The 67,834-nt window shown below is 36.4% G+C and overlaps 9 protein-coding genes across 17 annotated transcripts; 6 read left to right on the forward strand and 3 right to left on the reverse strand.

The window, feature by feature from the left end:
- Nucleotides 1-259: 259 nt before the first annotated feature.
- LOC149961214 (zinc finger protein 277) lies at nt 260-4,168 on the reverse strand. Its single transcript, XM_090175964.1, has 11 exons — nt 3,820-4,168; nt 3,674-3,756; nt 3,518-3,609; nt 3,379-3,443; nt 2,632-2,677; nt 2,424-2,556; nt 2,294-2,361; nt 2,139-2,235; nt 1,977-2,069; nt 1,790-1,911; nt 260-482 (listed from the first exon to the last, which is right to left on the reverse strand). Exons 1-11 carry the CDS (start codon nt 4,127-4,129, stop codon nt 320-322), a joined length of 1,272 nt encoding a protein of 423 aa, XP_090032090.1. The 5' UTR covers nt 4,130-4,168; the 3' UTR covers nt 260-319.
- An 83-nt stretch (nt 4,169-4,251) lies between these two features.
- Nucleotides 4,252-5,038, forward strand: Polr3K (RNA polymerase III subunit K). Of its 2 annotated transcripts, none has more exons than XM_090175980.1 (3): nt 4,252-4,368; nt 4,454-4,549; nt 4,626-5,038. In XM_090175980.1, the coding sequence occupies exon 3, from the start codon at nt 4,662-4,664 to the stop codon at nt 4,986-4,988; it is 327 nt and encodes a 108-aa protein (XP_090032106.1). In that variant the 5' UTR covers nt 4,252-4,368; nt 4,454-4,549; nt 4,626-4,661; the 3' UTR covers nt 4,989-5,038. The 2 variants fall into 2 exon arrangements, with proteins under 2 accessions (XP_090032106.1, XP_090032100.1); XM_090175974.1 differs by having other exon boundaries at nt 4,253-4,368; nt 4,645-5,038.
- A 2,920-nt stretch (nt 5,039-7,958) lies between these two features.
- LOC149961216 (uncharacterized) lies at nt 7,959-13,986 on the reverse strand. 4 transcript variants are annotated; one of them, XM_090176027.1, is made up of 7 exons: nt 13,843-13,957; nt 12,067-12,152; nt 11,346-11,773; nt 11,124-11,234; nt 10,911-11,049; nt 10,718-10,827; nt 7,959-9,912 (listed from the first exon to the last, which is right to left on the reverse strand). In XM_090176027.1, the coding sequence occupies exons 2-7, from the start codon at nt 12,083-12,085 to the stop codon at nt 9,415-9,417; spliced, it is 1,305 nt and encodes a 434-aa protein (XP_090032153.1). In that variant the 5' UTR covers nt 12,086-12,152; nt 13,843-13,957; the 3' UTR covers nt 7,959-9,414. The 4 variants fall into 4 exon arrangements, with proteins under 4 accessions (XP_090032153.1, XP_090032144.1, XP_090032166.1 ...); XM_090176018.1 differs by having other exon boundaries at nt 11,346-11,776; XM_090176040.1 differs by lacking the exon at nt 12,067-12,152 and having other exon boundaries at nt 7,960-9,912; nt 13,843-13,986.
- On the forward strand, nt 10,992-22,734 carry xmas (RRM_XMAS2 and SAC3_GANP domain-containing protein xmas). Of its 3 annotated transcripts, XM_090176007.1 has the most exons (12): nt 14,011-14,344; nt 14,450-14,686; nt 14,807-16,021; nt 16,081-16,421; nt 16,486-16,971; nt 17,036-17,233; nt 17,298-17,418; nt 17,481-17,970; nt 18,186-18,553; nt 18,620-18,852; nt 18,916-20,209; nt 22,478-22,734. In XM_090176007.1, exons 2-12 carry the CDS (start codon nt 14,467-14,469, stop codon nt 22,672-22,674), a joined length of 5,163 nt encoding a protein of 1,720 aa, XP_090032133.1. In that variant the 5' UTR covers nt 14,011-14,344; nt 14,450-14,466; the 3' UTR covers nt 22,675-22,734. The 3 variants fall into 3 exon arrangements, with proteins under 3 accessions (XP_090032125.1, XP_090032133.1, XP_090032119.1); XM_090175999.1 differs by lacking the exon at nt 14,011-14,344 and adding an exon at nt 10,992-11,071 and having other exon boundaries at nt 14,450-16,021; XM_090175993.1 differs by having other exon boundaries at nt 14,450-16,021.
- Nucleotides 22,735-22,870: 136 nt separating this feature from the next.
- Zmynd10 (zinc finger MYND-type containing 10) lies at nt 22,871-25,291 on the forward strand. The gene is made up of 9 exons (XM_090159625.1): nt 22,871-22,968; nt 23,062-23,155; nt 23,410-23,543; nt 23,615-23,755; nt 24,134-24,281; nt 24,345-24,560; nt 24,617-24,738; nt 24,801-24,926; nt 24,992-25,291. The coding sequence occupies exons 1-9, from the start codon at nt 22,871-22,873 to the stop codon at nt 25,059-25,061; spliced, it is 1,149 nt and encodes a 382-aa protein (XP_090015751.1). The 3' UTR covers nt 25,062-25,291.
- Nucleotides 25,073-27,271, reverse strand: LOC149961219 (interleukin-1 receptor-associated kinase 4-like). Its single transcript, XM_090176056.1, has 8 exons — nt 26,798-27,271; nt 26,565-26,734; nt 26,156-26,492; nt 25,974-26,088; nt 25,783-25,901; nt 25,471-25,723; nt 25,265-25,414; nt 25,073-25,198 (listed from the first exon to the last, which is right to left on the reverse strand). Exons 1-8 carry the CDS (start codon nt 26,977-26,979, stop codon nt 25,154-25,156), a joined length of 1,371 nt encoding a protein of 456 aa, XP_090032182.1. The 5' UTR covers nt 26,980-27,271; the 3' UTR covers nt 25,073-25,153.
- LOC149961220 (serine/threonine-protein kinase pelle-like) lies at nt 27,215-32,049 on the forward strand. The gene is made up of 12 exons (XM_090176048.1): nt 27,215-27,546; nt 27,624-27,809; nt 27,906-28,394; nt 28,491-28,675; nt 28,737-28,819; nt 28,892-29,006; nt 29,068-29,186; nt 30,697-30,886; nt 30,956-31,021; nt 31,101-31,314; nt 31,379-31,601; nt 31,658-32,049. The coding sequence occupies exons 1-12, from the start codon at nt 27,330-27,332 to the stop codon at nt 31,977-31,979; spliced, it is 2,409 nt and encodes an 802-aa protein (XP_090032174.1). The 5' UTR covers nt 27,215-27,329; the 3' UTR covers nt 31,980-32,049.
- Nucleotides 32,050-37,445: 5,396 nt separating this feature from the next.
- LOC149961221 (dihydrolipoyl dehydrogenase, mitochondrial) lies at nt 37,446-40,273 on the forward strand. The gene is made up of 12 exons (XM_090176059.1): nt 37,446-37,615; nt 37,689-37,779; nt 37,849-37,925; nt 37,989-38,127; nt 38,190-38,290; nt 38,351-38,596; nt 38,661-39,022; nt 39,088-39,149; nt 39,214-39,341; nt 39,744-39,881; nt 39,964-40,053; nt 40,122-40,273. The coding sequence occupies exons 1-12, from the start codon at nt 37,574-37,576 to the stop codon at nt 40,185-40,187; spliced, it is 1,542 nt and encodes a 513-aa protein (XP_090032185.1). The 5' UTR covers nt 37,446-37,573; the 3' UTR covers nt 40,188-40,273.
- A 19,140-nt stretch (nt 40,274-59,413) lies between these two features.
- Nucleotides 59,414-63,828, forward strand: LOC149961222 (uncharacterized). Of its 3 annotated transcripts, none has more exons than XM_090176076.1 (10): nt 59,414-59,778; nt 60,000-60,164; nt 60,232-60,922; nt 60,987-61,066; nt 61,618-61,776; nt 62,228-62,274; nt 62,339-62,544; nt 62,606-62,784; nt 62,847-62,909; nt 63,597-63,758. In XM_090176076.1, exons 1-10 carry the CDS (start codon nt 59,731-59,733, stop codon nt 63,627-63,629), a joined length of 1,671 nt encoding a protein of 556 aa, XP_090032202.1. In that variant the 5' UTR covers nt 59,414-59,730; the 3' UTR covers nt 63,630-63,758. The 3 variants fall into 3 exon arrangements, with proteins under 3 accessions (XP_090032202.1, XP_090032193.1, XP_090032197.1); XM_090176067.1 differs by having other exon boundaries at nt 59,417-59,778; nt 63,557-63,828; XM_090176071.1 differs by having other exon boundaries at nt 59,417-59,639; nt 63,557-63,827.
- Nucleotides 63,829-67,834: the final 4,006 nt, after the last annotated feature.

The raw sequence follows: 67,834 nt of genomic DNA on the forward strand, positions 1-67,834 counted from the left end.
CCTTTTCAGAAGGAGTAAAAAGAGTAGCCCTAATTCTCCGAGACCAGCGATTAGTTTATGGGGCGGAGTAATTATCATCCCCGGAACAGGCGAATAAAACGTTTTAGGGTAAAAAGAGTACACTTTAAGTCGGAGAACAGGCGAAAAGAAACCGCCTATTTAGTCATTCTCCGTACGTAGATTTAAATATATTAGTGATACAAACTAAGTTTAGATTTTGTTCAATTTAGCTACAAGTTTAAAAGTAATGAAGGTCAATGTTTTGTTATTTTATTAAATATCCTCGAAAATGTTACAAAAAGGAGGAAAATGTCTATTCCTAGACTAGTTGTTTTCGAATATTTTCGTCCATGAGTAGGGATTGATTTGAAGGGTTTATTTCTTCGGGTATCACCGAAGCGCCCTCTATAGCGGCGCTGTCTTCGGTAGCGTCTTCCAGCAAGAACAGCAAAGTGTCGTTTTCGTAGGTAGGGAAAAAATACCTGAAATAGACAAGTTTTCATTTTTGCGTAAATTCAAAGATGCGCCAAAAAATGTATTCCCTCGAGATCTGGTTTAGTGCTTTCCATCAAGATTAAAAATTAAATAATGATTTAATGTCTATACAGTCAAAGCTAGATTTAATTTTAATCATGATTCAATCACATGAAGGTGCCCCAATAACCAGGATTAAAAATTTAATAACGATTTGAAGTGCTACAGACTCATTTGAAAAATTCCACCCTAATTTCAAGTGGCCCTCCTCTGTGATAGCAGGTCTGACCAATACAATTCGGGAGACTAACGCGATTAATTCAAATGATACTGTGTCCCTTAATCATTATACAGCTACAGATTTTATTTTAATCATGTATTAATCAAACGAGGGTGTTCAAATAATCAAGGAAGTGATCTAGCACTTACTTCCAACTAGGAGCAACAAACACAAGGAGAACGCAGCTAGCCTTTAAACACGCTAACGCAGTGTTGTGTTTTACGGAAAGGGGGAAGACAATTTCTGAATTTTCCCCTTCCGACGGCAGCAGGCGCTAAAGCGTCTAGCTAATGAAAACTGTACGCAAGAAAATCCACGGCTTTTGACTTGTTGCGTTCTCCTTGTGTGGGATACTGTGTTTGTTGCTCCTAGTTTGCAACTACGATAGGTATCTGCAAAAGTGACATAATTATGTCACTTTTGGTATCTGTTATTTAGTCTGATTTTTTTTAACTTTATCAAAATCAGATTAAGCATATGCAGATAACAGTTAGCATGTTAACTGAAAATAAACTCAGAAAATATTTATCCATTTTCTTTAACCAAATTTACAGTCTGTTAAGTATTCGTAGCCTGCTCGTGGGTGTTTTCGTTGCCATGGTAACGCGTATAGGTCGGCCATGACATTAAGACGCCCATGGCGGTCACGTGATTATTTCGCAGGATCCTATGGCGTTTTCCCTCGTGATCTGTGACGTCAAATTAATGTCGGCCGTTTCAAGGCGGAGCTTAGCTATGACGTATGCTAAGAGCAAGCACCCATCAAAAAGTGCCTAATGCCTTTAAAGAAAAGTCTCTTTAGCCTAATATAGAACAACGTTTCTCTAAATGATTTTTATTACTTAGTAATAAGACAATATGATATTGTTCTAAAATCTGTAGCAGATAACTATTTGATTAACGGAAAATATTTTATTGATCAGATAAGATTAAGTGGGGCAAACGTGTTTTGTTTGTTATGTTATCTGTATAGCAAATACCACAGATTCCATAACAATTAGAAATCGGAAACCCCAATCGGGCATTCTGGCTTACTGAGGTTGATCCCAATCTGCATTTTCTCCTAGCGAGAAATGATTCTCATCTTTCATATGGTCCAATAAAGCACTGTGACAGTCCAGTTTCTCATTGCATTTTATGCACTTTATCTGATTTACCTAAGATTTTCTAAAAATATAACTAAATCGGTAATTTTTGGTTAAAGTTAACTAATTATCCGTACCTGCTTTCTGATGTAATTAATTACTTTAACCTGCTGATAGAAGTTTAAGTTAAATTGAACTTTTACATCGTGAAGTCTAAATTCGTGTTCAACCTAAAACAAAGCAATGATTTATTGATTTTCTTAGTTAGTTTGAGATTGAAAAAGACGTTACAAACTAACGTTCATATGTTCCATGAGTTTATCGATATCAGTGGAAGTAACTTTGCAAAATAGACAAACTGCTCCCAAACCCTCCTCTTGCCAGTCGTTCCAATCTCTATAATTTTAATTTGTTTTTAGGTTTTATTTATTTTCGAAGATAGCTAAAGTAGTACTCCGGTAATTCGTTGTCTAAAATTCTATCATCAGATTGTTGCAGAGCTTCCCAGTTTTTGCCTAATTCCTAATACAATTAACGACTTTCAGTGTCTAAAAAGCTTTTGGTAAGGTTTCTTGTGAACTAACCAAGTAATTAATTAGATAGTATTTGTCGTATTCTGAGTTTTTAGGATTAATTTTCTTGTGTTGTTTTTTCCTCATGTGCTCTTTTAGCGTATCCCAGCTTTTGAAAAACCTTTCGCAGTATAAACATTGAAGTCTGAAAGTTTAAAAGTGTCATTTACTTCTGGCATTAGATTCGTGATAAGTGACACACGTCATAGTGTTCACTTACTTTTTTAGTTTGGCGTCAAGTAGATCTAGTAATTCATTTCCATAAACTGTTAAAACAACAATTTTTAAGCATTTCATTTTAAAAACTTTAGTTTATAAACTATTCTTTTTCAATAAACTCTAGCCAAATTACTCTTAGATTTTTAATATTTGACTCACGCCATGAAACTATAATTTAGTTTATAAACGGGTGCCATGAAACTATAATTTAGTTCATAAAATAGTGCCATGAATCTATAATTTAGTTTATAAACTCGCGCCATAACTCTATAATTTAGTTTATAAACTGACGCCATGAAACTATAGTATAGTTTATAAACTCGTGTCTTGAAACTATAGTATAGTTTATAAACTCACACTATGAAACTATAGTATAGTTTATAAACTCACGCCATGAAATTATAGTATAGTTTATAATCTCATGACATTAAACTTCAGTTTATTATATAATCTCGATCCATAAAACCTTTGTTTTTTCTATAAACACGCACAAACTACTATAGTTTTTCCATAAAATCGCACTATGCAACTACAATTATTACTATACATTCACGCAAAGTTTTTCGTATAAACTCGCGTCATGCAAGCATAGATCAAACTAGTTTTTCTATGAACTTGTGAAGCCTCGAACTCTCTATATTGGTTGCATTTTTAAATTACAGCATTCTATACAATTCCTTAACTATATAGTAGGAAATAATTGGTTTTAGACTATCAGCTACAATCATCTAAAAAAAGTTATACAAACCTATGTTATCAGGGTGTCCTATACTAAAGGCATGATCAGATTTCATGTGAGAAAATAATTCGGCTCTTAAAATTATAACAGAAAATACTTATTAGTATAAAATGCTTCGATGATAACAGTAATAGTGTTAAAACAATACCTATTCCCTAGAAAGCATTTTTTACAAAATAAGCACGTTCTAGAAAACGTATTATCAACCCTTTCTAACTGTTGGTGATCTATAACACTTTTCTAAAAATTAAAATTTGGGTTTTAAAAACTCAATTTTGGAATAAATTGTAAAATGTCTAATTACTAGTCTTTCTCTTTGCAAATTTTCCCTCAATGCTTTATCCTCAGGTAATATATCACATAAAAGGTGGTAAAATTCACTAGGTGCTAGGAATTTAATAGAATTAAATTATCAATTCATATGTTCTGAAAATATTTTTTAAACCCTACCCAAATCATTTTCAGATGAGTTAGTTTTGATAACACTACAGAAATCTGACACTTTGTGATTTCTAAATTTTTCCCTCCAATAATCGCAGTATTTTCTTATATCTGCGACTAAATTTACATCAGCTACAACAAATTTATGTTCATTTAGCAAGTGTTTTAAAAGGGTCTCCTTGTCATTTCCATTAATTTCTGAAAAATAGGAGTTGCAAAACAAGCATTGAATTGGTGAGATTTTATTTTCATTAGTAGCGTTAGATTCATCCTTTTTAGTGGGTTCTGGTTCGAAAAGAAGCGTTTCAACATGTGCCATTTTCTAAAAAATTGCTTGCATTAAAATGGTTGCAAAAATGGAAATAATTATTTATCACCATATACAGTTGACTTGATTGATATCGGAGTTTATTTTTTATAATAATAGATGCCGCTAAAATACTGTAGACGAGCATGGAGTGAATAAAATAGAGCCATCTATGGGACGTATTCTAATACGGTATGGGAATACTGATTGTATGAAAAGCATTAATGGGCCTTGGTGTATTGATAATTTAAGTTAGTTAAAAATGCTAATAGCGTTCTTTTTATTCTAATCCATTGGTGGTTCGTATTAACGTAATCAAATTTTCACTTTGCTTAGGGTTAAGGAAAGTGGCGTCATGGACTTTTGATTCCTTCGTCTTGCCCCGTAAATCTTTAAGCCACAACTGAAATTTATAGAAGAAAAATTGGATTTGTAAGTATAATTTTATCTATGGGGATGGAAACTAGTATTTCTACACCAATAAGTGCAGAATAATTGTTGATATAAGTTGTACCGTTCTAACACAGAATGTAACCGAGTAAAGATGCTACTGTTTTGCCCAACTTGCTCCAACATTTTGGTTATTGAAGAGGGTCCCAAATCCTATAGATTTTCATGTCACACATGTCCATATGTGTGCAATATCTCGAGAAAGATTAGCAATCGGAAGTTTCCGAAATTAAAGGTGTTAGACGATGTTTTAGGCGGCGCAGCCGCTTGGGAAAATGTTGATTCCACCGAAGAAACGTGCCCTAAATGTAGCCACAATAGGGCGTACTTTATGCAAATACAAACTCGTTCTGCTGATGAGCCCATGACAACTTTTTACAAATGCTGTAGCCCAACTTGCGGTCACAGATGGAAAGAATAAGTTATCAAGTGTAAATAACTAATAAAAAACTCCGTATTGCTATATAAAAACTTTGGCATAATCATTTCTTATTAAACAAAATAAGCCTAAGTGTTTTTACAGTGCAACTTTAACAAAAAAAATAGAGAGTCAAATGGAAGCCCAACAATGGCTGGAGTTTTATTTACAGCTCACTGATTGAGGACATTAGAATCATTTTACATACAACAGTTTTTTGCATTTTTATTTTAAAATCAAAGTTATGACCGTTGTCATGTACATCACACTTGGTAACCCTCCATATTGCACTCCTGATTTAGAAAAAATTGGTTTATGAAAAAAAAACGCAAGTTTGTTTTATTGGTTTTTTACTTTTAAAAACGGTGCTTACATAAGGTATTGGTAAAAACAGTTTTAAAATATAAATAAATCTACAGGTCATATGGCCAGGAACAAATATTTAAGGTTGGGGTAGAAAATCTAACTTATACAATGATGGAAAAACTACAAATTCTTAGAGATGGTTTAAAATGAAGGCAAATGATTTTTTTTTCTTTGTTTTGAACTTTTAATGGTTAAACGAAGGCTATTAATTCAAAAAATATTTTAGGCCCTACTGTACTTGGACAAAAAATGAAATGGCAGAAAAACTATGATTAATAGAATTATCACAAAGTCTGTTAATTGAATTAATTCCTTCATACGTTCAAAGTAATTTTATGAAGTTGTTAGTGAATATTAAGTTTTATCCACCTTATATGATTTTACCGGTATATGGTTATTTCAGTTTTGGAGGTTTTTATGTTATCTTAGATTGAAATTTTTTTTATGAGGAAAAATAGGTTAAGCCATTTTATGGAAGTTCATTTTGTAGTTTCAAACCACAATTCTTATAAATTGGTCCCCTTATTTAAGGGTAATTACTTTTTTAGGGAATATCTGAGAAGGATCTGGGCGATGTTTAAACTTTTAATTCAGAATTTTGGCTTTTGTCAAATTAAAAATTTTGATATAATAACTCGTAACTTTAGAAAATAAAACAATACAATGATTTTTTTATCTAATTACAAAATAAGCCCATTTTGGGCCCAGATATTTAAATAAAATCGCTCTAGTAAGAATAATACAACCAAAAAAAATTTTTTTTTCAAATACTGTCTCTTTCTCATCTGGGTGCCATGCTACTTTGTTTCAGTTTAATATAATGTGGACCAACAGTAGTTTGCATTCTTTTGTACAATTTACCGAGTATTTACGAAGTTAGTCTTTTCTGGGAAAAATAATTTTAACTAACCTTATCTTCACAATTTTTTCACATCTTAAAAATGAAAGCGCACAAAAATTGGCTTGGCCATAGCTCGAACTTTTTTTGTACATGTCAAAATTACATTGAAAACGCGAAATTTTTTTCCCATTAATTTTACAAACTCCTACATATTCAAATTTTTCAAGTTATTTTTTTGTTAACTATTTACAATGAGTTTGTCAAACACCCAACATATGTAAATTTATACATGAATGGATGATTTTCTGAAATATTGTGCCTAAGTTATGTTTGTGTAAGAGATGCTTACTGTAAAAAAGGGTTAAATCTGATATAAGGAAGAATTAAACTTATGGCACGATGTTTTAAATGTATTCCAGCTCATAGGCACTTAAGACAAGCCATAACTATATTTATTCCACAATAAAAATTTGGCTGCATCCTTTTTTTGCTGATACTGAACTAAAATTTTAGTAAGTTAATGTTAGAAATATCCCGTAGTATTTGTAATTAAAAGCAGCATGGCACCCTATTTAATATTCAAATGAATTTCCCAATATATCGATGCATAACTGGCAGCTCCGTATAGACGTATACACAATCAGAAAAATTTGCTGCATGTTTTATATATATACTGTATAAAAAGATTTAAAGATGGGCATTTTTTTTTGTAAGAACAACTGGGGGAAACTCCTAAGTGCTGAGTTTTACTAAAACATTACAAAAATTAGTGCAATAAGAGCACGAAAATTTTACATACATTTTTTTTTACGTTGAAGTTACTCTATTTTTTTGTTATACTTTAAACTTTTTTCTTAAAAACAGAAACCCCAAAAAACACTAAGCAACATATGTTTTCTAAACGCTAGCATTTTTCTTACAACTTTGCGAAAGCTTATTTAAAAATACTACGATGATTTGTTTAGGGTGTTACAAGCAAAAATTTTACAGCTTTTTTAGTAAAAGATGTTTTTATATTTATATACTAACAAGAAATACCCTGGGAGCTTTCCGTTTTATTTATTTCTAAAAAATGTTTTTATCCATTGATAAATTTTTGCTTCGTTTTAACCAAGTATATTTTTAACTTATTTATATTGATTTCATTTCACCAAAGCTTAACAATTAATAGTCATGCTTTGACCTTTTTTTGTAAAGTTAAGTGACCTTTTTTATTTAGAAAAAATGGTTTTGCACATTTTTTTGTTACAAATGTCATTTTGGGGATCTGGCGATGATAAAGCGATTTATATTTCCACAAAACCAACCCGTTTTTATATCAATCTCCCTTTAACTTTTAAATAACGTTTATTAGGAGACAGTATGAAATTAAAAGCTCTCCATAAGGCTCGATATAGCATAGAAGTTTTTCTCAAGAAAAATTTAAAAATTTCCCGAGGCATTTTTACGTACCATTCGATTTCCTGCAAGTTATGTGGCGCGCAAATTATGATAAAAAACCCTAAAGTGTTTGTAGAGGGGAAGTAAATTATCGCACATTGTTTTTGGTTAAAAAAAACCAATTGAACCGAAATACAGGTATAAGTTCCTTTAAAAAACAAGTTTCTTAGACATTGTGCCTGTTTTCCACCTTTTTACACTACTAATGAAAATATTTTACAAACTTTTCGAGAGGTTGATATTTTTTTTTAAAAAGGCTCAAATTAACTCTGCATCTCAGTTTGGGACTGGCTCTAAAAGAAATTGGCACGAAATAAAATGAAAAACCTTGTCCAGATAAGTTTAAACAAAAAACTATCCCATTTTTTAATTCTCGGACAAAAAATAAATATCAGGAACAAAAATGGTTCAACTAAATATTAAAACATGTTGCTCCAAAATTTAAATTTTCCTCCTTTTGGTTGTCTCAAACTTTCTTATGACATTTTAAAACCCTGTCTCAGTGCAGTTCGGCACCCCCTAAGTGTTTGTGAGATTTTTTGGAATGACGTTTTCTTAAAAATGACGCAATTTCTTTTTTGCAATTTTTTTTATAGTTGACAAATCAATTTGACATACATGCACTATTTTTTAAATACGTGGTGAGGTATGTTGAATAAATTAATTAAATTTTTCCAGTTATTCAACAATTTTGTAATAAAAATAATACTTATAACAAAACTTATAAAATAAATGAGCAGTTGGTTAAAATAAATTGCGTTATTTTTTGGTTAATTTTAAAAATAACCATCTGCGCAAGATGGAAAAAAGGGAAACAAACTAAAAGCCCAGAAAAAAACATTTTTGAACAACACGTTAAAAGCCCAGCCACAACTTTTGAAGGAATAAAATGAAAGAAATTAAACGAAATTTTTTTTAAGAAATAAACATACAAAGTAAGATTTTATTTGTAATTATGAATAATGAGAATGGCAATTAAAAACAAATGTTTTCCTTTTTTTCTCTTTAAAAAAGCACAAGTTATGATTAAAAAAGCACGCTATGACAAGGGAACAAGCTTTTAGAAAGAATAATCTTAATACTATTTCCTTTTTATTAACGCTTGCGAAAATAAAAATTTAATGGCATTATTAGCGGGGAAATTTTCAAATCCTCCAAATAATCATGACTTTTAAAAATCAAATTTCATTTTTTAATGAAATTTTTACACCATATAAGACCATCTTATTTCCGCTTCTCCCTACCCAACTGCGAGAAATGTTAACTCTAAATATTACCGATTTTAATTAAAAATATATAAAATGGTAATAGTTTTACGACGGTGGTGTTTTGGGGGGGTTCAATGATAAATACATCATTTTCTTAACATTTACGCAGTTACTACGAACAAGTTTTATCAAATCAACAAAAAATAATAAAAAATTACATGAGGATATTTAGTTTCATTATCAACCCGTAGATATTTTTTTCCTTCAATATTTAAATTTAAATGACAAAAAAATTTGGCAGGTGACCTTTAAGTTATGGGAGAATATCGGGGTATACCTTAGGTTGATATTTATGAAAAATAAAAGATTTTCCTTTATTAGAAAAATTTGGACTCCCAGAGTGGGGAGGAGGGGGGATGGTAATACTATTATTAATGATAGGGGGGGAGTTTAAATGTGTTTAAGAATTGATTTCTTTAAATGGGGACTTTATACATCCCGATTTATGTTTCAAAAAAAGGGGAGGGGACCGTGTGTTATCCCTCTTCTCTTAAACGGCCGCTCTACTCTCCATTCAGGTCCAGCTATAGTGCCCTGGTAAATGGGCTTGGCTGTAAGTAGCGCCGCTGTTGGCTAAGTAGGTTGCGGGCATGGTGGTTGCGTGGGGATGATTTTGGTTGTAGTTGGAAGCAGCGGCGGCCGCGGCGAGTACACTACCAGAGTGGGCAAAGTTGGGTAAGGAGTGCTGAGTGTAACCCATGCTAGCCAGGGCGTGGGGCAGAGACATGGAGGAGGACAACGAGGGCAAAACTCCGCTGGTAGTTGTGGGTGTCGATGAGGCGCTATTCTGTTGGGAAGAAGAGGAATTGGAGCCTGGGCTCACTGTCTGGGCAGGGGGTGACGAAGACTGAGAGACAGGGGTCGAGTTCCCTGAACGATTGGTATTTGACGATTGGGAATGGGAGGATTGCGTCATGTGCGAGGCAGGGATGTCCTGACTTTCCGAGCTCTCCTGTGAAGAGTCTTCATTTCGAGGCGGCGGCTTAGCTTGTTGACCGCTGTCCGCACTTTGCTGGAAAAAAGCTCACGGTCACGAGAAAGGCACAGCTCAAAAACATAAGGTTAAAATTTAACTCTCCCCAGTTTTCACTCTCCATGTTTATCCTTTAAAAACCCCCGCAACAAAACGGAAAAGAAGTGACCTATGAAATACCAGACATGCATTTTTAGCGAGATTTCGGTATTTGGCTCAGAGTTAAGGTAAAAAACCTAAAATGTAGTGAATACCAAATCTCCATTAAACATCAAAAACCGGCGAGAAAACACATTCCCAAGCACATGCAAATGAGTTTATTTTTTTTTCCAAGCAAATTGTACCAATAAGAGAAAGACAATTTTGTTATTGATGTAAGAATTGATCCCTAAACTTGTTTTTTCTCTTTCAAACAAAAAAACAACACATCAAACGTATAAAGCATACAAAAATGCACAAAAGACTAATAATTACGAATATATATTCGCGAATGCTGGCATTATATCAATACAAGGGGAAACATTAACGCTTATTTATGAAAATCCAATTTCTGGCGTTAATATTCTTTTATGTACCCAACTGCACACAGAGACTTTTCGGATAAAATCCCCATTTTTTCCCTTCTATAGGCCATTTATCTTTAAAAACGGTATCCATCTTAAAGCTACCGTAAAATTCGATTGGCCATTGAGACTTGCAATAAAAAATAGTTTCATATTTCAATCATCAAGAAAAATTTGATAGTTTTTTGTAAAAATAAACAAAATACAGAAAAAAATAAAACTTGGAAGGTTTCAATGTACTTAATATAGAAAAGCGATAACGGTAAAGAATACGATATTACCTTTCTCCTGTATTCTTCCATGCTACCCTCATAACGAATTTTCTCATCGTTCTGTTTCTCTACGTATGGCCTTTTTTCCTCCTCAGTCATACCACGCCACTTTTCACCACCTTAAGATTATTAGTTTTAATGATTTTATTTTAACAAAATTAATATTATAACGAATAATTTTTTTTATCATTTTAGTTTTTACCAAGTTTGGCCAAAGCAGCGACGCCTCCTTCTGGTTCCTTCCCAGCCATTGTCTTACGGAAGTCTCCCATAAAAAGCATAAACGCTGTACCTGGTCTTTTGGGCTTGTTAACATCACGAGCTGGTTTATATATCGCCATCTAGATATGTAAGAAATCCGGGGTAAGTCAATAAAAGATTCTAAATTTTGAGGGTTTTTTTATCCTTGGTTCACCTCTCGTTTGTAACGTTCTTTATCCCTGTTCGCTGCATTTAAGAACGGAGTTTTCTCATCTTCCGTCATTGAGTTCCATTTTCCTGCACATTCTTTGCCAAAATCCCCAATCTACATTTATTTTTTAATACTTAGTATTTATTTTCGCTTACTGGTTTTGTGGTTTTAAAAAGTATTCAAATTTGTCAAGGGGTCCCAAAATGATAGGCAAAATGTATTTACCCTGGGAATTTGTCTTCCAGCCTTTTTGAGTTCCTCTCTGTACCATTGGGTGAAGTTAATATACGCTGTGGTTGCTCTTTTGGGTGCGGGAACGCCATCTTTGTTCACCTTGGGTTTCTTCTGCTTTTTGTGGCTCGTACTACTTGAGGTAGTAGTAGTAGTGTGATAATTGGTGGCGGTTGTGTGATGAGTGAGATGAGAAGTATTGCTGTTATTAATGGAACTGCTGGCAATTCCAGACATTCCTTGACCCGAATTTACCGACAAGTTCAAACCCGCGGGCAACATCGACAACTGAGCCATTGCTGGGTGCATTGACGTGTTGTTTGCAGCGGAAACAACTGCGGCTGCTGCGTGTTGGGCCATTGCGTGATGATAATCATAATCGCTTGACAAGGAAATATTCCTATGTCCTAAAGGCAATCCATCTTCTTAGGGGTAAAAAAAAAATAAAAAAATTTAATCTCAATTAACAACTTAAGAAATTATAAATTTAAGTAATTTAAGACTTTGGTTAGTGATAAATTAAAAATTTAGTTCAAGACACACCCATTTTTAGAGAGGTATATAAATATCACTGGGTTAAAAATTCTTTGGATGAAGGGAAAGATTTGATGTTTAACCACTCTCACTAAAAATTGGATGCGCCCCTGAATTTTAACAGTGGCGAACTGTTAAACAATGGTGGGTAAGGGGTGCTTCAAAACATAAGAAAAATTACCTTGAGTTATGGGGTACATTTTGGGGTGGGTACTTCCTTGTAAAATATTTCTAGTTACACCACTGTGTTATAAACAGTGTATAAAACTAGAATTTAAATTTTCAAACAAAATTAAAAACAATGATTAAATTTTTTATTTAAGTTATTTTTAATAAAAAGTGAAAATCCAATTCAAATTAAGATCTTTATCTTTTTCACAAAGACTTTAAAAAAAAGTTAATTTTGTTAAATGTAAATTAAAGTTAAAAAAAGCTTTATATTTAACTCAGGAATACACGCAAAAAAAATACTCACTCTACATGAAAAAACATGTAGATTTGCGGTTACCATACGGGGGCAAAAACCCCTTGACCAAAATTTTAACAGGGTCCGAAAAAGCAAAAAGTTTTAAACTAAGCGTTAAAATTAGTTTCCCGAGACGAATAAGGGTCTAAACATCGAAAAACGTCAAAAAACGCGTCCATTTGGTCGTCAAAAGTCCTTAATACGTCGTCCGTCGAGTACTTTTTAATAATCCTATATCGGCCTATTTTTGTAGTTTTCTTTCTCCATTTTAAGTTTTCGCAAGCCCTAGCTATCCGCCATGCTTGCCTTCTCTACCATCGCCAAAGCTAGCGCAGCTTTGATAATGTCGGCCCGGAGAGGGAAGCCTGCCGAAGCTGAGAAAACGAAGCGAAAACTGGGGAAGGCAGGGCGCGAACTAGCGCGGGCCAAATCGCGGCAGAATCTCTCCCGATCACCACCAAAGTGCGCCAAACGACGAGAACTCTTCGAAAAAAACAGAACCACTTTACCAATAACGAATAATTACCCAAAAACGTTAATTAGGGGATAATTTTTCGGACACTTTCGGGCCGATCAATCGGCTTCCCGGTAATAATAAAGGATGGGCCGCCCAGCAAAAATTCCCTCTCTCTCTCTCTTCTAATTTTTAAAACGGCTTTTGAAAAATCGATTAGACATGAAAACGCGCCAAATTTTCTCCCGATGCGAAATCTTCTCCGACTAACATCAACGCCAACCCGATACTGATGAGAAATAAAGACCGGAGAAGGATTTTAAACCCCCTCGTATCGGCCTTTTTTGAGAGATAAAAAGGATCTTTTTGCGCTTTATTTAATTGTAAATTAAAATTTGCGCTGCTTGTGCCCCTTGAAATAAAGGGAAAGAAAAATGCGTATAAAGACGAAGGTTTAGGGGGTTTTGATTGGCTGCGCCGCGCGCTGGGGTCCCTTTTGTGTCGGCCGACCAGTTTACTAGTGGCCGACGCCACGCAGTTAAGCCTACATTTTTATTCCCTGGCAATTTCTTCTCTTTTGTTCTCCTCATGGTGGAAGCCAGAGCGCCTTCCTTGTCGAGCCAAAAATATAGGCCTATATCCAATGACGAAGAATATTGTCATTTTCGTGTCCCACGCCGCGACGCGTTATCGAAAAACAAATCTTTCATTTAGCCAGCGCTAAAGGGGAAAACGCGATTATTTTTTTCGCCGCCGATAGCGAAAGCCAGGGAGAGCCAAAATGCACGTTGGTGTTTTTAGCTTTTGACAATTCTCCATTCTTCGTTGCCGTTATCGCGCTTAGGCCGCAGCTTCGTCGCGAAGCAGTGGGAAAGCTATGGTGGGAAGTGGCGCCAAAGGTTTGAATTCGTCTTCGGAAAATCGCTTATTTCGCTTAAAATCGCGCGGAAAAGATCCCCGGAAATAGAGAATGTCGATAATAGATCGAGTAATTCGCGCTAAATAATCTAAAGTAATCGTTGTTACGGTTCACTTACCCATAACTTCTTCGGAATGAAAATATTTGGTAACAATAAAATCGCACTACAGCCAAAACGTTGCCTGCCTTTCTCTTTGGCCCAGCTTGCCCGCAACGATGCAGTCAGACGAAGGAGCTACCAGTGCCACCTTACGGCAAAACTTGGCGCGCCTTTCTCCAGAGGTTTTTTCTCATTGGTAGAGACGAAGGCGCCAAAAAGAACTCGAGCAAGCTTCCTTTCCACAAAATTTTTTATAACCTAACTCACAGGCCGCCTACCTTTTCTCCCAATAGCAAGTTAGACTGGTTGTTTATTTATTGGATGGATAAAACGCTTTTCTCGGTCGTTTTTCCCCTTTTTTTACCGAACCGGCGCTCGATCGGAGCGAATCCGTTTCCTATCTAACTAAAAGTGCTGTCTTATCGCCCTCTTATTTGTCCCTTTGTCCCCCAATTAATGGATTAAAACGGAATTTTAACTACTCGTTGAATAGCTTTTCCACATTGTTTAAACTTTATCGGTAAGGAAATTATGCCTTGTGGTACTTTAACTTAAGCCTTACTATCCATTTATGTACACTCGCGTAGGTCAAGTGTTAAGCTAATTTTTACGTGGTGTATTTTAGGTGGAAAGTTCTCCAAGATGTTTGGGAATAATAAACCACCATTTGGGAATCCATCCCATCCTCCCAAAGCATCCAATTTGTTTGCAGCTGCTCAAACAACTGCAACAACAACTTCCACAGTTACAACTAGTCAAAATACAACACCATTTTTTTCCTCTCCAATTTCAACACCAATTTTTGGAGTAGGAAAACCTGATGATAGATCACAAGCGGAGGCGGAATCCAACAAAGAAAGTGGTGAATCAACAGTATCAGTTTTTAAAAATGTCGGAGAAAGTGACAATCCATTTGGAAAAATATCTAAAACATTTACCAATGCACCGGCGCATGGTCTTTTTCCAAAATCATTTACTGTAGAAACTACTGCCAAGGCTGAGCCTCAAACGAGTCCAACCCAAGGGTTTCAACAACCGATGCCCAGTGCCACTTCGCTATTTGAGCCATCTACCAGTGCGAGCTTCTTCCTCAGTGCTTCCAAGTCCGTGAAACCTGTCTTTTCAGCTACAACCCTAGCCAAGACCAGTCCAAACATGGATAAGCCTCAACCAGACAAGAACTTAGAATCAAAATCCTTATTTCCATCATCAGCTAACCCATTTACATTTAAGCCTGCTAGTAAACCAAATTCCAAGTCTTTATTTGGTACCTTAACTACTTCTCCATACAAGAGTTCCTTCTCAAGTCCATTCAGTTTAGTAAGAAAGCCCGAAACAAATTTATCAACTGAAAAGTCCAGCTCATCAACTGATAGTGCTAAAATTGAGAAAAAGGAATCTACTCTTGCGAAGGAAGAGGGTAATGTCGATGACCAACTAAATGCCTCAAAACCGGTGGAGCAATCTATTCTGGGAGGTCGTTTAAGGGTTAAACAAAGAATTGGAACATCTAAAGTACCCAATGAAAGTCAAGAATTTTCTACAGAGACCCAAAAAGTGGTTAGCCCCTCGGAACTTCGCAAGTATAAGTCGATACTAATTAAAGGAACCCCCAAACAATTTAACAACAAGATATTCATGAAGAAGCACTTCTCCCAATTTGGTCAAGTGACTCAAATAAAATGCAATTTGAAAAGGGAGCACACTATCATTTATTTTAAGGATCACGAAGCAGCTGCGAATGCTAAAAAACACGGTGGATTATTGGATCCAAATATGGACTGTTTTCACATATTCTACACAACTGATACTCATCTTAGACGTAAAAGCAGCACTTCTGAAACAGAATCTTCTGGGAAAAAGTCAAATCCTGTTTCTCGTTCTTCGGACATTGATGATGAATTGCGAGCTATGGGAGCGTTACCATTAGAGCCACCTAAAATCATAAAACGACGCCCCAATTCAGGAATTGCACCAGCTGTTGGAAAACCAGAACATTCTGATCCGAAACCTATTAGACAACAACCTGCTAAGAAAATACCACCACAACCTTCCATTAGCTCGACTTTAAGTGTCTCTCCACAGCCGAAGAGTAAGCAAGATCCAGAACCACTGCTGGCTTTGCTTAACACTGTTACAAATACTGCTGGGGAGCGATACAGGGTTTTGGACGCAAGGGATAAGTTGATGAGAATGAGTAAGAACTTTTATTTTGTGGTTTTGATTACATGGCTTAACATTTTATTTTTTTTTCAGAAATTACTAAGCAATCTGATATAGCGACTGCGAAGGCAGTGAAAGGAACGTGCCCTGATATGTGTCCAGAGAAAGAGCGTTATAGTCGCGCCGATAAGTTTTGTCTTTCTAGTTTTGAAATGAGCCACATAGGGCAGCAAAATGTTATGGATCCTAATAAAGTACTGAAAGAATACAGTCGTTCATCGGCTGACCAAGAAGAGCCGTTATCTCACGAACTACGCCCTGTTAAAGTTCTTCAAACTACTATGGACTATTTATTGTGCAATCTTATGGATTACCCTGAAACATCCGGAGAATGGTACGATTTCATATGGAATCGAACCAGGGCAATCAGAAAGGCAAGTTAGTAGGGCTACTTTTTAATTTGGTGTAATAATTTGTAAAATTGTCTATGCTTCGTAGGATATAACTCAGCAGCATCTTTGTGATGTCGTTTCTGTTGGTTTGGTGGAGAAATGTGCCCGTTTTCATATTCACTGTAGTGAAACTTTGTCTGAAGAAGATGTGACTGTTTTTGATCCGAAAATCAACAATGAAAATTTAACCAAATGTTTACAGACTCTGAAACATTTCTACACTGACTTGGAGGAGAAAGAAATTGCTTGTTCAAATGAGGCAGAGTTTCGAGCTTACGAAATTCTTCTAAATTTAAATGAAAGTGATATTGCCAGTCAAGTTCAGACTTTAAGACCCGAAATTCGCACTTCGGAAAACGTTAAATTTGCTAATCAAGTCTTCCAAGCTTCCAGCAGTAACAATTATGTCAGATTTTTCAGTTTATTGAAGAAAGCGACTTTCTTGCAAGCTTGTATCATGCATCGCTATTTTGCCCAAATTAGAACCAAGGCGTTAAAGGTCATTTTAAAAGCGTACCGTCAACCAAATCAAGTAATATTCCCATTTTACTTCGCAATATTTTTATTTTGGAAATTTTAATGTTTATTTTCAACAGTTTACGATTGAAGAACTCATTCGTATCCTGGCATTTGAAGAATTTGAAGATGCTGTGCAGTTTTGTTCCTGGCTTCAAATTGTAGTTGAAGATAACTGCGTCTCTTTGAACAAACCTTTAGGAATACCTGATGGCCCAGCTCCCATTTTACGTTCTCGCAAGTATATAGAGTCCAAAAGGATCTGTTCTGTTGGAGAGGTATTAGAAGTGACTCAATTTTGTGTTAAAACTGGCTCAAACTAAATTCAACATGTTTCTTTAGATAGTAAATGGTGGGCCTTTGTCAGTAAATCCTTTGGAGTGGTATGTCCCTCATGACAGCTTTGAAGCTAATGGAGTACTTAAACAAGTTGCATATAATGCATTGGATCAAGCTAATAAAAGTACTAATAAAATAAACATTAGATAAATAAAATTTATAATATTTTATTTTTTTAAATTTTAGTGCAAATTGTAGAAAGTTCAGTTGAAAAGCCACGTGTTCCGGCTTATGGAAGCTTGCCTATATACAGTTCCGGTACCTCGTTTATGCAGAGTCCAGTATTCAAGGCAGTACCTCAGTTACCACCAGTACATTTTCAACCATCGCCCCCCATCATAAGGACACCAACTCCTCCGCCTCTTCTATCTCAGGAAGATATTGAAGAACTTGTGGATGACAATTTGGCTTCGGTTGTAATTGAAACTACCAATGACTTAATGAGAGATGTTGCCTCTGAGACCATAAGAGACTTTCAAATTCTTGATGCTGGGAATAAATTATTGTTGGAAACTACAGAGGATCTTTTAATTACCACAGCTAAGGAAACTATAAATGAGATGAAAGAAGCCATTGCTAAACGAGAATATTGTGAAACGGTGGAACGAGTCACTGCATCACTGGAAGAATCTCTGACTGAAGAAGTGGTTCAAACAGAATCAACGGTTGTTGCCATGTAAGTCAATATTTTTTGTTAACTTCCTGTTGTCAACCGCTGGATATTTCTAGTGTAAATATGCAGGAAAACAATGGGAAGGAAATTAAAATTTGAAATTACACGAGGGATTTCTCAATTGAAGTAGTTGATAGAAATCTGCGAACAGCTTCAAACACTTGTTTTTTATTATTATTTTGTAACTTATCTTAATTTAATCTTAATATATTTACCAGACTTATTCATTCACAAGCTCAAGAGAAGTTGATGCAACAAATATCAGAAAATGTAATGGAGGAAGTAGCATTCGAAGAGGTTGAATATAGTTTGAAAAACCTTGTGGAAGAAATATATCAAGAAGAATTTGATTTCAAGCTGAAAGTGGAAAGGTTTTTCGTAAAGAAAGCTTTGCAAAGATCCAAGAAGTATTTTCTTCGATGGGCCAAGATTTGTGCTCAAAGGAAAACTCTTGATTTTGTCCGTCGTACATTTCCTGCCTCTTCACCTTTAGTTGTAGATGATATCAGCCATTTGTGTGCCAGAAAAAACCCAAAATCAATTTTAGACCTTAGTATAGAAGAAAAACAGATGACAAAGAACATTGGTAATAATATTTTACAACCAATGTGTAAATAAAAAGTATTAATTATTCTTGAAACGTTTATTTCAGATTCAGGTCTCTGCTTCAAATTTCTGAGCAACTGTCTGATTCAACAGCCAATTGACGTTTTGCAAATAATAAGTCCAAGTCTTGTTCGCAAGTATAAATCACCTCCTTGTTTTGTAAGTTACAAAATGGCTTTTATTCTTCCTGGCGGCGAGGAAGCAAAGCAAAAGGAATTTTGCAAATGGCTGGCTCATAAATTATCATTTAAAAAACCAGTTGAAACTTCTTTTGACGAGGTAATTAGGATAAACCTTTAAAAATATCACTTGGACATTTTCTGCAACTTTTTTTATATTTAGAAGCTGAAATTAGAGGACATCTCTTACAGTCAGCCTATTGGTCAGTCCGTTGTTGGATGCTCTATGATGATATTAGGGAAAAGTGGTCAAGGGGTCAGTTCTAAGAAATTAACAGGTGTCAGCTCATTAACTGTATTCTATGATGTTCTCGAGGATGATCCTAAAAGTTGCTTCAGTTTCATTGAAACTCTTCTTAAAACTAAACCACAATATCCTCCGTTGCCCATTGCGGTTTTACTTGTAAACTATGAAGAGAAATACCACCACCACAAATTTGAAATATGCCTCATTTTGGATTGCCTGTGTGAGAAATACGTTTCAAGCTACTGTCTATTCAACCTGGATTTCAATCGCAATCCCAGTAAGTTTAATGAACACTTGGAAGGTTCTCTCTTGTGGACTGTAGAAAATTGCGTGCTTCAACCAGTTTTGAAATCTGCTTATTTGCGGGATTATCTTGAAGAAGGTGTTCGAAAATTTATGCTGGATAGCGTGTTTCAAGACTTATTGGATAAACAACGTCGGTTCAATACTTATCATATTCAAGCTGCCAATGCTATTCTAGATTTATTTAATTCAACGGTTGAACACTTGGCCAATGTTGCCGGCAACCACGATCTCTCTAATCACTCATGGCCTGCACCAGAATTTATTAATAAAATACTTTGTTACTCTAAAAGTTGGAATAGCTTGGACAATTTGCGGGAAATCAAATCTAGTATTGAGTCTTTAACTCTCCATCCCAGTTGCGTTAAAGGACTTGATTTTATGGATCAAAAATCAGTATCTACTTTTATTTTGAACATTTTTGGACCCACAGATTACGCCGTAATAACGGAAGTTAATGATTTGGTTGAGAAATATGTTGAAGAATTTGTCCCTTGGGCTGAAGTTTTTGTTATTGTGGTGCGTCATTTGTTAAATGGATTGGATTACTACGATAAAGAGGGGAATGAGCTTACTGTTCATTATGATTTTGTGGATTTTGACGCTTTTTTGCCACCCTATTTCTGGTTGGAAGCTACGAGAGATTCTGCTTGTGAGATTCGCCATTTTAAAGAGGATTCTTCAAAGGCTAAAAGTGATATCAAATGTCAAGTTCATCTGGCCATGGATACTGTTGTGGATAAACTTAGTTTCAATGAGGAAGTAACTGAAACAAATTATGATGAATGTTCAGGCATTGGTCATTTGGTGTCAAATTTAACAAGTGCTTTATCGCGAGAAAGAGAAGAGTCCAGAAAATTTCATCAACAACTTGAGGAATTAGTGAATGATGACATCTTTGGAATGGGTGAGTAGTTTTTTAAGCTATAGTAATTGCGGAGGTTTAGATTTTGATATTGGAAGCAATGGGTTAATAGTTGGTAAAATAAATTATTCACATGAAAATAAAACCATCAAAAGGAAGAGTTTTTAATTTCAAAACACTTGGATCGCGATAATATCGCGCATTTTTTTGCCATACGTGTAATTATTCATTCTGATAATAAAATCGAACCACGTGGGCTTAGCAATATTTATCTCCCAAACCAGTGCTAGTCAATTTATACAATGAACCATTGAAAATTTTCATACCAATTACTTGAAGATCTATTGGTGACTTTTTAATTAGTGATTGTGGGTGGTTTATTTTGATATTATAGTAATTGGTTGATTAGTAGTATTTATTTATTCAAGAGAGAACTGCTCAAAAAGCAAGAACTAGGCTTATATTAGCAATGTCAAAAGTGACATAATTATGTCACTTTTGGCAATGTTTATTGATCTGGAAGTGTCTATAGCCTAAGTTTTAAATGATTTTAGAAATAGGAAATAGTCTGATATGTTACAAAATTATCTGCCATCCAGTGTTCCTAAAAAGCCATTTTTTTTGTTGGAAAAGTCCAGACCAGTGGGAAAAAAAGTTGAAAATTGTCAAAATGTGGCTAATAAGGAAAAAAGGCTACTTTTAAAAGATTTAAGTTTTTAATAAATTTTATTTTGAATATTAGTGTACACTAAACGATTTTAGGATAAATATTTTCCATAGAACAAAATAGACTAATCAAAATCTGATTATCATTGTAGTAAAAAAAGGGGGGGGGCGAATTTTGGCCTAATTAGCCACTTAATTGACTTTAGTGTCCATGCTGGAATTTTCCACCTAATAGCATATGTAACATAGTGATTATGTTACATATGCTAATAGCAACAAACATACCAGCCCCACACAAGTAGCCTTTAAATCAGAGATCCCCTGCTATAAACACGCTAGTATTGTGTACAAATTTCATTAGACGAGCCTTTACGCTGAACGTTTTACGGAAAGGGGAAAGACAATTTCCGTAATTTCCCCTTTACGCTGAACGTTTTACGGAAAGGGGAAAGACAATTTCCGTATTTTCCCCTTCGGGCGGCAGCAGACGCTAAAGCGTCTAACCAATGAAAACTGTACATAAGAAAATGCACGACTTTAGACGGGTTGCGTACTCCTTGGGTACGTTCGGTAAAACGATCATCTAAAACATCAATGAGTAATCGATGCCATCATTTTCTTACTAATGCGTTGTTCGTAGATTTCACCGCCTTGTTTTAAAATACCGATGACTAAAATAGAAACAACCGGTTGCAAATCAAGCAAATACGGATTTCCAAATGATTTTCGTTACTGAATGTACCCTAGGGGTATGTTTAGTAACTGGTAAACCTGAAATCAACTTTGAATGAAAAATAAATCATCGCGTTGAGAATCGTGACGTCATCAGTTGTTGACGACTAAACTTTTTATTATTGATTTTGGTTTTGTCGTCTGTAAAAGCGTCTAATTTTTATTGATTAGAATATTTTATTTGTCTATGGTCTAATCATTAAAAATTCCACGATATTCGACAATTTAGATGTCACTATTCTCAATGCAGGGGTGTCCCGTTGGGACGGTTTCGTTTGACCGACCACAAAATACACGTTACGCCGACTGTCCATTTGGCCGACTGCTCATTTGGGCGGTTGAACGATACTAGGTGCGTTTGGCCTAGGATTATTCAAGGTACACTTGAATCCTCCTAGGTTTGTTTAGGTACTGTCCTCAAGGTCGAGTTTTAGAAGGCCTAGCTTGGTTATAAAGAACGGGGGGAGGGGGGCACCGTCAGGCGCCAATACTTAGAATATATTGCCCGTTCTATAAGTAAACCTAACACTAAAGACATAGTATAGGACAGGCTATAGTATAACAGTCGGTCAAATGAGCCGTTCATCTGACCGACTGAGCAATTAGCCGAATTAGCAGTCGGTCAAATGGGTTGCTCATTTTGCCGACCCGAATTTCGGCTGCTCATTTGGCCGACTGAAAAGTCGACCAAATGAGCTGTCGGCCAAATGCACCCCACCAGTCACGTTCAACAACTGATGACGTCAGGATTCTCAACTAGCGTTGATTTATTTTTCATCTAGCGTTTTTCATTCAACGTTGATTTCACGTTTAGTGTGGGTGCTGTGTTTGTTCACATTGTTGGCCATCTGGATCTTTCCACTGTTGTCATGCAATATTTAGTTCCATAATTAAATAATTAACCTTATTTAGATTATAGCGAATGGCTTTCTCAGTCTTCCAAACGTAATTTAACATGTGATGAGGAGTATTTTGTTAAGAAAAGGAAAACAGAATCCAGTGGGTGCTTAAATGATGATGTACGAGAATTATCAAATTTGTTACAAAGTGAAAAAAGAGAAAGATTGTATTTTCGGAGAAAAGTAGAAGATTTTTTAAATGGTGAATGAAATTACCTTATTGATAAATATTTGGTTACTGTCTAAAATAAAATAAGTTATTATCAAACATTTCTGCAGACTAATTTTTAATGCCATATATGCATACAATTCCTACAACATTTTCTAATCAATAATTGGTTGTTACTTTGGAGCTCCACTTCAGTTCTCTCAATTGGGATTTTTTTGTCTTGAGTTATATTAGAAAATGGATGAAAATTATTATTCTATTATTTCTGCTTTTGAATCTGAAGCGTATGTTGATAATTTAGAAGTTTTCAATTTTGAAAATATCGGATCTTCAAGGTATATTTGGGATTTTTGGGTTTTTACTTAAAATTTGGCTTTGTTTCTATGGTTACCACAAAAACAATGGTTCTGTACTTTTGCTACATGTAGGTGGTTTGAACAACATAATAGAATATCGAAACTTGCGGCTCAAGCTGTCTTAAGTGCTTCTTTAAATCAAGATGAATATGTTAAAGACGCATTGGTTTCTTATAAAAAGGCACAGTAATTTTAATTTTACATTTATTTGGGCCAATAGTAAATTTCCTCTTAATAATTGACAGATTTCTGTATTGATACGAGAATTAATTGTGACAAATGTGTGGAAGGAAAAAATATTTCCTATTTTGCTACAGAAAAATCAAAATTTTAATTCTTCAATTCCTTTCTACACCGTGGTATATTTCTTTGAAAGTTTTAGTCGCAATAATATTTAATTTATTTTGAATTCCTTTAAAGTTGTATCATGAAGGTGTAGTTTTAAATTTGCTTGAAACAGTTTTATACCATGAAGATGCCTTAGATTCCATTTTTGAGGATTCCTTTGATCTTTTTGAATATCTTTATGAGACGGTAGTCTATCATCTTATAAAGTAAATAAATAACTTGAAAACTTAAAAAATAGTGATTATAGTGTTATAATATATTGAAAATATATTTTCAGTGGGTCTAGTGGTTCTGATTTGGAAAGCGAGTGTGTAGAAAATGCATCATGTGAATTGAAGAAACAAAATGAAGAACTTAATTTTGGCATTTCTATAAAAGCTCTATCAACTCTTTGCTTTATTTGCGACAATATTACTCAGTGTGTAATGTTTTACTTTAGTTGACTTTATTGGGAAATTTAAGATTTTGAAACATGTAATAGCTTAATATAAGAGGGTTAATTAAACTAAAGAAAGTTTAAATTAACAAACGACACCTGTGTATGATGTAAGATAAAAAAAGAGTAAAACTACTTTAGTTACACAGTAAAAACTTTTAATAAAATTTAAAAAATTTTTTAACGCGCTACAAAGAGCGAACGACTAGTTTCGCCATCGCATACGGAGGCATCATCAGGTATGCGATGGCGAAACTAGTCGTTCGCTCTTTGTAGCGCGTTAAAAATTTTTTAAAATTTTATTAAAAGTTTTTACTGTGTAACTAAAGTAGTTTTACTCTTTTTTATCTTATGTAATAGCTTTCCTTTGAGTGTAATTCACCAAATTCTGAAAGTACGAGATGTGCCTATGTTGCTGGTTCAATTGATTGAAAATCCTTCTGTAATTTCTTGTCCAAATGGCAATTATTCTTCTTCAAACGTAAATACAACCAAAATTGAGGGATTGGTAAACGAAGTTTGAAATATTGTGATTATTTAATATACAGTATTATAAATTAAATGATTTTAGGTTTGGATAGCTCTTGCAAGACTGTTATTAGATGCTGAATGTCAAAAGAAATACGAATATAATGGTTATCGTAAAAATAGAATTATGAAGATAGGTAGTTTCATAACTCCTGAATTATTAGACACGGTTCCATGTCTTGAACTTCTAAGGAAATACTTGGACCATTTATCATTTTTTGACCCTCCTGATGCCAAATCAGATTTGGTTGTTATTGAGGCAAGTATTTACGCTTATAGGAAATGCCAAAATTAATATTAATTAATAAATTTTAGTCAATCAGTTTCAAAGACAAATTGTTAGAACTTGGAAATGGAAAATGGGCTGAAATTGCAGAACATCTGAAAGAAAGATTTATAAATCCAGATTCAGACATCATAAGAGAACACTCTAAAAAGTAAATACACTTTAAAGAAGTATATTTTGAAATCCAAATAACAGAAATATTAAAATTTCAAGAATGTCAGAAATCTATGAACTGGATGTGATAGAAAAAATTATCCCCCAAACCACAAAATGCGCTTCTTGTTTCAAAGTCGCCAAAAAAAAATGTTCTCGCTGCCAAATTGTTTGGTATTGTGATAGGTAATCTAAAATATTTATAACAATGTAGTTTTCAGTATTGTAATTAATTTTTTTTGTGGCCATAGAAATTGCCAAGCCAAAGATTGGGAAGTTCACAAAATTTCATGCAAAATATCTTCAACACAGGCTTTATAGAAACACATACAAACTTTTAAAAAATATTTTATATAATTATAAATTTTACAAAAATAATGAAAAATTTAAACAATGGTATCAATTTAACATTATCAAACTTCAGTCAGTTTTTCCAGGTCTTCTAGTTGTGGCAATATCTAAAATAAATATGTAATAAAATTAGTCATTTCAGTAGATTTTATGATATATTGAAACAAAAATACATGGTTTATAGTAGGCCGATCTTTTTTTCGGCTCTCGGTGCACAGAAACGCAAGTTTGAATAAAGAATTTGCGCATTCATAATTCCACGGACCAATTTTATTATCCAATAAGAAATCAAACTCTTCGCTATTTTCTTGAACGAACGATAACTGTAATAAAAAGATTCTTTAAATAAGGGCTTGAAAGCGATAAATTTTGTAATTACTATGTCATTTTCCTCTCTATTGGGATCAAAGGGTGGCAAGCTTGTCAGCAATTCCAATAACACCACACCAAAGCTAAACGTATCTAGCTTTACCGAAACATCCCCTCTAAACGCTTCTGGAGCCATATAAACAGAGGTTCCAAATATAGTTGTTGTTATTGCACTGGTTGTTGAAAGTCCACTAGAACCGATTCTAGCTAATCCAAAGTCACCAACTTTTGGATTCATATTTAAATCAAGCAGTATATTTGCGCTGTAAAACAATACACAAAATTGAAAGGGAAAATTGGTTATAACATTTTACGATTAAACCTTTTAATATCCCTATGTATAAATGGTTTTTCTTGAAAATTGTGAAGGTGACTTATTCCTTTGGCAGTTCCTACTGCTATCTTAACTCTTTGCTTCCATAATAATGGTTCAATATCATCCTAAATTAAAATTCATTTTGGAATTATATCGCCTAGTTGACTAATATTAGTGATTTAATATAAAAATATTACATTAGCAATTAGATTATCTAGCAATGACCCATTTTCCATATATTTGTAAACTAAACAGGCGTTTGGACCATTTATTGAATAACCGAGTAATGGCAATAGATTGTCATGGTGGAATCTATAATGTAAAGTGTCTTAGTTATTACTTTATTATTTTTAATTTTGTATTAGTTAAAACTTATTACGATGTTAATATTTCCAGTTCAGTTACAAATTGTTTATTAATCTTCTCTTTTAAACGTTTTATAGCCACATTTTCGTTTAACTGAGATAGAAATCCCAAGTATACTCCTCCATAAGCACCTTCCCCCAATTTCGTTCCTCCATTTTTTATTTTATTTTCATCAAAATTTCTTGTTGAATCTCTGAGAAAGTTGAAAGAGATATGAGGAATGGTTGTAAAAGGTAAATCAAAGTTTGAAGCATCTTCTACACAGGCTTCAAAATTTGCATTGCCATCTGTATTAGGATTTTGTTCGGTGTTTAAAGTAAACTGCGAAATATTTCTTTCAACTGGTGTACCTTATAAATTTCAAATACACAGTAGTTAATACATCAAGAGTGTGTTATTGATATTATTAGCTGACGACTAACCATATAGTACATCAATGGAAATAAAATCAGCAGCACGATACAGGTGGCATTTGGCAAGAAGATCTAGCAAAGTATTAAGAGTCGGTCTTTTCCTCCCAAAAGTGCTCCAGTGTTCAATTAGAGCTTGCGTAGGGCTACCTGACATACGATATTTTTGATCTTCTAGAAGGCTAAAACCAATTTTTGACATAATTTATAATCAATTTAATTTATCTTTGTAAATTGTTATCTACCAAATATCATTGGCACTGAATAGAGGTTCTTTCTCTTGGATATCAGGTTTTTCAATCATCGCTGCCAAATCCTTCCATGAATCAGCTACATCCAGTATCCGTGCTAATTGTATTCTTAGGTTAGGATGTAAATGCCTTAATTCTGTATCTAATGTAAGATTTTTTTTGGTCTGGGAACTCATTGCTAATACAATGTGTGTATATTCTTTTGTTATATATATTAAATTTGATGTGTAAAGGAAGGAAATGAACTATTTGTCATTTTTACAAAGGCTTAGTAGCCTTGAAACTTGTCGTCTGCTTGTAGGTCAAATTTTATCCAATAAGAGACTTACCATCGTCCAAATGACATCATTCTCTTTTTTTTTAAATATTTAGGTCACGTGCTTGAGTGTACTTTTCTTTAATTAGTTCTCTTCCATCTCAATTTATGGCCTCCCGTCATTTTGTCACTGTCACGCCTAACGAATGTTTTTTTTTAACTAGAAAATAGGGAAGTACGTATTAGTTATGTTTTAATCAAAATAGGCCTATGCCTTCGCGCTTCAATCAACTATCAAGAATAAATGTAGCAATACTTACGGCCAAACATTTCATTGATATTGTGCCTCGTCTACTTGTAATAACAAACATGTCTTCCTCTAAGGAAAATCAAAAATTAAAATACAGGTACATTTATAATCTTCCATACCCTGAAAGAAGAGCTCTTACTCAATTACTCGATGCTGATGGAAAATGGGAAGATCTTGGTAAGTTACAAAAAAATTGTCATTTATAAGCCATTCATTTTTGTTGGAACTTTTGTGTTATAAATGCGGGGTTTCAGGTGGATTGGTGATGAAATTGGATCAAATAGAGCTTTCCCTTATGGGTCAGGCCAGATACCGCAATGAAAGTCCAACTAATCTTCTTTTGGAGAAATTTGGCCAGAGAAATGGAACTATTGATGAGCTATTCATTATGTTAAGTAAAATAGAGCACTACAGAGCCATGTGCATCGTTGTAGAATATGGTACGATTACATTTAAACTCAGTTTATTTTTATTTTGTCCTAATTTAACTCTACTTTTATTTTTATTTTGTCCTAATTTAACTCTACTTTTAACAGTAAATCCCAAATATCACCACTTACTAAAAGGAAACAAGCCTAATACTTATGGAATGTTTTTATCTGCCGCGAACGCTGTGCCTTTTGATTCAAATAGTCAGTCTTCATTACTTGGTGCCTATAAAATGACATCATCAGAGATTGAGAAGGCCAAGTTCAAAGATGATCCTTCCAATTTCAACTCGGACGCTTCCTTACCCAATTTGGTTTCTAAAATGTCTGGATTGGCTATGAATGTCAATAATAATATTCTTGTGGAATCTTCAAAATTCACAGAGAAAGTTCCTTTCAATGAAAAAGCTCATGTTAGTCAAACTCAAAATGGAACCGCTCCAACAGGAGTGGTTGGAGATAAATATTCAAATGTTATGAACAATGGTGCAATGGCACAATCATCACTCAAATCAAAAGATGGAGTTAAGAAACTCAATATACCTGTAACTGATGAAAAAAAAAGTGCGAAGAAAAGTGAATATGATAAGTCAATAGGTGAGATTTTGTCCATTTCCATCTTTTAGCCTACAGTTTTGCCATTAATTGTGAACTATTCGCTTCTTTAATCTTTTTCTTTGTTCTATTTAGCAGGAATCAAAAGTGACGTACCATTTAGATCTGAAGACTTGCCAAAGGGAATGCAAATTGCGCATCGTGATATTCTTAAAGCTACAAATAACTTCGATGACAGTAGAATTTTAGGCCGTGGAGGATTTGGAATTGTTTATAAAGCTGAATGGAAAGGTGTTTATGTTGCGATAAAAAGGCTATTACCTGTAAGTGGTTTTAACGTAAGGAAATTAGTTAGCATTCTTTAACAACAAATTGTATTTACAGAAAAGTAAAGCAAATGCGGGAGACACATTCATTCAAGAAATAAGTCTGAAACAATCCTTAACTGAGATGCGAATTTTAAATAGGTACGCAGCTATTTCAGAAATTTAAAAAAAAAAGTCTAGGCTTTAAATTTAATAATGAAAAAATATTTGTAGTTGCCGCATCGATAACATTCTTCCTCTGTACGGAGTTTGTTTGGATAGCCCAGAACCGTGTATTGTATATCAATACATGATCAATGGATCACTGGAAGATAGACTACTTTGCAGGGTGATTAATTGAAACCTATTTAATTTAAAACTTCCGTAAATTAACAAACAGGTATTCTCAGAATGGAACCGCCCCTTTAAATTGGACGCAACGAGCTGAAATTGCTGATGGAACGGCAAAAGGATTGAACTATCTACATGCTCTTCCGGATAAACCACTCGTACATGGAGATATTAAAAGGTTAGCCTCTTCAAGTTTAGTTATGCCCGATTCGTTTAATTAATCCAAACAGTCTATCTAAATTTTTTTTTTGGATGCTGCACATTTCTGTGCAAAATTATTTTGCGCTAATGAAAATTCGCTGAGATATTTTTTTTTGAAAGTCAAAGTTATCTAGCGTTACGTTTCCATTTGTGGTATAGTAGGGTACACAAAATTTTCCGTTTTGTGCAATATTGGGCGGGGACCAAAAAAATTCTGTTTTTTCCTTGGTAATATGTCTTTCAGGCGCGAAGCTAGACAGCCCATCGTGATTAGCGAGAATGGGGTTGTGGTGGCGCCTCGCACCCCAGCACGAGAGTGTAGTATTTTTAAACAATACTTTTTTACACTCGTCTTGCATTCGGAGGGGGTGCTTTACCAAAATTTGCAGACAGCACATGGGCAGTGTAACAAAATTCTGCAGGGGAGCGTGGCCATGTAAAAAGTTTTACGCTAGTTTAACCATTTCCGCAAATAAATTTGGACAATGCTTTACTTTTATTGCATATTTATTTCTTTTAAGTCCATCGCGTATCCTACTTAACCTACAACAATGAAGCGGGCCGAATTTTGGCAAAAAGTAACTCTAAAAGACTTTAATTTTACAAATTTAATATCTCAGAGAATTTTCATTTCCGCAAAATAATTTTGGCACAAATTTTCAGTATCGTCTAAAGTATCCAAAAATGTGTTGGTGTGTTGATATTTTGCCCATTCTTCATGTACTGGTATAGAGGTTTAGGAGTTGGTATTGGGATAAGGACCGCTAATATCAAGGATTCAACTAATTCGGTTATGATTTGCCACTTGTCCTGTTATATTGGCCAAATTTGAGGCAATTTTATCCCAACATTTACGATTACTTACAATTTACTATTACAATTGGTGGTTTTTGGTTGATGTTATTTCAACACTGCAATCTTTAAGCTTTTACATTTTTCTTCTGATTTTTTAGTATTGAGAAAGAAATTGCTTCCAAGGTTAACTTTAAACAAATTATCAGTTTGTAATAAATCAGGGTTGGCAGATTTAAATCAATTTGAAATAAATCATAATTTAAATCATTGGTTTAAAAAAATTTAAATCATAGGATGTATTTTAATGTAGGATTAAAAATTACAAAAATAGCTTCTTAAAAAATTAAAATACTTTGAAAATCTGAGTAAACTAATATATTAAATAGTAATTAAATTTAATAAAGATTGATTTTAATTCAAGATTAACTAACTCTTAAAAGTAAAATATCCGTTATTTATTCAGGAAAAGAGAAATTAATTGAATAAAAATCGTTAAAAATCAAAGAAAAATTTCCATAGAAATTCTTCACCTATTGTGTTTTTTTATAGCTATTGATGTTATTATAAGACTATCAAGGCAAGGCACTCCTTGATAGTCTTATGATATTAGATTTTTATTCAATTTGAATCTGAATTGAACCACTTCAATTTTCATTCACTTAATAATTAGTATTTTATTCCTTAATAATTAGCGCCAATATTCTTCTGGATTCTGATATGAAAGCTAAAATAGGTGATTTTGGACTAGCTCGAGATGGTCCGGGAAATATGTATACTCATATCAAAGTTAGTTCCGTTCATGGAACCCAAGTGTACCTGCCACCTGAATATCTGCGTTCAAGTCATTTATCATCGAAAGTTGACGTTTATAGTTATGGAATTGTAAATGCCAATAAAAATTTTAAATTTAATTTTTTTTTCAGTGTAATAAGTTTTTGCGTTTTTTTATAGGTTCTGTTGGAAATTTGTACAGGCCAACGCGCTTACAATGACAAAAGGCCGAATAATAAACTACTCGTAAGTTTTAATTTTAAAGTGCTTAAAGTAGTAAGTTTTTGATGAGGTTGAATGTAAGTTTCGAATTGTCATTTAAAAGATGGACTTTGTTGCTGATGTTATAAAAAATGGAGATTCCGAAACTTTGAGGGATCCTAAAGCTGGAAATCAAGTATTGGAATGGTTTGATGAAATGCTTCGATTAGGACAGAAGTGTTCCCAGACACACAAAAATAAACGACCTGATATGTCAGAGGTCCTCAAAATTTTTGAACAAGCGAGGCAAGCCATCATAAGAACTGAAAGAATACGAAGTTGGTTTCTTTGCTTTACAAATTTACTGAAGAATTGCCACTTTAAATACTTTGTATTTAACAGAGCTTTCTAGAGAAACTGGAATATTGCCAGCATCACCGCAGTTATCGCCACTAGAGCTTCAAGTCTGGTATGATGTAAAAAAAGGACCCGATTTCATGGATAATCCAAAGCGTTCAGCTAGTCCAAGACCTAAAACTGGCGCATCTGCTGCTCAAGAAGCGAGTTTGAATCAGATTCCACCTCATTTTGAATCGTCGAATTCTATCAGTTATTCCAAGATTAGGTATTTTTACAAATGTTAACTTTTTGTTTCTATTATTGATCATTTATAATACATAGGGCTCCTCCAAGTTTGTTGGTAGAAGGTAATGAAGATATATACGATGAAGAATCATCTTGCCAAGCCACTGCGGGTAGTGAGAATAATGTCGAACAAGGAAATTTAGAATCAGATGGAAATAACCCCAGTCGCAGTATATATATTAATTCAAATTCTTTGCCTTGTTTAACAATTTTGGGAACGAAGCCACCCACGGAAGGATTTCCTAACAGGGATGAATCATCAGAGCTAGGACCAACGCCTCATCCTTCTGGTATCGTCAGCGATTCCCCCTGCTTCAACATTAATAGCCTTTTATCTGACATTTTAGGTGAAAGCTAAGAATTTAAAACCACGTGTACATCGTGTATTTTTGTAAAGATAATTTTTTGATAAAAGTTTTACGTTTTTATATTTTTTACATTTTGAATTCCTTTAAACTTATGTTGTGTCAAAATTGTAAGAATTCTGCCCCTAAACTTGATAATTTTTTATTATTCGCACAAGATGTCATATCATCTCTTCTCACAAGTTTTTCTCCATTGGTTAAAATTGTAAATCAATTCTCGATATTTTCAATTGACGGATGTATTATCATTTCTTGCCTTATTGGTTCCGATATTATTTTATTTTATGGTTTGATAGTCTAATACCGATTGAACTTTTACCATGTTTGATCAATATGGATTGAACTATGCCTCAATTAAGATTTTATTTAGTGCAGTGGAGAAAGTGACGTTTTGTGGAGATCTGTACTTCGTATTTTTTTTTAGGAACAAATACACCCCTCTGATTAATAACAACTGCAAGCAGAGCCGTACCTAATCCAAATGGCGCCCCCAGAACCCTAAGTAGAAATTTTAAAATTTTCAATATCTAATTTAAATGAAAATCATCGATTTTGGGCCCCTAACATTTTGGAGCCCTGGGCCCCTGCCCCTCTTGCCTACCCAAGGGACGGTTCTGACTGTAAGGCACTGGCATGGTTAGATAAAGGGAACTACTACCGATAGTAGGACGCCTTTAATAAATATTTCTTGAGTGCCATTAATTATAAATTGATGATTAACTGGAACGGGGGTTAGAAGTGAGGTGAGTGCAATGTTAGTGGTAAAAATAAGATTTCTAGGAGCTATTAGGTGGTTGTGTTTCGCCTTTTCTCAGACCAAAGTTGTACTCTTTTAACCCTAAAACAAACTATTCGCCTCTTCTGGGGCTAAGAATTACTCTATACCATAAACTATTCTTCTGTTCCAGGATTTTAGGGCTACTCTTTTACTCCTGAAAAGGAGGTGTAAAGAGAAACTGTGAAAATGGTATGCGTATCTACTAAAATGGCCACAGGCAACCATTTTGCGTAACCTTTTCCAAACTCAAACTATTCGACACCACAAAATCGGAGGAATATGACGTCATAGGGTTACTCTCATACTCTTCTTCTCTACTACGAAACCCCAGAGAATGGTATTTACGGTCAGTGATTAAAAACTTACCACTTCTAGCTTTAGGCATTATGTTACTTATGCTTTAAATAATTATTTCGCTTATATTTGTTTTTTATAAATGGAGTGTAAAATTCCAAATTTATCATGGATCACTTAAGATCAAGTTAACCAGAAGCTACGGGTAACTGGCGCTAGATACCGTTAAAAACGTCTTAGCTCGTGTTAGATGACGATTTTTCGATTGCGATGTGCACCGCTCTGATATTCCATACAAGGAACAATTTTAAAGCGAGTATCTTTAGCAGTCTATAGAGTGTTGTCGTCTGAAACCCTGCGACGTCATCATTGTAATTTGCCTATTGTTAAAAAACGGTAACTGTCATGGCGGCCACTATTAACATTACAGCTGTGACGTTACAAGTTTTCAAAATCGTATCAGACGACAACACTATTGCGATTAATACTTTTATCATAATAGTTGTATTATATACTTCGGGTAACATTTTCAAATTTGGGCAGTATTCCAGAAAACGAGAGCTAGATAGTTACGATTTTTTTCAAACTAAGGTACCGTTTTATCGTTTACTTCAAAGTTTTTTCATTAAATGTTTTTTAAGCCATAACTTCATCCATAGAAAATATAAAACTTGAATGATATTGGGTCGACTAACTTCCGGTAATATTTTAGCTAGCTGGGGGGGTCCATTTAAAATACATCATTCAATCGCCTTTCGGCGCATTTACAAAGTTACACTCTTATGACGTTTCAGTGACGTTTTTTGAATCGACTTCCGACCCCTCACACCGCCCTTGAGCCCAGTGCCGCATTATCCATAAGGTTAACCAGTCTGAAGTCTACTGTCTAGGGCCCACCTAGAGCACGGGCCAAACATGGGCCCATGCGTCACAAAGGGGAGGGTATGCCGAAAGGCCGAAAGCGGTTCAAAGCCTAGGGGCCCTGCCATGAGTTAATACGGCACTGCAAGATTCTATAGCCCAACCTTCTAATTCAATTGATTCTGTAACCCTATTTGTTAAAGCAGAAGTTGCGATTAATCTTATATTTACTATGCTTTATCTACAGAAATCTCATGAAATGTTAAACTTCCGTGTTGTGGACCGCAACTGAAAGGCATTGTCATTTACTAATTAGTTTTTAAATATGCAGAAAAACTTGAGACGTGTTGATAAATATTGAAATTATTCAATTAATCTCACCAAAATACGGCTTTCGATACGGTTACATCATTTTTAGTTGCCATTATTCACGCTACAAGAACAATAACGCATCTTCCATGTAAAACATTACGCACTCAAAAATCCAGAAACTCTTCTCGTAAACATAGTCCCTCACTTATAATGAGAACAACTTTACTACATTAATTTATTCATATTTCCATGGAATTAAGTGGATAATTGATTAAAAACTAAAAAAATATCAAAATCAGCCCAAATCTTGAGCTTCTTTCTATACTCTATGCCGGCTTCAGGCTCAATCGCGTCGAAAGACATCGGTTTAAAAAAGCCAATGAGATGCCGGTCTGATTTGATTTTTTTAGGTGGAAGGAGCTTACTCTTGGGGCACGAGGGGGATTGGGAAGAACTCTAAAAATCGTCCCTAAATAGCAACAAATACATTCTTGATTTAATGGTAAGAAAAAGTACAACGATGTTTTATGTGCCCAAGAAAATATTTTAATGTATATAAATAAGACTTCTATAATATATCTTGGCCTTCTTGTTTTAATGTTTCTTTTACGTCTTGGAGCACGGGAAAGAGCGGCCTACGATTATACCATATGTAACATAATTACTCATAAGTATGCCACTGTACCTTTATTCCATTCAAAAATCTTCACTAACGGTTTGTTTCACCACGAACCAGCAAAAAGGTGGACTACGTTAAATTTTAAAGGATTATATAATTTATTATTATTTATTATATTATATAATTAACCTTTTTATTCATCCTAGCAATTTTGGGAGTCACACTATTGGCTACTAACATATTTATTAAAGCCAATGGAAAACCTCTAAATTGAGAAGGAATTTTTTGCGTCGGAATTTTAGTCAGCCCAATGTAGCTTTATTGAAATTTATAAACTCGCTCGGTTTGTGCGGATGAAGTTAAATAATGAGTAGTGTAGAAAAATAAGAGGTTGGGGAAAATAACCAATAAGTGATCGCTTTCTGAAAATGGAACAAGTCGTCGAAAAGGGATATTTCGTTCGAATGTACATGCATCGCCATTGATAGCCTTTCATAAAGTTTTGAAATCGAATCCCAAGAAGTTGGGCATTTGCCCAATTTACCGTTTTCGGTAGTTTGGCTTTGTGTGGTTGATATTTTGTTAAAAATTAAGTCCGGTAACGTTAAAAAAAATATTATTGGATAGGTTAGGATTCATCTGAACTACAACTTCGGTTATATCAGTAAATATGAAATTTAAGTATAGTTTTCGGGGTTATTTACGGGCAAGGGCGTATTTAAGGGGGGGGGGGGGGTTCAACCCCCCCCCCGAAATGCTGATTGACTGGGGGGGGTGCCTAATAAAAATCAGTGAAACTTCCGTCAGCACCCCCCCCCCTTGAAATTTTCCCTCAAAAAATCCTGGATACGCCCTTGTTTACGGGACCATAATGTTCGTGGTTTTATATTTCCGCCTGAAAGTCGACATAACGTTCCTTAATTTAAGTCCGATTTTCATGAAAGTTATATTTTTGAATAGCTGTGGTTTCCATATATCCTAGAATTGCAATTTCGTTGCTTAATTTTAATTCTTAGTAAGGTTTTTGGACAGCGTATAAGTACCCCCCTCAACTTCTAACATTGGAAATACGCGTGGTTAGAGACTTGACGCGAATTTATCTCTGGCATTTTCCAAGGCCTTTCTAATATGACCCAAAGTAACAAATAAGTGTGACACTTATCGGAGGCCGTTCTAATATGACCCAAAGTAAAAAATAAGTGTGACACTTATCGGAGTAATACGCGATGCTTACAACTTATGACCTGAAGTAACAAATAAGTGTGACACTTATCGGAGTAATAGGCGATGCTTACAACGTGTGACCTGAAGTAACAAATAAGTATGCCACTTATCGGAGGCCATTCTTATATGACCAAAAGTAATAAATAAGTGTGACACTTATATTTCCGCCTGAAAGTCGGCATAACGTTCTTTAAGTCCGATTTTCATGAAAGTTATATTTTTGAATAGCTGCGGTTTACATATATCCAAGAGTTGCAAATACGTTCCTTAATTTTAATTTTAAGTAAGGTTTTTTGGGCAGCGTATACGGAGCCCCGCAATTTCCAACATTGTAAATCCGCGTGTTTATAGAGGTCTACGCGCCAGTTTCCTTCTGGCGTTTTTCAAGGCCGTTCAGAGTGCGCCGCGCTTTCAATGTATGACCAGAAGTAACAATTAAGTATGACACTGATCGACCTAGTCTTCGGCGTATGACCAGAAGAAATAAGTGTGATCAGAAGTAACAAATAAGTATGAAACGGATCGAACTAGTCCTTGCCTAAGGTGGTGCCTTGGGTATTAGCCTAGCTGATTATTATTATTATTATTAACCAGAAGAAATAAGTGTGACACTCAACGGCTGACTAGTAGTAACAAATAGGTGTGATCAGAAGTAAAAAATAAGAGTGACACTGATCGAAGGAATCTTCGATGCTTTCAAAGTATGACTAGAAGTAACAAATAAGTGTAAATATGTATATATCTGTGACCGTGGATATATTTTGGTTGTGATACCGGCGTTGCAGGTTGCTGTGAATAGCTCAAACAAACTTAACAAATTAGAAGGATTGTGTGTATTCTGACCGTCGTACGTCTTGTTTACTAAAATAATGGCCATCGGTTTATCAGACGTATAATTAATAATACGACGGCATTATCGGCATTTGAGATTCGATGACGTCAAATATGACGTCAAATATTACCTGGGGTACGGATGACGCAATATCTGTGAAACAAACGTTAGTGAAGAAATAGAGCTAGTGGCATACTTATGAGTAATTATGTTACATATGATTATACTAATAAAGCTGTGTCTTGTGACGTAAGGGCAACATATTATATTTTTTACTTTTTATTCATATTATTTTATAGAAACAACTATTAAAACCAGACTAGTTTCAAGCGATTTCGTTCCGAATAACTGCTGAACTGACAGGCTTTAATTATATATTTATAAATAAAATATTTTCTTGTGCACTTGAAACACTAACTTTGAATTACCCGCCAAAAAATCAATACTTTTGAAAGAGCTGGCGGGGAGGGAACCTAGCGAAACGAAGGAGTTGGCCGCTTTAAGTAAACAGTCCATGATTAAAGTTGGCTGTGTTTTAGACCAAATGACCTTAGCCGTTTTCTAGAGGAGTAAAGGACTCAGCAGTCAGCAGTGGCGATCTCGCGTACGCCGACTTGGCACTACTTGTAAAGTATTTATAAAATAATTAATAAATAAAATTGTCACAATGCAGTCCGTAATGAGAACTAAATTCACAAGCGCCGTTAAGGTAATTAAATCTAAAGTAAGCTTATATTAGCATCTATATTACTAAGCCTTGGGCTTTTTTTCTATGACTATAGCAATGCACCTGTATTAATAAAATTGGCTATAAATCTAATAAATCAGTAGTAATTTCTTTCGTTCAAAGTCGTAAATACTCTTCGGAAACTGGTAATATGCATTTCCCTAAAAATTTTAATATGTGTGTTTTATATTATGTAATAATAGTGGTTTTTGTAGATGCTGATTTAGTTGTTATTGGTTCTGGTCCCGGTGGCTATGTAGCAGCTATAAAAGCTGCTCAGTTAGGAATGAAAGTAAGAATAATTAAGTAAATGGTATGGCTTTGCTTAGTGTTTAATAATTTGTTTATTTTTTAGACAGTGTGCATAGAGAAAAATGACACTTTAGGTGGAACATGCCTCAATGTTGGATGTATCCCATCAAAAGCACTACTTCATAACTCCCATTTCTATCATATGGCGCATTCTAATGATTTGTTTGACAGAGGAATTGAATGTACGCCAACAGCTACAGTACTCCGAACTTATGGTTTAATTAATAACCTCAATCTATTGAAGGCTCAGGAGTAACTCTTAATTTGGACAAAATGATGGAGCAGAAAAGGATTGCAGTGAAAGGATTAACAGGGGGAATTGCTCATTTATTCAAAAACAATAAGGTAAGGTCAGTATTTGATTAATAACTACTGGTTATTATAATAAACTTAAAAAATTATTAGGTAACACGTCTTCAAGGTCATGGAAAAATAACTGGCCCACACGAAGTTACAGTTTTGAAAAGCGACGGAGGATCAGAAACTGTTAAAGCAAAAAATATTCTAATTGCTACAGGATCGGAAGTGACTCCCTTCCCAGGGATCGAAGTAGATGAGAAAACGATAGTTTCTTCGACTGGAGCTCTTTCTCTAGAAAGGGTGCCTGAAAAAATGGTTGTTATTGGAGCTGGGGTTATCGGGCTAGAACTGGTAAATGATAATGTTAAAAACATGGTGTAAACAAAAAATTAACTCTTAAATATAATTTAAATAGGGTTCAGTGTGGTCAAGATTGGGAGCCCAAGTAACGGCGGTAGAATTTTTACCTCACATTGGGGGCATGGGCATCGACATGGATATTTCCAAGAACTTTCAACGTATTCTGACCAAACAAGGGCTAAAAATGAAATTAGGAACTAAAGTTACTGGTGCTATGCGAAACGGAGATACAATCTCAGTCGGAATTGAATCTGTCAATGATCCTAGCAAAAAAGAAGAACTTGAATGCGACGTTCTGCTGGTATGTGTTGGCCGTAGACCATACACTCACAATTTGGGATTAGAAGAGGTTGGAGTTCAAAAGGACGAGAAGGGACGTGTTGTAGTCAATTCCAGGTTCCAGACTTCGGTACCAAGGTATTTTATTTAAATTACAACATTTTAGTAATTTTTCTAATTTAGTGATCTCTTGGTTTTTTTAGTATCTACGCTATTGGCGATGCGGTTCCAGGACCTATGTTAGCTCATAAGGCTGAAGATGAAGGTAATCATTATAATTAATAATATATTCTTTCAGTTTGATTTAAATTGGTTTATTTCTATTACAGGTATTGTATGTGTGGAAGGCATTGCTGGTGGTCCCGTACATATAGATTACAATTGTGTCCCTTCTGTTATTTACACTTTCCCTGAAGTTGCCTGGGTAGGAAAAACTGAAGAACAAGTGAAGGCGGAAGTAAGTTGTTTCATCCATTAGGCGTTAAATTTAGGCTGAATTATTTAGACTTTAGATGAAATAGACTAGATTGAAGGATAAGATAATTTCACAGGGGTAACGCCATTAGAGGCAGCTTTTAAATACCCCATGTATTAAGAGATGGCGCCAACAGTCTTAAACAAAAGTTTTTAATTAGCGGAAAACTAAAAAATATTTTTTCGATTATTTTTATGCACAATTACACATTTATTTAGATGGTTTATGTAAGATATCTATTAAAATAGTGTTAGTAGTTTTTTAATGAGTATTTATTCCCAATAACCATAAAAACCTTTGAAATGGGCGCCATCTAGTATGAAAAATGAACTTAAGAATTTTGTTCTCTAGGTTTTATAATTAATATTTTGTAATTTTAATTAGGGAATTCAGTACAAGATTGGCAAATTTCCTCTGGCTGCTAACAGCCGAGCCAAAACCAACAATGAAGCTGAAGGTTTAGTGAAAATGGTAGCGGATAAGGCTACTGATAGAATACTAGGAGCGCATATTATAGCATCAGTAGGTGTAGCCATTCATTTTTAAATTAAATTTATCCGCAATTGCTTTTAACGCAATTTATTTTGAATGTACCAAAAAATAGACAGCTGGAGAAATAATAAATGAAGCAGCGTTAGCAATGGAATACGGGGCGTCTTGCGAGGATGTTGCCAGAGTTTGCCATGCCCATCCTGTATGTATAATTCAGATATCTTAATTCTGATTATTAGTTGGTAACAATTTTATTTCTTTCCTGATTAGACTGTATCCGAAGCTTTTAGGGAAGCAAACTTAGCAGCTTATTTTGGAAAAGCTGTTAACTTTTAAAGAAATACTTATAATAACTTCGTGAGATCGTTTTGTAAAATACTAAGTAATAAATTAAGATCAGGCCACCCTTTTTGGAAAACCAATATTGGTACGTTATTCCTAGTCATAATACCGTCAATTTCTTTTCCTCTCATAAATCATTCCCGAAACAAAAACTGTAGACGCAAAAAGTAATATTAAAATTTTTGAAATACAGATTTAAGTTCGTATTACTGTGTGAAGAGAAAGTAAAAAAGCTATTTTAAACAAGTGGTTGAAGGTATTTATTTATTAAGTTACAACAACAGTGCCCGCAATGCCATTAGTAATTGCTTGTGTGCGGGTTTCTAGACTAGTTCACTAAATCAACCTGATAAAAACAACAATTAAAGATTTTAATACAATGTATATACTGGGTGTCCACTAAAACATAAAAAATTGAAAAGCTATTTTATGCTAAAAATATAGGACTTTTTTTTAAATTATAGGATTTTATAGGACTATGCAAGGTTCGTAAAAATGCTCGCCGCACTATATGCTATTTTATTTCTACTAATTTTATACTTAAAAAAAACCAAATTCTGTATTTAGTGAAATAAATCTTTGATTTTCACTTCAAAAATAAACTATTTAACCATTTTATCACAAAAATATACTAGTAGCTAACCATGTTAACAATAACAAAAGTATAGACTACAATTAAGCCGGATGCACATAAAATAGCAATCGAATTTTGAGCGCGCGTGTATGCGTAGTTTTAAAAACCAAGTTCGCGCACGAGCAAGCTAAGAGTGTACGAAATTTTCTAATTACGCGTCTCATGTGACCATCTGGTTTGTATAGGAATTTATCCTATAGCTAAATCTAGCAATTTAACTTTGTGTTTTTCAACTGATTGCTCGAGATTCGCTTTATTGTTTTCGTCTGTTGCAATTTGAATTTTCGCGTCTTGAGGTGGTTTTTTTCCGCCTGTTCTGGGTTTTTTGATCAGGTTAAAAAGTGTAGCCATATGACGTCATTTTACTTCAATTCTGTCTTGACGAAAAAAACGAGTTGGAGTAAGAAGGGAGTAGTTAAAGGTTAAAGCAGAGAGGGTAAAGTCGCTTCGCTACTGAGAGGCGTCTCTTCCTATTCCCGCAATGTTAAAATTTCGTTACCAGTTTTTGACGCACGCGCGAATAGAAGAAATTACAAATGAAGTTCAGGATCCCACTACCAGGGTGCTACAGGGTGTTAGTTAAAATCTTTTAGAAGATTTTAGTTACATCCGCAATATGGCACCGATTATTTTCTTATTTCTGATACTAAAAAATTTAAATAAAATGTGAAATGTTTGTTTCATGTGAATTTATGACGCAAGTAAGTACAACTAATTATTTTTAAATATTATATTTGAATATTGAAGTGTCAATTCTTTTTAACTGCCTAAAATAATGGGAAACATAAATAGCCAAGGCCTAACAACAATAACAATAGAAATTAATATATTGGAAATGAAATAAGATCAAATAACTTAATGAAAATAAATAAGAAATAAATATATAAGATAAAGCTTCGAAGTAGTTCAAAAAAGACGAATATGAGGTATGAGTTTAGTGCTGTATCTTCATCAATTTCCTGTCCAGTCTTTTCTGTGTCTTTTTGTAATCATGATCGAGATCTTGTTTTTTCAGGGCACTGTGCATGCAAAACTCAACGAAGAAACTTATCATGTTTTGAAATACAGTCGGATATGTTGAATCTATTGATGCTTGAAACCAAGTCTTGTCAATTCGACGTGTAATAAATTTTTCCATACGCTCTTTGACATTTGGCATGTGAGATAGTAGTTTAAAGCTATAGTATCAAATACCTCATTTGTTTCTGTAATAAACTTTAAAAAATTGTCAGTAGGTACTATAAGGCTACCAAAAGAAGAGTTCTTTGTTGTTTTGAAAAACTTGAAGAAGGAGAGCACATTTGTAGGATCAATAATTGGATTGTTCTTTTTGAGTTGGCTGAGGCAAGAGGAGCATTGGTGGTTGGAAAAACAGCGATGGATTAAATATCCTGATATATAGCTAAGGACATTTTGTTTAAGTAGATTTGGACTCTCAATTGAATTGCATATGCTCTGTTCGAATGTGTTTAGAAGATGATGACAATTGCGTGTTTAAATCTAAAGTTCTTTTACCATTGTGATTAACAACTAAAGTAATGTAATTTATTAAAATTATTTATTATTGAGATAGACAGTTTCAAATTTCAATTACCATTTTCTGAGTTTTCGCATGAAATACTGTTGGACAAAGTGTAATTATGTTCATCTAGAACATTCAATGTGTTTTCCTCTGAAATTGGTTGTGTTGCGTTTGTGACCAACGCGCTTTCTTCCAACCCATGTTCATATGTCGCATATGGATATGCTATACATTTTAGTATATTAATTGTCAGTAAATTTTTTAAACCACATTAAGAACCCTTAGATGTTTTTCTTTATACTTCACTAACTGTACTGGAAAATGAGTAGTGTTAATAAAATATTGTTGGCACAGCTGATGGCAAGAGCTGATGGTATTAGACTATTTTTAGTTTTAATATTCATAAAACTCGTCAGTGAAATGATTAGAGCAAAACCTATGGTTAAAGTGTAGGTATTCCGTTGTTTTATTTGTCAGTTTCTCGTTTTTTACATTATCCAACTATGATAGGGAACTGAAATTTCAATAAGAAAGTTAAAGTAAAAATAAACCTATGTAAAAAACGCGTATTCACCGTTCTTTTTCCCTAGGAAACTTGAAAAATGGTAATCGAGAATTCTTATTTTTCGTATTAGAACAATTTACGGCGGAACACAATGGTCCAGGCATATTTAAAACATTTAAAAACTACTTAAAATGTAAATTAAAAACGAATCAATTTTTGCGTCGTACTAAACTGAATATTGAATCGCGCGCTAGGACTTCCGGATACGCTTGCAGAGCCATCAAACGTTCGGATCCTATGGGCATTTTCGACGAAAAAAATAAATACGGATTTTTGAAAGAGAGACGCCTCTCAGTAGCGAAGCGACTTTACCCTCTCTGGTTAAAGGTTATTTATAAAAAGTTTCCCGTCATGTTTTCGTGAAATCTTGAAACGAAATTTAAGCAGACGACAAAGCTAGATTACTCCCTCTACACCTCCTTTCGAGGAGATGTAAAAAGTGTAACCTTAAAGCTCTGGAACAAGCGAACAAATTCGGGACAGAGTAAATCTTACCCCGAAAACAGGCGAATAAACACACTTTTTGTCCGCGGACAAGCGATAAATAAACCACCTTTGGTCTGCCATTTTGCCAAAAAATCTAAACGGAACACGCAAAAATTTGCTACGATCTCGATCTGTCGAAATCGGCAGATCGGTTTTTGGGCGATCTCCGATTCACGGTACACCCGCGGGAAATCGAACACGCGAAACTTGATCGGAGCAGATCCGACTCCGAGCAAGTAAATGGAATATAAATGTTGATCTAGAGCGTAGTCAAATGGAAAACGCTATTACTGTGAGTGGTGGGATTTGAAATGGGCAAAATATCAAAATTACAGGGTTATATAAGACTTTTTCGGGATTTTCCAAAAATATAGGATTTTATAAGAATTATAGGACCTCTGGGGCCCTGATTGCATAGCTCACACACGGGGTATATAAAACTCAATGACTTTGTTGAACCATGTCCTCAAGGTCATTCAAAATCTATCTCGAGAACTGTAGGCCTTTGAGACTCGGTTCCAATTAGAAAGGTGTGTGGCATTACGTTTTATATCCAAGTGCCTCTAAACCGATTTAAATTGGCCAATTGAAAGCCAAGAAAATAAACACCAAAAACAAGAAGGTCATCCATCTCCCATCTACGCCATCTTTTCCTCGTAATTGGGACCTAGGATGATGTATATCTCCGTAATAGGGACCTAGAAGGATATATGAGATCCTCCTAGTTGGGACGAGAGAGGGTTTCCTTTTTATCATCCGGTATGTCCACCCCCCTACCGGTTTCAGTAAAGGGAGGGTCATATCCTTGCCACGGCGGGGTGAAAGACTTCAGCTGGGACCCGTACGTTACTCCGATGAAATCACCGGAGTTCGGGTTCCCCAGCCGATATGTCAAGGGAGTGGTCCTTTCCTGCACTACAAACGGCCCCTCAAACTCATCTCCCAACGAAGCCGTGTTTGGTCCTTTCCTGCACTACAAACGGCCCCTCAAACTTATCTCCCAACGAAGCCGTGTGTGGTCCTTTCCTGCACTACAAACGGCCCCTCAAACTTATCTCCCAACGAAGCCGTGTTTGGTCCTTTCCTGCACTACAAACGGCCCCTCAAACTTATCTCCCAACGAAGCCGTGTTTGGTCCTTTCCTGCACTACAAACGGCCCCTCAAACTCATCTCCCAACGAAGCCGTGTTTGGTCCTTTCCTGCACTACAAACGGCCCCTCAAACTCATCTCCCAACGAAGCCGTGTTTGGTCCTTTCCTGCACTACAAACGGCCCCTCAAACTCATCTCCCAACGAAGCCGTGTTTGGTCCTTTCCTGCACTACAAACGGCCCCTCAAACTTATCTCCCAACGAAGCCGTGTGTGGTCCTTTCCTGCACTACAAACGGCCCCTCAAACTTATCTCCCAACGAAGCCGTGTTTGGTCCTTTCCTGCACTACAAACGGCCCCTCAAACTTATCTCCCAACGAAGCCGTGTTTGGTCCTTTCCTGCACTACAAACGGCCCCTCAAACTTATCTCCCAACGAAGCCGTGTTTGGTCCTTTCCTGCACTACAAACGGCCCCTCAAACTTATCCCCAACGAAGCCGTGTGTGGTCCTTTCCTGCACTACAAACGGCCCCTCAAACTTATCTCCCAACGAAGCCGTGTGTGGTCCTTTCCTGCACTACAAACGGCCCCTCAAACTTATCTCCCAACGAAGCCGTGTTTGGTCCTTTCCTGCACTACAAACGGCCCCTCAAACTTATCTCCCAACGAAGCCGTGTGTGGTCCTTTCCTGCACTACAAACGGCCCCTCAAACTTATCTCCCAACGAAGCCGTGTGTGGTCCTTTCCTGCACTACAAACGGCCCCTCAAACTCATCTCCCAACGAAGCCGTATTTGGTCCTTTCCTGCACTACAAACGGCCCCTCAAACTTATCTCCCAACGAAGCCGTGTGTGGTCCTTTCCTGCACTACAAACGGCCCCTCAAACTTATCTCCCAACGAAGCCGTGTTTGGTCCTTTCCTGCACTACAAACGGCCCCTCAAACTTATCTCCCAACGAAGCCGTGTGTGGTCCTTTCCTGCACTACAAACGGCCCCTCAAACTTATCTCCCAACGAAGCCGTGTGTGGTCCTTTCCTGCACTACAAACGGCCCCTCAAACTCATCTCCCAACGAAGCCGTGTTTGGTCCTTTCCTGCACTACAAACGGCCCCTCAAACTTATCTACCAACGAAGCCGTGTGTGGTCCTTTCCTGCACTACAAACGGCCCCTCAAACTTATCTCCCAACGAAGCCGTGTTTGGTCCTTTCCTGCACTACAAACGGCCCCTCAAACTCATCTCCCAACGAAGCCGTGTTTGGTCCTTTCCTGCACTACAAACGGCCCCTCAAACTCATCTCCCAACGAAGCCGTGTTTGGTCCTTTCCTGCACTACAAACGGCCCCTCAAACTCATCTCCCAACGAAGCCGTGTTTGGTCCTTTCCTGCACTACAAACGGCCCCTCAAACTTATCTCCCAACGAAGCCGTGTGTGGTCCTTTCCTGCACTACAAACGGCCCCTCAAACTTATCTCCCAACGAAGCCGTGTTTGGTCCTTTCCTGCACTACAAACGGCCCCTCAAACTTATCTCCCAACGAAGCCGTGTTTGGTCCTTTCCTGCACTACAAACGGCCCCTCAAACTCATCTCCCAACGAAGCCGTGTTTGGTCCTTTCCTGCACTACAAACGGCCCCTCAAACTCATCTCCCAACGAAGCCGTGTTTGGTCCTTTCCTGCACTACAAACGGCCCCTCAAACTCATCTCCCAACGAAGCCGTGTTTGGTCCTTTCCTGCACTACAAACGGCCCCTCAAACTTATCTCCCAACGAAGCCGTGTGTGGTCCTTTCCTGCACTACAAACGGCCCCTCAAACTTATCTCCCAACGAAGCCGTGTTTGGTCCTTTCCTGCACTACAAACGGCCCCTCAAACTTATCTCCCAACGAAGCCGTGTTTGGTCCTTTCCTGCACTACAAACGGCCCCTCAAACTTATCTCCCAACGAAGCCGTGTTTGGTCCTTTCCTGCACTACAAACGGCCCCTCAAACTTATCTCCCAACGAAGCCGTGTGTGGTCCTTTCCTGCACTACAAACGGCCCCTCAAACTTATCTCCCAACGAAGCCGTGTTTGGTCCTTTCCTGCACTACAAACGGCCCCTCAAACTTATCTCCCAACGAAGCCGTGTTTGGTCCTTTCCTGCACTACAAACGGCCCCTCAAACTTATCTCCCAACGAAGCCGTGTGTGGTCCTTTCCTGCACTACAAACGGCCCCTCAAACTTATCTCCCAACGAAGCCGTGTTTGGTCCTTTCCTGCACTACAAACGGCCCCTCAAACTTATCTCCCAACGAAGCCGTGTTTGGTCCTTTCCTGCACTACAAACGGCCCCTCAAACTCATCTCCCAACGAAGCCGTGTTTGGTCCTTTCCTGCACTACAAACGGCCCCTCAAACTCATCTCCCAACGAAGCCGTGTGTGGTCCTTTCCTGCACTACAAACGGCCCCTCAAACTTATCTCCCAACGAAGCCGTGTTTGGTCCTTTCCTGCACTACAAACGGCCCCTCAAACTTATCTCCCAACGAAGCCGTGTTTGGTCCTTTCCTGCACTACAAACGGCCCCTCAAACTTATCTCCCAACGAAGCCGTGTGTGGTCCTTTCCTGCACTACAAACGGCCCCTCAAACTTATCTCCCAACGAAGCCGTGTTTGGTCCTTTCCTGCACTACAAACGGCCCCTCAAACTCATCTCCCAACGAAGCCGTGTTTGGTCCTTTCCTGCACTACAAACGGCCCCTCAAACTCATCTCCCAACGAAGCCGTGTTTGGTCCTTTCCTGCACTACAAACGGCCCCTCAAACTCATCTCCCAACGAAGCCGTGTTTGGTCCTTTCCTCCACTACAAACGGCCCCTCAAACTTATCTCCCAACGAAGCCGTGTTTGGTCCTTTCCTGCACTACAAACGGCCCCTCAAACTCATCTCCCAACGAAGCCGTGTTTGGTCCTTTCCTGCACTACAAACGGCCCCTCAAACTTATCTCCCAACGAAGCCGTGTTTGGTCCTTTCCTGCACTACAAACGGCCCCTCAAACTTATCTCCCAACGAAGCCGTGTTTGGTCCTTTCCTGCACTACAAACGGCCCCTCAAACTTATCTCCCAACGAAGCCGTGTTTGGTCCTTTCCTGCACTACAAACGGCCCCTCAAACTTATCTCCCAACGAAGCCGTGTGTGGTCCTTTCCTGCACTACAAACGGCCCCTCAAACTTATCTCCCAACGAAGCTGTGTGTGGTCCTTTCCTGCACTACAAACGGCCCCTCAAACTCATCTCCCAACGAAGCCGTGTTTGGTCCTTTCCTGCACTACAAACGGCCCCTCAAACTCATCTCCCAACGAAGCCGTGTGTGGTCCTTTCCTGCACTACAAACGGCCCCTCAAACTTATCTCCCAACGAAGCCGTGTGTGGTCCTTTCCTGCACTACAAACGGCCCCTCAAACTCATCTCCCAACGAAGCCGTGTGTGGTCCTTTCCTGCACTACAAACGGCCCCTCAAACTTATCTCCCAACGAAGCCGTGTTTGGTCCTTTCCTGCACTACAAACGGCCCCTCAAACTCATCTCCCAACGAAGCCGTGTTTGGTCCTTTCCTGCACTACAAACGGCCCCTCAAACTCATCTCCCAACGAAGCCGTGTTTGGTCCTTTCCTGCACTACAAACGGCCCCTCAAACTCATCTCCCAACGAAGCCGTGTTTGGTCCTTTCCTCCACTACAAACGGCCCCTCAAACTTATCTCCCAACGAAGCCGTGTGTGGTCCTTTCCTGCACTACAAACGGCCCCTCAAACTTATCTCCCAACGAAGCCGTGTTTGGTCCTTTCCTGCACTACAAACGGCCCCTCAAACTCATCTCCCAACGAAGCCGTGTTTGGTCCTTTCCTGCACTACAAACGGCCCCTCAAACTTATCTCCCAACGAAGCCGTGTGTGGTCCTTTCCTGCACTACAAACGGCCCCTCAAACTTATCTCCCAACGAAGCCGTGTGTGGTCCTTTCCTGCACTACAAACGGCCCCTCAAACTTATCTCCCAACGAAGCCGTGTGTGGTCCTTTCCTGCACTACAAACGGCCCCTCAAACTTATCTCCCAACGAAGCCGTGTGTGGTCCTTTCCTGCACTACAAACGGCCCCTCAAACTCATCTCCCAACGAAGCCGTGTGTGGTCCTTTCCTGCACTACAAACGGCCCCTCAAACTTATCTCCCAACGAAGCCGTGTTTGGTCCTTTCCTGCACTACAAACGGCCCCTCAAACTTATCTCCCAACGAAGCCGTGTTTGGTCCTTTCTTGCACTACAAACGGCCCCTCAAACTTATCTCCCAACGAAGCCGTGTTTGGTCCTTTCCTGCACTACAAACGGCCCCTCAAACTTATCTCCCAACGAAGCCGTGTGTGGTCCTTTCCTGCACTACAAACGGCCCCTCAAACTTATCTCCCAACGAAGCCGTGTGTGGTCCTTTCCTGCACTACAAACGGCCCCTCAAACTTATCTCCCAACGAAGCCGTGTGTGGTCCTTTCCTGCACTACAAACGGCCCCTCAAACTTATCTCCCAACGAAGCCGTGTTTGGTCCTTTCCTGCACTACAAACGGCCCCTCAAACTTATCTCCCAACGAAGCCGTGTGTGGTCCTTTCCTGCACTACAAACGGCCCCTCAAACTTATCTCCCAACGAAGCCGTGTTTGGTCCTTTCCTGCACTACAAACGGCCCCTCAAACTTATCTCCCAACGAAGCCGTGTGTGGTCCTTTCCTGCACTACAAACGGCCCCTCAAACTTATCTCCCAACGAAGCCGTGTTTGGTCCTTTCCTGCACTACAAACGGCCCCTCAAACTTATCTCCCAACGAAGCCGTGTGTGGTCCTTTCCTGCACTACAAACGGCCCCTCAAACTTATCTCCCAACGAAGCCGTGTTTGGTCCTTTCCTGCACTACAAACGGCCCCTCAAACTCATCTCCCCAGCAGCGTTCACCCAAAATAACGTGAGAACTCTCTGAAGTAAAGGGAAAGAGACTCAGTGTTAGGGACAGTCTCCATGTTTTGAATAATTATAGGGGGGTTAAAATATCATTAAAGTTCCTAGGTGTATAATCTATTTTTGAATTTTGGGGTTTTTACTTTTCGCCAACGAATCATTTATTAACTTCTAGGATTATATCGGGCCTCCGCAACATTGACTTAAAGATTTTTTTTTAATTAGATTCTAGTTAGATTGTTACAATGGTTTCCTTGGTCTTTATATTTTTAATATTTTCCTAAGTGGGGTAACGATTCGATATATTTTTTAGTTTTCTTTTTTACCTTATTTATTTTAAAATGTTGTTACAGATCCATTTATGAGAGACACAGCATAAGAAAGTTCCAAAACACTTAAATATATTATTACACAAGTAACATAATAACTATAAGTCCTCACTATAAGTTATTGGGTGTCGCTATTTCAATATTTTTGTTTGGGAGTACTTTGAAATCTGAAATTGGTAATTATTTTTAATATTTATCTCTACCAATTTCCTATGAATCTTACAGAGCTTGAGGGCTAAATGTTGAAATCCTCATTTCTTCAATATCAAGACTGAAACCATCACACATGGATTGAGGGGCTAAATCACTACCCATAATCTATACTAAAGTGATTTCGTAACTGATTACAGACTTAGTATTACCAAAGATGTAATTGGTTATAAATGCCTGTAATTGTTGCATAGAGTTTTAGAAATTAGTTAGCCCTCATAATATGTAGAATGTAGTCCCAAGGTTGGAGTTTTGTTACTTGATTTAATCCATGGAAGACTGATAGCCCGGATCACAAAAGACTCCACAAAACTGGCTTTCCTGATCACAAACATCCACTGGGCACTGAGTTTCTTGATTACAAACATTCACGAAAGTTTGTGTGGATTTTTCAGAAACGACTACAGAAAGCTGCGTTACTCGATCCTGCATATCAATTGAGTTCCGTTGATTTGACGTTTGAAAATCTTGTATGGAATACTGAGTTGATTGGTCCATAGCTTTGCAAAACTTATTCCCATGCATTGAAATATTATCGGCAGATTTATAACAATAACTGCATGACATTTCATGAATGTATAAAAGATGTTTACAGAAGAGTTCGTTGCTTCTAAAATCGCGCATTCCAGAACAACGACTAACTTTAATATAATTACGCGTTTTGATTTCTTCTTTTTCAACTTCAAATAAAGTTTCCGGCCGAGGCTTAGATAAATCTTTGTTGGAACAGCACCGATCTACCCATTGGGTTTTAATTTGTTGAAAATTATTAAACGCATTTAAAAGGCTTACTTTTGTTCTTACACTCTCGGTTTTTTGCGTTTCGTAACATCGGAATTAGATGTATTTATTTCCATCTAAAAAAAATTTACTACGGTATACCTAATATAAAATTTACAAACACGCGACACACGAGGCAAAAACGAGGATTTATACATTGTGAATTTTGGCGAAAATCCCTAGCGCACTCAGCGCCGCTCATTGTAGCGGCTTGAGATGGAAATGTTCCGAACATATTAGTTTTTTCCCTCCCCAATAGAAACCCCCCAAAAAAGCGTCACCTCTGACGTTTTTTGAATTTTTGTCCCCCCCCCCCCCTGTGTAAGTCCCCTTTCGAGTTTCTTTAACATCTGCGGAGATAATTATTTGATCCATGGACTGTATTATAGCTATGACTGTATTTAGCTATAATACAGTCCATGTTTGATCATAATATATAGCATTATGTTAAGTTACAGTAGTAAGCATATTGACATTATACAGGGTGTTTTTTTTGCTTGAAGAAGTGATTTTTTCAAAAACTGTTGAAAGTTGAAATTTGTACTGTACATTATACGTGCACCTAAATCGAAAAATATTTCAAGTTTTTTTTAAATTTAAATTTTAACCGCTAGGTGCTATAAGAAAATTGTCAATGAGAAAATTGTAGAGCGTCACCGAAAACGTACAAATAGCGTTGGCGCGGGAAAAAAAACGTATTTTTCACTGGAAAACTTGATTTGAAAAAGTGACAAGTTGGGCAAGCTAAAATAACTTTTTTTGAATTCCATTGGGAGAGTAGTGTAACTTTATGAAAGTCAGAAATTTGTTAATCTGGTGTTTAATGCAATAAACACCGCTGAAAAATCGAGGAGACAATGGCGAAGAAGGTATTACACAATTTAATTTCGTAGGATGAAAAATACGATTTTTTTTGTAAAAACAAAGACATTTTATTTATCTACTTACAAACAAAATTTATAAGTACGTTTCGAAAATACCACCTTCGGCTGCGATGCTTGGGCGCGAACAATCATATTGTCGAAGGCGGCTTGAATCATTTCCGGGGTTACTTCCCGGCAAGCGCTTACAATTCGTTGACGCAGCTCTTCAAGGGTCTCAACCGGAGTGGCGTACACCTTGTCCTTGACGAAGCCCCAAAGAAAGAAATCGAACGGAGTCAGATCGGGTGACCTTGCTGGCCAGTGTACGGGACCGTTTCTCCCTATCCATCGTTATGGAAATTCATTGTTTTGGTAATCTCTCACGGCTCTGTGGTAATGAGGCGGGGCACCGTCTTGCTGAAACCAGTCTTGCTCGTTGCGCCAATGGCAGTTCGTCAATTTGTTGTTCTAGCTCATTTCACAAGAAATCTAAATAACTCTGGCCATTTAGAATTTGCGGTAAGAATACTGGACCAATTAACCGGTTTCTTACACGACCAATCCAAACATTCAAGCGCCCAAATTGAAATTGGTGACGGTGTTCATATCCCCAGTGTGGATTTGTGTCTTCCCAAACATGATTATTTTGGTGATTGTAAGGGCCGTCTCTTGCAAACGAGGATTCATCCGAGAATAGCATGTTGCGGAGGAATTTTGGGTCGTCGTGCACGGAATTTAGCAGCCAGTTGCAGAAATCTAGCCGTTGTTTCATCTCGTAAACCGTGGTGAAGCGTTGCTCTGTAAGGATGGTACTTATGCCTATGTAAAATTTCCCAAATGCGAGTTTTACTGCAAGCCAAATCATTACTCGTCGCGGCACAACTACTAAGTGGGTATGCGGCAAAAAAGCTAAAACGGTGTTTTCAAAGTCCAAATCCCGCTGACCAGGCCCACGGAATCGAGGTTGTACGTTACCATACTGGTGAAAGTCATTTACAGCTCGCCTTACAGTAGTTATGGATGGTCTTCTATCTGGATGTCGTTGCTCAAAGATCTCACTCACTCGTCGTAGATTTCTTCCACCTTCAGCGTAGTAAATGGCCACTAGTTCCGTACGATCAGCTCTGGAATATTAAGGGATGATTGTTAAGATTGATTACGACAATAATGTTCCACAGTTCGTATTACAATTATTTAAATACTAAATAAATTTAAGGTTTTTACTGACCTTTAAGCCTGTGGTCTAATTATCTTCTCGCCTATCAGGGTTAAAATAGGTTTCGAATATGACTAGATGCAAACACAGGCCTATTTGATTAAAAAACTAATAGGAAAAGTCAATAGCTAAATGAGCCAGATTGTGGTTTCAAAAAGAGTGCCCCGCTTCATGACCCCCGAAATGTGAAATACTGTATTTCAAAACGATGAAAAGGGTGAAACGGTTCGGCCCATTGGCCAGCAAGTTCGCCAGATCTTACGTAATTTAAATCACCATTAATAATTTAATTAATTAATTTAATTTATTCGCCATTGTCTCCTCGATTTTTCAGCGGTGTTTATTGCATTAAACACCAGATTAACAAATTTCTGACTTTCATAAAGTTACACTACTCTCCCAATGGAATTCAAAAAAAGTTATTTTAGCTTGCCCAACTTGTCACTTTCTCAAGTCAAGTTTTTTCAGTGAAAAAGACGTCTATTTTTTCGCGCCAACGCTATTTGTACGTTTTCGGTGACGCACTACAATTTTCTCATTGACAATTTTCTTATAGCACCTAGCGGTTAAAATTTAAATTTTCAAAAAACGTGAAAATATTTTTCGATTTAGATGCAATTTTGGTAGAAAGTGTCCCCCGGCACGTATAATGTACAGTACAAATTCTAGAAAACATAGTTTTTGAAGAAAAAAATCACTTTTTCGAGCAATAAAAACACCCTGTGTTTTATCTGACTGTATTGATTGAGTGTATCAGTGTAATGTCAGGGCACAATAAGTGTATAGCCAGAGAGTGTAAAGATTATGAGAGGCGTCTCTTCCCATTCCCGTAACGTTAAAATTTCGTACAAGATTTTGAGAGCGCGCGCCCATAGGAGAGGTTCCGATACTACCCGCCACACGATGGCGCTACTCAAAGAAATTTCAATTTTGTAAACATCCGGAAAATATTTTTCATCAGTCATGGCTGTTGAACATATTTGAATTATGCTAATTTAAAATTAATAAAATTCAATTCCATGGAAATAAAGAAACGTAAGTACAAGAAAGCGGACTATTTATAATATTTTAATACTAAAATAATTAATTTGTTTGATTAACCAAGGAAATTCATTGTAAATTTTATGAAATGGCCGAGGCTTAACAACACAATAAATTAAAAATATGATGTAATTAATACAAATTAGAGCGGAATAAATTAAAAAATACGAGGAAACATTGAAGTAGGTAAAATGAGATTAATGTTGTATTTTTAACAGTTTCCTATCTAATCTTTTCTGGGTTTTCATGTATTCATGGTTGATATCTTGTTTTTTAAGGGAACTATGTATGCAGAATTCTATGAAAAAAGATATCATGTTTTGGTATGCAGTTGTACATGGAGAATCTTCATTAGCTTTAAAATATTTCTTGTCAATTCTTTGAATGATGAATCTCTCCAAACGTCCTTTAATATTTGTCATGTGCGATAAAAGCTTAAAACTGGTGTCAAATACTTCATTTGTCTCCATTACAAATTTGAAGAAACTATCAGTTGGTACGATGAGGCTGCCGAAAGAAGAATTCTTTGCTGTTTTGAAAGCTTTAAAGTAAAATAGCAGATTTGTTGGGTCAACAATTGGATTGTCTTTTTTGAGTTGACTTATGCAAGAAGAGCATTGAAGGTTTGAGTAGCAGAGGTGAATTAGATATCCTGAAATGTAACTAAGAACATTTTGTTTTAGCAGGTTTGGACTTTCAATAGAATTACAAAATTCTAAGTCTTCATCGGAACATTGCCCCTGGCTTTGCGAGACTACAAGATTTTCAAAATTGGACAAATCTTCATCCGGTTCTGGAGCTGCAGTTTTAAAAGTGTCAATGTTTAAAATCATCAATGCAATTAGAATCCGGTGGTTTCAAGAGATTATTCACAGAGGTAGCCCGGTATGCAGCTCGAAATTGTTGTGGATTCGGATGATCACGGTTGCCTCCTTTCTGTCTTATAGATCCAAGAAAATTATCTACAAAAGCTTGGCTAATCCTGTCCGTTAATAAAAACTTAAAACCAAAATTATCCTTTAGATCTTCCCAGAGGAGTAGCAAGGCTTGAATTGAAATTACCATTTTCTGAAATTTCCAATGGTGTAGAGTCTTTAAAACTGAAAATTGTTGGCACAGCGGATGGTGTGAGCCTATTTTTAGTTCTAATATTCATGAAACTGTCATCAATGAAATGATTCGCGCAAATTCTATGGTTAACATGTAAATATTCCGTAGTTTTATTTGTAAGCCTATCATTATTTACATTTTTCAGCCACAAAATAGAACTAAAATTTATATTAAGTTAATATGCAAATAAGCCTATCTAATGAAAATGCGAATTTACCAGTCTTTTTCCTTTGGAAACTTAAAAAAATATAAACAAGGATTTCTTGTTTTCGATATTTTACAATTTAAAACGGAACAATATACCCCAGACATACTAAATTATTTAAAAACCTTGTAAAACTAGCATTAAAAATCTGGAAAGTTTTTGCGTCTCTTTTAAACCTAACATCGAAACGCACGCGCTGTGAGAACGGCGCCACTGGTGGCGCCATCGCTCTTACGGTAGTAGTGGACATTATTGGGAAAAAAAAGTTAGTACGCTTTTTTGAAAGAGAGACGCCTCTCATAATCTTTACACTCTCTGGTATAGCTTTCTAACAATTTGTTTGTGGCTCGTAGGCAGGCCCATTGTTTCGATGAAAATAAACTAGTGTTGTAAGTCGGAAAATTTTCCGGAAAATTACCGAGGCCTTTTTTCCGGAAAATTTTCCGTATTTTTCCGAAAAATATTAAAAACGTTTTCATTCCATGATTTGTCTAATATATTGTTTGCAAATTTATATAAAGCGGCATTTTCACCTCATTTTTTCTAATCTAAAAGTAAAACTAAACCTATAGACTAGTTTAAACTGGTTGAAATGTAACACTATTAATGTTTTGTAGTATGTTTACTGATATTAGTCATTTTAAATCGATAAAAAGTTTAAAAGATTAAAAACCCTTGAAAAGTAATTTATGTTTAAATTTTTTATTTTTCCGATTTGCGGAAAATTTTCTGGAAATTTTTCCGCATTTTATTTTTCCGGAAAATTAACAACCCTAAAATAAACTAATTTATTTTACATCCAGTTCGATATAGGTACTATTGGGGGATCTTAAAATTAATTTTGCACGTGAAAATACGCCGCCATATTAGGGTGTAAAAGCAGGTAAATAAGCCGGCTATACCTCACAATGTAAAGTACTGTCACGCGCAAAAACGTAATTTTGAAATGGGTCAATTGCAATTATGCAATATATAATTCGTTAACTATGATTGTAAATATTTCACAGATGTCATTAGTTATACAGGCATCCGGAAATATATCTAAAATCAAGTATTTTCTTAAATAAGACCCTACCCTATCTATTATTATTGCGACCTTAAATTTTAGTTTTTAATGGGCTATAGGGCTATCTAACTGGCTAAAGCTTAACCGTCCCCCTTTAACCTGCGAAGAAAATAACTACTGATTTTTAGAAAAATACCTGTACTTTAACCAAATACTTGATAATCATAATTAAAGGAATTTGTTATTAATATTCTTACTTATTTTCGTTCAATCTAAAAGATGTGTATTAAAGTTTTAGAACTAATTCGGCGCAAAGCCTCGGCTCTGAAATCTAGTCAAGTTTCAAAACAATATTTGAAGGGTGAATCAGCTAGCTAGGCTAATACCCAAGGCACCACCTTAGGCCTAAGTCATCAAGCGACTTTTGAAGCCATTAATTCAGGTGGCCGGGTTACAATGCGTAGGAGGGTGGTGGCAAGCCCTGCATGCCACGAGATCGAGCCAGCAGCTCCCTACACTAACTATTACCGTTAACCTCGACAAGTTTTTATGGAAGGGGAAACCGAAGAACTCGGTGGTAACCAATGTCATAATAACTAAGCCCCTCCCATCCTAGCGACTGAGGCTAGACTACCTAATGCAGTTCGATATTCATGGTTGAAATGAATACATTCATGGTACAGTTAATATACGGAAGATTAAAATCACCAAGCAAAAGAAAATTTGAACGTTTCAATCTTGATAACTTCAGTGAGATTCATTATGGTAGTCTTTGGTTCTGTTCATCCTTAGAGTCAGATGAGCGACTAGTTATATTAGGTAGTATGCTATCACTTTGGTATGAAGTAATTGACTAGCCCCTCTCCAAGCCACGAATTGATGTCCAAATACAAATGAGACAAATGAAGAAGTACTTTCAGTTAAGTCCGGAAAAATAAATATCAGGAAAGAGTTCTGCGAGTACTATAACTATTATTTTGATCTCTTTAACTATTTTTGCAATGTTATTTAATTTTACAGATGATTTACATATCAGGTAAATAATTTGGTTGTCAATAATTAAAATTCAATCATCTTTGGCATTAATTTATGATTTCATGCCATCACTAATTGTTACTGTGATTTACTACGCAAAGAACAATCAGCTTTTCTGACTTCGGAAACCTCAATAAGATTTCGTACTTTCCACCCTCAAAAAGGACAAGGGACATTTCTGGGCCTCGGGACAAATTTTGATCCAGAAATGCTTTATATTTGATCCAAATTGAATTGGATGTGTCTTGATTCCATTTTCGATCCAAAATTGTACCTTAGATCAAAGGAAGCTAACAATATTTCAAGGTTACATTTCAACGTTTACGACTGGATTTCAATGTGAAAGATCTTCTATAAGTAGAACCATAAGTATATAATATTATTCTATAAATTTTTCACTTTGGGGAATATTTTACCGAGAGCTAGTATCGGAGTGACGTCATCGCAAGAATAAAATATCCCCCTAGCGAGGCGCGTTAGCAAGTGGACGCAAAACTGCGACGAAGCCCGTAATGCAGTCTGTCTTGTGAATAGCTCTCAGTAAAACTTTTGTATGTGAAGAATAGGAAGTTTCACACTTATATACAAATATTATACACTTATGGTAGAACTATTTCTTAGGTGATTGATAAACAGTACTGGTCCCAGTAATTTCCCGAGCTAGTATCCAGAATTTGAAAGGTTGGATCTGCTACCACAAGGACGGACCACTTAAAATTAGGGTCGAATTTTTCAAATTATTCTGTAGTTTTTACACATAATTCTTAAAGGATTTGTGTGTACTGGGCCCACATACAGTGTAGCCGATGTTGCCGTATTTCATGCCGTGAAATCTTGTTTTATTTGTATCAATGTCGCCTTATTAGCCATAACTCGCCAACCAAAGGCTTACGATGGTTAAAAATATATCAATCGATATCGAATTACATGACCTCGATGTACCAATTTGGAATTTGGCAATCTGAGCCCCAAAACTTAGCTGGGTCATTGTCAGTTATCATTATTTTAAAAATAGGTTTAGGAAAAGTCAAACCCTTGCTGCTCCATTATTTTCGCGATCGGGGGTCCTTGTCCTGGCCAGTTAGGCTAGCTTCGGTTTTGTGATTTATCAAACTTGTATCTCAAATGCCAACATGTTTCAGTATTATTTTTCCGCAGGAGGTCAAAGTTTGGAACAACATATAGCTTTCGTGTTTTTCTCAATGGGCATGGTTATTATCTAGAAATAATCGAAATAGGCGATTCAAGGAATTTGCCTAGAAGTAATATTTCCGAGAGCCAGGACCTGCAAGTCTCTATTTATATAGTGCTTGTTGGAATAATGGTAACTTTTCACCTGTAAATAGAACGTTGTGTTTTTGTTAAGCGTTAATACTCAAAAAAATGCTACGTGTTTAAAAGGAAACACTTTTTGCATACCGTACAAGCGAAAAGTGTTCCATTATTTCCATAAGCACTATATAAACAGTAACTTGCAGGTCCTGACTCTCGGAAACATACTTCTAGGCAATTTCCTTGAAGATGTTTTATTGAATTACCCAGGATGATTTGAATTGTTCTCAATGCACTAAATGGTTGCGAAAGTGCAGCTCTTGGTAAAAATTCCTCTTCCGTTGTTCCTCTTATCATGGACTAATTTTAGTTAGTCCATGCTCTTATAAGAAGAACGTATATATGTGTAAGAACGTTAACCAAAGGTATCGCTTGGGCCATGATTTAATCGTTTTCAGAATAACTCCGCCCTAAAATCCGCGTGCAGCGCGCGCTTGAACTAGAAACGGTTTTAACCTTTAGCGCGCGCCGCACGCGGTTTTTGGGGCTGAGTTATTCTGTAACCGATTGCATCATGGCCCCCGGCGCCAATTTGATCGTTCAACGTTCTTATACATAGGCCTATATAGTTACGTTCTTGCTTATACTGATTGAAATATTGTTCGCGACCGAAACAAGTTTCCATTATTTTAACAAGCAAAAAATAAACAGTCCTTGCAGGTCCTGGTTCTCGGAAATATTGTTTCTGGGGTGTTTTCCTTGAAGGATGTTTTATTTAAGCGCCTTTTAACAATATAGCTTCAATGAAAGACAAAGTTGCATAGTGTTGATGAAAAATAGTTTTGCTTTTAATGTCTAACGGAAGTTTAAAAAAAACTGGCAATGTCAGTCCAGATACGGGTGGTGTCGACTTGAAATCGCTACACAGCAAATTAAGTAAACGCACATGAAATAGCTTTCAGTTCTTTGGAAGTTTGAAAGTTGGAAAAAGGTTTACGTTTCATATTCGCGCTCCGCACAGAGATGTCGCCACCGTTCCTATTGTCAAAATGAGACTTTTCTAAGCCTTGTTTCTTATAAGTGGAATTTTTCGTTTATTAGCTTATTAGGTTGCTATTTTTATTTAAAATGTTATTGTATTTGTTATTGTTTGTGGTTTAAATTTATAAGGGCTGTATTCGTTAAAAAATTCGTACAAAAATGTCTATAGAAGGTGGATCTACGTTGTTGGTCAGCTTCAAATCAAAAGTAGGCCTAATGTATTTTTGTTGATCGCCCACTATGGTCATACCTTTTCCTAAACATTTTGTTAGGGATTGGTTTTGCCTTTCCAAAATCAAAACGCAATAATTTTCTGTAATAAAAAAACCCCTGCACTAACTTTTAAAGTTGCTTTCAACATAATCATTTCTTAGCCCATGTTTTCCACAAACAATTATTAAGAGAGTTTCATCATTTAATTTTTTAAGATTGAAGAAGCAGTTTCATATGTACCAGAAATGATTGCCGAAGAGAAACTTAAAGCAGTGCAATTTTGGAATTTGGTTTCTGAGAAACTTCAAGAAATTGTTAATAGTAGTGCAGCTGACATTAACGCACTCGCCCTTAAAATGGAGAAAGAAAATGCAGATAAGGTGAAATAAATAACTTTTATAACAATTAATATTCACAGGTGGTTTTGACCTTTTAATTTTTTTATAGCAAATGTCATTATTGTTGACACCACCTGATGAAAATGAAAACCCAAAAGACTTTATATTGAACGATCCTGAGATTATGTCTAATCCTGAAGTTAATACATTTGATGCCAATACAGCCTTAGAGTCAGCAACACCGGGCAATTGCTTACCCTTTCTCAATCAAAATGACATTGTTCCCATGTCTCAAAACACAAACCATATTCTAAATCAAACTCCAACCTCATTTTCAACTTCAATGGGTGATGGATTAAGCCTAAACAGTTCCTTGGAAGTAATGCCAAATTCTTCAATTCCATTATCAGAATATCCTCACGCAGAGATAACTCACGAAGACATCATTTTACCGTCCCAGATCCCCTCCACATCCACAAACACTGATCTCCATCTGGATAAACCACCGAGTGAGGAAAGCAAAGAACAAATAATTGAATCTTATTCGAGAAAAGTGCAGAAAAAGAAATTAGCTAGAACCAAAATAACACCGAAAAATGATAAAGATTCTCGAGATAAGAAGGGGAAAAATGAAGATTGTTCACGAGAAAGTAAGGTAGAAAAAGTCGAGGGTAGTAGTCAAAGTGACGAAGAAAATAAAATACCCAAACCTGAAAATGAACAATTTGAAACTCTTCAAAATCTTCCATTCAAGTGTAATTCTTGCGATAAATCATTTGAAACAGAAACTGAGTTATCTGGTGAATATTGCCTTATAAAATATTTTAGATTGTTCGGTTTTAAACAATCAACTTGTATTTTTAGATCACACACTTGTCATTCACATCAGGCCATTTGAATGCGAAGAATGTGGCCAACGTTTAACCACAAAGTCAAATTTAGAGGTTTGTACCCCATTAAGTCATTACTGATCATCACAGGCAGTAGTTTAACCCTAATCTAGGTCTATTTAATATCTACCCTTTAAACCATATGTATAAACAGAAGTTTATTATCTCTTAGGACAGGCCACAAAAATGAAATTGTACCTTAGCATGCTCACAGCAGTTTTCAATTGTTGCTAATTTCCAGCCAAACCTCTTGACTTGTGTACACCACTCAATATTTACCACAGGAAGATATAAAATGTAAAATAACATATTACCATATTTCATAAGTACTTATGGAAAGTGAAGTTTGTATTTTGCCCCGGGTAAAATCAGTGGTAGCTGGGAAAATAGACATTTCGAACAAAATGTATTAGCTCTAAAAAATTTTGTCTCTATCTTTTTTTTATTTCAAAAAGTGTTTGGAAACCGGTGTATTGAGGTTAGAAAATTTACGTTTCGAGCAACTAACATGAGCAGTATAAGGCGATGAATACTTCCCTCATTAGAGAATTTAAAAACCTTTGGTATAAACATGAAACCAGTAACACCATTTATTGGTATTACAGGTCCACCAACGTCGACATTCAGGAGAAAAACCCTTCCAATGTCACATTTGCGGCCAAAGTTTCTCGACAAATGGAAATCGAAAACGTCACGTCAAAAGCCATTCTGGAGAAAAACCATGGCAATGCAACCATTGTGGACAATGTTTTACGGAGAAAAAGGTTCATTGATTAGAATTTATCCTCTGGTTGGGTTAATCATGGACCAATAAAAGATTTGCTGATTCACTAATTGTTTCCAATGAAACAAACATTTAGAACAAAGCCATTAGAGGTTGGATTTTAATACTTCTATTAGTACTAGATGGCGCTAATTGAAACTTTTTTGGGGAAGGGGATAAGTACTTGATTTATTACAAAAAAAAATTACCTAATAGTATACAATTTTAAGCTAAGTTTTCTGTAAAAATTTTAAACAAAAATTGAACTTGGGTTAAAATTCAGAATGATAATAATATAAAATTATTATGCTTCAACTATTGGTATTTAAATTTAGCCCCTAATAGCCTTTCCAAGAATTTTATCCCTTGGCAGGTTACGGTTGAATCGAATACTTTAAACAGCTTCAAAATTTTTTTTTATTCAGTTTTTTGAACGTTTTTCCCTTTCTCAGAGTTTAATCGTGCATACCAGGCGACACACAGGGGAAAAGCCTTATGAGTAAGGCATTTCTTAAGCCTTCCAACTGAAATATGGTATAATTTTTATATTTTCTTGATTACAGGTGCAAAGTTTGCGGGAAAAGATTTGCCCAAACTGGAATATTACAAACACACATGGCTCTCCATTTGAACCTCAAAATTCACTTATGCGAACATTGCGGGAAATCATTCAGGCAAAGATCTCAATTAACTCTTCACATGTTACGGCATAAAGGCATTAAAAAGTTTGCTTGCGCCTCTTGCTCCGCAAAGTTCCTAACAAAAGGCGGTAAATTTGGTGAATACCCGTAAATAATTATCGATCATTTGTTTAGAAAATTTATTTTTAGATCTCGAACGCCACAGTCGAATCCATACCGGGGAGCGCCCTTTTACGTGCAGTTTATGTAACAAATCTTACACGCGGCAACAGTGCTTAAACGAACACATGAACCGTCATATGAATGTTAAACCCTACGAATGTAAATACTGCCATAAGAAGTTTTCGGAAATGTCAGCCTGCTATAAAGTATGCTATTTAGATTTCCAAAACATTTCTTTATCTTTATATTAATGCCTAAATTGCTTTAGCACACTAAAACACACGAGAAATCTGGAAAGTTGGAAGTTGGCCACATTAGCCAGTTAGCGCCGGTAAGATTTAAATAATACGATGGTTAATTTATATGGGGGAAATATCAACACACCAACGCATGTCCAATTTTTATTATTATTTTTTTTTTGATATTTTAGACGATACTGAACATTTGTGTGTTAAAATTATTTTGCGGAAATAAAAATTAGCTGGGATATTAATTTTGTAAAATTAACCAAAATGAACGTTTTCTAGCGTTACTTTTCCGTTTGTGGTATAGTAGGGTACATGAAATTTTCTGTTTTGTGCACTCATCTTGCGTTTGGAGATAGGTGCTTTACCAAAATTTGCAGAGGGAACGCGGACATTTAAACAATTTTGCAGAGGAGCGTGCCCATCTAAAAAGTTTTACTAACATTTAATTTACAGTAGTTTAACCATTTCCACAAATAGAAATTGGACAATGCTTTACTTTTATTGCATATTTATTTCTTTTAAGCCCATCGAGTATCCTAATTCACCTACAACAATGAAGCGGGCCGAATTTTCGCGAAAGGTAACGCTAAAAAACGTTACTTTTACAAAATTAATATCCCCGCAAATTTTCATTTTTGCAAAATAATTTTTTAAGTATCCAAAAAAAAACAAATCGGACATGCATTGGTGTGTTGATATTTTGCCTAATATTTTTTTCCTATATTAACAGGAAGATCAGTCTGATTTAATTGGTTTCCTCGTGGGTACAGAAAATGAAATTCATTTACCAAAAGACCCAATAGATCGATTTCCTAGCATGAGTGGTATGGATAGTAATCAAAGTTCAGTTTCAGGAAATAATAGTGATAATAATCTGGACAATGACATGAACATTAAGATTGTTAATATAGTGGGCAACTTAAGTGACTAAAACTTTCATATAATTATATAATGTTTTTTAATTGTGCAAGTAAAGTGATGCGCGTTTTAGTTTCGTTACAAAATAAGCATTCTTTAAAGTGTTTCAAAAGAAATAAATATGCTTACTTACACATTTTTTGCATCTTTGATAAAAGGCATATTTCACATTTTATCTCAATAAAATAATCCACAGTGGCCAATAAAGCAAAATCTTTTAAACTTTTTTAGGTTACAAAGGATGATAATGTTTCATTAACGGAAATAAATTTAAACAGTAACGCCATCTGTTATATTTTTTACTTTGACACTGCTGCTTAAGACCTACTAGAAGTTTTCTTTGATTAATTAAAGCAACTGTCGGCTCTATCATTGCCACCTGTATTACGATAAGGCCCTTGTTATTAGAGATGGCAATGAATCTATACACTCTTTTACGAAGTCGGCCATTTCATTACAGGCAAGGGCGCCTGCATCATTGCATGTGCTCATCAGCTCCAGACGTCGCGTGCACTTGACCGCGTGAAGCGACCTTGCAAACACTATTTGAAATCAGACCTGTACTAAAATGGCAGCTCTCACAAATAAGGATATAAAAGAGTGTATATTCTGGAGAGCGTGGTGCCATCTATAAATGGCAAAGGAATATAAAATTCAAAACAGCGAAACGATAACGCCGGCAGAGAACCATTGTTGAGCATTATAATTAGACAACTTATACTCAACTTAGTGGACTTTAATCTAAATTATATATTCCATATAAAGTATATTGTTAAAATTACTATAATCTAGGTTAGTGTCAAATTATAAATAAAAAATAAACGCGAGGGGTACTTTTATGTCCCGCCTTTTGGGTGAAAATGTAGCGTAAGCAACTTGTTTTGATTTCAACGCTAGCGACATCTGTTGAAAAAGAGTTGCTTCACGTCGAGCTGACACTTGCTTTAAATAATAAAAATTCTGCTTTTATTAAATGCTGCTTAAACTGAATTAAGAGTTAAACCGATAATTTTTTTAATGAAAATACAGGCTATCAAACGTTTCTGGCCGTTTTCTCTTAGCAACCATTTTGTTTCTATATTATGTAGGGGCGTTTTGGAAAGAATACCTTCACGGAAAAAACATTTTTTTTAGGCTAGGGGATAGGGACGGAACACCCGAGGCGGAAGTGTGACATTCATCCTTTACGAGCTTATTGGTCGTTCATTTAGGGCCGTCCGCATTTTTAGCCTCCCAGACGCTAGGGATATACAGGACAACACCACTAGTCCCATTACCCATAATAATATGCAGTGAAAAATAATGTTCTAACAACATTTGGGCGTGAGCAAAACCGGAAATAGAAAAACCACTTCATTTTTATGTTAAAAAAGAGCAATTAAATGAAATTAGGATTAATTTTCATATTTTTCATTGTCACCATTTCTTCAATAACTTGAAAAGTGGAAATCGATTTGGTTTCTGCGTGTCGAACAAGCGTAGGCAACTAGGCACGATATCATTTATCCATTTTTCGTAATGTCATTTTCTATTTCCGGCTTTGCTCAGGCCCAAATGGTGCTAGCGCATCATTTTTCACTGCAAAACGATTAACCCCTAGTCGGTTCTCTACATAATATAGAAACAAAATGGCTGCCCAGAGAAAACGGCCAGATGCGTTTGATCGGGACTGTACAATCATTGAGTTGGGAAAATAGTACTTCTAGAGACAAAATTGGTGTTTTATGGCTGAGGTCACTTTCTTCAAATCATGTACGAAGCAAATCAGTTATCATTAGTTGGTGGCGCCATCTACCGCAAGTTAGCGGTGAGAATAATTTAACTTAGTGGCACTACCTATCACTATCGTGAAAGGAGTATAAGCAGATAACATTAAAAAAATGATATTTTCTTTGAAAGATAGGTGACGCCACCGACTAATGACAACTATTTCGGTTCATACATTATTTCAAGAAAGTGTTCCTCAAGAACCCAGCCACAGCAGACATAAATTGTGGCGCTATAAGTCAGTGGCGTAGCCAGAAATTCGTCAAGGGGGGGGGGGGTCGAAGTATGTGAATGTTAAGAAGGGGGTGTAAATTTATTATAGTCAAAGGTAGGCTCAAGGGGGGGTCTGGACTCGGAAACCCCCCGTGTCTACGCCACTGCTATAAGTACTATATTCCCAACTCAATGAGTACAATAAACCCATCATTTCCATAACTAAATTTACACATTTTCTTAAAAATAAAACAAAACGCTCTTACGTCTGATACCAGAGGGCGCTATATAATTGGGGAAAAGGAGAGCTTTAATTTGAGGAAGGATCCTGGGTAGTAAATAATGCTAGAGCGCCAGAAAGGTAGACTCGTACATTATCAGTAGCCTAAATATGTTCGTAAGTAAATTAAAATAGTTATTTAACACTATTTGAAGTAATTTTAAGATTAAATCAATGGTACAAGTACTGTATTGTAGGTGTTGTGGACCGCGTGGTGAATATTTCCATCAGTGATAAGTTGTAATTGGGCTGAAAATTCACCCTGTGCTAAATTAATTCCATGGAAAATAGAAGTAAAAATAAAAGCAACATTTTGTAAAAATAGTGTTTGTCAGTCTCTTAACGTTGAATATCACAGTATTACAATCCCACTGCCTAGATTGGTAAAATTATTCTAGTGTTTCAGTCTATACTTAAAAACAGGGAGCCTCGTCAAATTTATTTTTATGACCCGGGCTTTTGGTAGTAAAACGTCATCGATACGTCACCCGTGACGCAGCAGCAACATCAAAACAAGAAGGACAATACTACTTTATAGAAAGGCCTATTAATCTATGAATACCTCGAGTTGAGACCGTTTTCAGTATTCTATCCTGTTCTTGTCAGACCGCAATCATTCAATGGGACTCCTAACTCCCCACTAAAAGTATTCGCCACCTTACGGCAGCTGATAAACTTTGTTGTCACGAATCCATAGCTCTACTTGGAATGCTTATCCTGGCGTATCGCGTATGGTAGGATCACTCTGACGGCTTTGGCCTCGCCTACGAGACGAAAATTTGCCGTGATAAGCATTCCAAGTAGAGGTATGGATTCCTGTGTTGGGTTAAGTAAATTAAGGCCCATTGCCATTGGGCCACTCCGAGCGCTCTCAAATCAATCTTAAATGCAATTAAAGTCTACCCTTAAAATTTAAGAAGATGTTAGATTTAGTCAGACTCAACTAGCAAGAGTGAGAGGTCAACGGTTAGCCAGAGATTTAACGGTTGGCTAGAGTAAGAACTACGGTGGTGTGTGGTTAGATCCTAGTCTTCATTAAGGTCTAGTTTTATTTCCCCAGTTGACAGTGGCTGGCCAAAGCTACATTATTTCCGTTAGTAGAATGATTAAGGCCGAAAGGTGGCGCCATGTATGACCATGGAGGAAGAAACTACTTCTGGAAAAGTAAATACGATACCTCTAGCACGGGCCGATTGTTCGAAGTTAACGGTAATAGTTAGTGTAAGGAGCTGTTGGCTCACGTGGCATGAAGGGCTTACCACCACCCTCCTACGCATTGTAACCCCGCCACCTGAATTAATGGCTTTAAAGTCGCTTGATGACTTAGGCCTGAGGTGGTGCCAAGGCCCTAAATGGGTTAGAGTGTGCAATAACTAGTGGCTTTACCGGGGAGTCGGGGTCCAGCTCTTGTAACCCATAATGGTGGTGGCGCACTGGGAGATGTTAGCTCAAATGGTCCTATCTCCACCTCCGACTTCGGTCAGGCTAACGGAGAGGGTCCGTACAAACTGGCCGCCTCGGCCGATTGGGTAGCCTGCTGTGGGGCGGCAGGCCTCCGCATGAGGGCACGACGATCCGGTTTCCCGGCCTTTTGGAGTCACACCGGGATCTCCGGTGCCGGCGGTGCCGGGTTACTTGGACTGCTGTGTGCTCGTCGTCCCGCTTTAGGAGCTCTCTCCAAAGGGTTTGACTCCTTACCTGTTTTTTTTTTTTTTAAATAGAGCTATTACCCAAGGCACCACCTTCGACCACATAAGCAATGTTGCTTGTGCGTGATCAAGTAACTGGTGGCCGGGTTACAATGCGTAGGAGGGTGGTGGCAAGCCCTTC

Source organism: Leiobunum rupestre, chromosome 1 (assembly GCF_980474605.1).
Source record: "Leiobunum rupestre chromosome 1, qqLeiRupe1.1.hap1, whole genome shotgun sequence".
Lineage (NCBI taxonomy): Eukaryota > Metazoa > Arthropoda > Arachnida > Opiliones > Sclerosomatidae > Leiobunum > Leiobunum rupestre.

What these genes read in the sequence shown, in the direction of transcription:
- LOC149961214 (XM_090175964.1), bottom strand. Translation starts at nt 4,129, where the DNA reads ATGGCACATGTTGAAACGCTTCTTTTCGAACCAGAACCCACTAAAAAG. An exon ending in AAATGCTTTCTAGGGAATAG is followed by an intron (nt 3,444 to 3,517) that starts GTATTGTTTTAA and finishes TATAATTTTAAG; the next exon opens with AGCCGAATTATTTTCTCACA. An exon ending in GCAGATTGGGATCAACCTCA is followed by an intron (nt 483 to 1,789) that starts GTAAGCCAGAAT and finishes TGTCTATTTCAG; the next exon opens with GTATTTTTTCCCTACCTACG.
- Polr3K (XM_090175980.1), top strand. Translation starts at nt 4,662, where the DNA reads ATGCTACTGTTTTGCCCAACTTGCTCCAACATTTTGGTTATTGAAGAG.
- LOC149961216 (XM_090176018.1), bottom strand. An exon ending in CTGGAAGACAAATTCCCAGG is followed by an intron (nt 11,235 to 11,345) that starts GTAAATACATTT and finishes AAATAAATGTAG; the next exon opens with ATTGGGGATTTTGGCAAAGA. An exon ending in CGCTGCTTTGGCCAAACTTG is followed by an intron (nt 10,828 to 10,910) that starts GTAAAAACTAAA and finishes AATAATCTTAAG; the next exon opens with GTGGTGAAAAGTGGCGTGGT.
- xmas (XM_090175999.1), top strand. Translation starts at nt 14,467, where the DNA reads ATGTTTGGGAATAATAAACCACCATTTGGGAATCCATCCCATCCTCCC. An exon ending in GGATAAGTTGATGAGAATGA is followed by an intron (nt 16,022 to 16,080) that starts GTAAGAACTTTT and finishes TTTTTTTTTCAG; the next exon opens with AAATTACTAAGCAATCTGAT. An exon ending in ACAGATGACAAAGAACATTG is followed by an intron (nt 18,554 to 18,619) that starts GTAATAATATTT and finishes CGTTTATTTCAG; the next exon opens with ATTCAGGTCTCTGCTTCAAA.
- Zmynd10 (XM_090159625.1), top strand. Translation starts at nt 22,871, where the DNA reads ATGGATGAAAATTATTATTCTATTATTTCTGCTTTTGAATCTGAAGCG. An exon ending in GTAGTCTATCATCTTATAAA is followed by an intron (nt 23,544 to 23,614) that starts GTAAATAAATAA and finishes ATATATTTTCAG; the next exon opens with TGGGTCTAGTGGTTCTGATT. An exon ending in CAGATTTGGTTGTTATTGAG is followed by an intron (nt 24,561 to 24,616) that starts GCAAGTATTTAC and finishes AATAAATTTTAG; the next exon opens with TCAATCAGTTTCAAAGACAA.
- LOC149961219 (XM_090176056.1), bottom strand. Translation starts at nt 26,979, where the DNA reads ATGAGTTCCCAGACCAAAAAAAATCTTACATTAGATACAGAATTAAGG. An exon ending in TTCCATTGATGTACTATATG is followed by an intron (nt 26,493 to 26,564) that starts GTTAGTCGTCAG and finishes GAAATTTATAAG; the next exon opens with GTACACCAGTTGAAAGAAAT. An exon ending in ATACATAGGGATATTAAAAG is followed by an intron (nt 25,724 to 25,782) that starts GTTTAATCGTAA and finishes ATTGTTTTACAG; the next exon opens with CGCAAATATACTGCTTGATT.
- LOC149961220 (XM_090176048.1), top strand. Translation starts at nt 27,330, where the DNA reads ATGCCTTCGCGCTTCAATCAACTATCAAGAATAAATGTAGCAATACTT. An exon ending in TGGAAAATGGGAAGATCTTG is followed by an intron (nt 27,547 to 27,623) that starts GTAAGTTACAAA and finishes GCGGGGTTTCAG; the next exon opens with GTGGATTGGTGATGAAATTG. An exon ending in ATCAGTTATTCCAAGATTAG is followed by an intron (nt 31,602 to 31,657) that starts GTATTTTTACAA and finishes TATAATACATAG; the next exon opens with GGCTCCTCCAAGTTTGTTGG.
- LOC149961221 (XM_090176059.1), top strand. Translation starts at nt 37,574, where the DNA reads ATGCAGTCCGTAATGAGAACTAAATTCACAAGCGCCGTTAAG. An exon ending in CTGCTCAGTTAGGAATGAAA is followed by an intron (nt 37,926 to 37,988) that starts GTAAGAATAATT and finishes TTTATTTTTTAG; the next exon opens with ACAGTGTGCATAGAGAAAAA. An exon ending in GAGCGCATATTATAGCATCA is followed by an intron (nt 39,882 to 39,963) that starts GTAGGTGTAGCC and finishes ACCAAAAAATAG; the next exon opens with ACAGCTGGAGAAATAATAAA.
- LOC149961222 (XM_090176067.1), top strand. Translation starts at nt 59,731, where the DNA reads ATGTCTATAGAAGGTGGATCTACGTTGTTGGTCAGCTTCAAATCAAAA. An exon ending in AAAGTTCCTAACAAAAGGCG is followed by an intron (nt 62,545 to 62,605) that starts GTAAATTTGGTG and finishes ATTTATTTTTAG; the next exon opens with ATCTCGAACGCCACAGTCGA. An exon ending in AAATGTCAGCCTGCTATAAA is followed by an intron (nt 62,785 to 62,846) that starts GTATGCTATTTA and finishes AAATTGCTTTAG; the next exon opens with CACACTAAAACACACGAGAA.